Consider the following 72089-nt stretch of genomic DNA (forward strand, 5'->3'; position numbering starts at 1 on the left):
GGCCTTGTTTTTACCACTGATCTGTTTACTCTGGTGGAGATGCCATCTCTGCTAGAGAAAGTACCACATCTGGTAATGTCAATGTTTCTGGTTTCTCTTACGCTTATTTTAGTACCTGGGATCTTTCCTTTGTGTTTCTGTGAAGTACAGTAGATTGCCTACTGCCTGCTGCTGTCTTCACACATGGAAAACTGGACATGTGCATCTGCTTCCTATGCTACAATTTTTTTATTAAATCCTGATAAATCTAGTGCTAGCATTTTCGTCATCATCAATTTTATACAAACATGATTGCTTATTTGTGGTTTTAGAACCTGTGTTTTAAATAAGCCTTTAGTTTATGGAGATGGTGAATATTTTACAGCCTTTCTACCATCAAGATTACTAAACTAAATCCCTATACATGGTTTTAAAGGCACTATTTGCTCTTGATTTATAACTCAGCTTAGTGCACATGACGTAACTCCCATAATTAGAAATGATGAGGTCAAACTTACAAACTGTATCAAATGCATTTTTCTCTGTATTTTTTTTCCAGCCTTTTATTTCTGGGATTATTCTAGATTTACCTCAGTTCAAACAAAATCTGATTTAGGGCACTAGTTATGTTACAATTTCCAAAGCAAGCGATATTCCTACTAAGAAAGTTAATATTTCCTGTCAACGGGACACAAATCACAATACTGTGGGGAGAAAACAAGAAGTCCCATGTACCTGACCTCCAAGAAAATCACCTACTGGGGAAAAATATTTTCTTGCAGTAGAAGTACTTTCTTTCTTTCTCACTTATTTTTCTGACGATGAGATATGGCTACACTGGGTAGCACTTTTGGAACAATCAAACAAGTCTATAAATAAAAAAGTCTTTCTTAATGACAATTTCTCTCTTTGCTCTTCTGGCTTCAAGGAAAACAAGTAGAAGTACTAGATATGACCTGTCTTTTCTTGACAGGCTTCAGCTGAACTTGGCAGAGAAGCCAAAATGACAGAGCAAATGCATTTATTCTTTAGATAAATAATAAATAAATTGTCGATCTGCTTGAGGGTAGGGAAGCTTTACAAAGGGATCTGAACTGGCTGGCTTGTTGGGCTTCAACCAACCGTATGAGATTCCACAAGGCCAGGTGTCAAATCCTGCACTTGAGACATAACTCATGCAGTGCTACAGGCTTGGGGAAGAGTGGCTTGAAAACTGCATGGCAGAAGAGGACGTCAGGGTGTTGGTTGACAGAAGACTGAATATGAGTCATCAATCTGTCCAAGTGGCCAAGAGGGTCAATGACATCTTGACCTGTATTAGAAAAAACATGGCCAGCAGGATCAGGGAAGTGATTGTGCCTGTTCTTACCACTGCTGAGGCCGCACCTCAAATAATGTGCTTGTGTTTGGGCCCTTCATTACAAGAAAGACCTTGAGGTCCTGGAGTGCGTCCAAAGAAGGGCAAGGAAGACTGTGAAGGGGCTGAAGAACATGTCTTATGAGGAGGTGAGGGAACAGGGGTTGTTTAGCCTGGAGAAGAGAAGGCTGAGGAGAGACCTTCTCACTGTCTCCAACTACCAGAAAGGAGGTTGTAGCGAGGTAGGCGTTGGTCTCTTCTCCCAGGTGATAGGTGGTAGGACTTTAGGGAATGGCCTCAAGTCACACCACGGACTCTTCACCGAAAGAGTTATTAAGCACTGGCTGCCCAGGGAGGTGGTTGAGTCACCATCCCTGGAGGTATCTAGAAAACAGATAGATGAAGTGCTTAGGGACATGATTCAGTAGTGGACAGGTATGGTTGGACTTGATGATCTCAAAGTTCTTTTCTAACTTAGTGATTCTATGATTCTGAGAAAGATATTATTTTATGTATATAATATATATGTATATAAAATACCTGACATTTAGCGTATGGAATTACACATTAAAAGGTGGTTTTAACACTCTTTGTTGCTCTGGTGTTTTTAGATTGCACTTAATATTGGAGGTTTTCTGTGGCAGATGTATAAATTTGTATGGATCAAGTTCTGTCTCAGAGTGTATGATTCATTTTGAGGATACAGACAAAAGATGGGAGAAGAAATATTCACAGAGTGATGATCTGACTTATTGAAACTTTGGGAACAGAGCATTATTTGGGAAACAGAATGGACCTTTCATTTGCCTTCTGGAATTCCTTGAATGCTACAAGGAAAACAGTGGTTTTAGAATTGTTCCTAGTTTTCTACACCTTAAATGACCCATTTTACTTCCCTGTATGTCATGTTGGTAGATATGACTCTGAAAAGAGGGTGAAGGAGGCCCTCCCATTGAATCACAAGGTTCAGGATGGTCCACCTAGGTTTCTAAGCTCCTCCTCAGTGGGGACCCTAGGTGCAGCTTGATCCAGTCTTAGTCCCAGACTTAGTCGACAGTTTATGTCTAAAGGATTACGTGATTTTCACTGCTCCTTCTTTAGGAGGGTACCACGTGTAGATATATATGTGAGTTAGAAGCCAATCTGAGTTAGTGTTACCTGTGAGAGTCTCATCATGGACTGTCACTCACAGCTCTGCCTTTTGCCTTTTTGCCTCACGAGCCTCACGAGCTTTTCACTGACAGGTTAATATTTGCTGCCAGAGAGCCAAATGGACTGTCACTGGAGCAGCAAAAGTTTTACAGTGTCTGCTAGAGTCCTCCCAAGGACACTCACTGAGACAATTTTGCAATGCTGAATTTATTTAAGCAGACAGATAAACAGATTCAAAACAAGTTTTGAATTGCCATTGATAAATTCACTTGCTGCATTAGCACTAGATGATTACAGTAAGTTAATAATGATCGTATATATACAGGTTTAAGATGTTAACTATTAAAATTCAAGTTAGTGGCTATCTTCTCTGGGAACATCCAACAAAATCAGACTCTTACCAAAAAGCATCTCAAGAAGTGTCCCTTCTTGGGGGGAGAAGAGAGGTCCAACAACCCACCCATCAGGTAAGGTGGTCGTTTGATTCCTCCTCCTCAAAGAAAGGGTTTTCAGGTGCCAATTTTATACTTCCATGGTGCCTCCTGGCAACATGGGACTAAGTCAATTATTATGTGTTCATTGGCTCTTGGCAAGTCCTGTAGTATTATTAGAAAAGGGAACTCAGTGGTTCATTGTGGTGTGGTTTGCTCAGCTGATCTGAACATCAGACCACCATCTAATCCATCTGCTTCAAAAGATAAAGTTTTTCAAGTCAAACTGCTCACTTTTGCAAAGCCACAGTGATTTTGGTGTTTGCCCCCTCATGCAAGATTAGCTTTGACAAGTCTAGTCAAGTCCATCGTCCCACACTACAACATTGTATGAAATATTTGTCTACGTAGCTCCTGAAATTACCTTTAAATAAGAAGATACTTTTTTCCATCCAAAAATTGACTTTCCAAGATGAAAATCATCTTTTCAATAAATAATTTAATGTTCTAAAAATGATGAAAATATTTGAAGGAAAAATGTAAATGATGGTTAAAATATCATTGGCAATTATATTAAAAAAAAAATAAAATTGATGTGAAAATTAGTATTTTGGAAAATGACCCATTGTTGGACTGTTTTCATTTCAAATCATGTAATCCATAGCTCATGATTGCATCAGTATAGGTCAGAAACCTCACACTTTTTCTAGTCTTTCCCATATTTCCCAAAGACAATAATACAGTCTCCGTAGATCTCCATTTTAATGAAGGTAAGAGTTTCACTTCTTTATGGAAAATGTGCCAAAAATAAAGTTGAAAAAACATCTCTAAATTGTAATCAAATGTATCATCATTTTTGTCTCATCAGTGCCTCTTTCTTTAAACCAGCATTTCTTCCTCTGAAATGTTGAAGTATATGTGTCAAAACGAGCCTCGGCTTTCTCATGTTTCATGAACATTTTACGAAGTTCTGAATTTTGTCAGTCAGGTTCTAACCAGGTGCCTATTTTCATACATTCTCTTTTTAATAATAATGTTTCCTTTTTATTTATGTTTTTTTCAATTTCCCAGCTCTTGCTCCAAGGCCATCTCCAAATTTGGTAGCAATGTCAATGGGATGCTTTCTGGCAAATATATTGTTTGCATTTTGTTCTGTGATTGCATTCATTAAGCACCTGCTAGTATCCCAAGGCCTTGGGAGGGCAGTAAAGGCCTCTTTTTTATGGCGACAATGTTTTTGTGCAATCCATTTCCTTCTGCTGAATTAAGAATGACTTTATCTGTAAAAAGTCCTCTGCTATTTTTATAACTTGGGGCTGACGTAATGGTAGCAATTTAAATAGTTCTGGGCAATGTTTTCTTTCATGCGAGCATATGGTCTAATCTAAAAACATGCACTAGTGATTTATCAAAAGAGCTTCATATTTGTAGTCTTATGTTGCACTAGACACTCATTTATTTTGGAATAAAATGAATTCTCTAGTTAGCTCATGTGAGTGTCCTTTCAGAAGGACCATTCCCACTGTTGCACTGGCTGTGCACCTACTCCATGCCACCTTTGGTTTGGTGACAGACAAAATAATTCCATATTTCAAAGCCATTTGCTGCCTTCCAGTGTGGCTAATTTATTCCAGTCCTTATTTGTTCTTTCTCTATGAACTCTAACAACATTCTTCTATTTTCACAGGTTGGACATTTCTTTTTCTGCAGTCTGTGTTGTCTTTGTCATTTGACCTACAACACATCAAATGATTTTTCCCAGACATTTCACTGCTTTTTATTACCAAATGTTTTATTACACCACTTCTTTGGCTATGAGAACTTAAAATTAAAAATATTTTCCTTTCTTCTTCTATTTTTTCTCTATTTGATGCACTTTTACATCTGCTAACATTTCCACAATTTGTTGGAACACTTCATACCACCCTGTAATCTCTATTAAACAGTATACTGATTTGCAGTTATTGGAGGGGGAGTTTCCTTGCTGTTTCAGGTACTGTAGACATAAAAAATTAGTTCTTTATCGTGTCAATGGGACTTTCTTGAGACCATTCTGTTGCTCAGTCTTTGTTCAGGGATCCACTTGACAGAAGTTTCTGCTGAATCAACCTACTTTACAAGGAACTTTCTGTTCTGCATAGGTAAATCTAGGGTTTTACATGCAGGATGTTTTTACGTATCTCTGATGTACCCGAATATTTTCAGTACTCTGCAGATTTGCTTTGTTCTAGTCAAGTCATTCTGGTACATAAATCTAGATAAACTGCACAGAATGCATCTGTTTCTTCATATATGTGCATCATTTCAGATTGATGACAAACATTCCAGGTAACTCAACATTTGTGCTCCTTCTGCATTGGCTCTGGTAGCATTCAGTGCTTCAGATGAATCTATCAGCTCCTTTTGCAACAAACTACTAAAGATCCTTTTGATGGAGCAAGAGCCTCCTATGACAAGATTTAGCAGTGAACAACATCTCAAGGAATGCCTAATCTTAGGGCAGTGTCTACTCGTTGTGATCTGGAGGCCCAGATCTGACTGAAACACAAAACCCTGTTGCTCCATTTTGCACCCAGGTGTTCTTTAGATTAGTTTTTAGACACTAGTATTTTTTCTTTTCCTTTGATATGAATTTTTGGATAGATATAACCAACATCAACTGTTTCTTGTGTTCATAAAGCCTGTGCCAATTATCAGGATATTCAAAAGGTTAAATGTTGGTCGAAATCTTTGTTACTATCCACATCAAACCATATTCTGGAAGGGGTGGCATGAGTACAACTGGTTTTAAAAAGTAGCTCCCAGAGAAAACAACAGCAGGGAAATTGGACTTTTGCTGGAATCATACTGAAGCTTTACTGGAATCAGATTCAGTACTCAGAGTAACTCCAGATTTTAAGCTCTGTTCTTGCCCAGCTGGTTTTCTGCCAGACTTCTTTATTTTGGGTGAGCTCATTTAAATTTTTACTTTATTCTTCAATCTGAAGACAGCTGGAACATTAAACATAGATTTCAGTTCTTGTTTTTCTTAAGATTTTAGTAAATGTCTGTGTAGTTAGCCAGGCTGTTAATCTAGACTCACGCAAGGGCCAGCAGAAGCATTCCACTTCTTGCTGAAATTCAACAGCCTGGGAAGACAAGAGTTGCCTTAAGAAAGCAGAATGAAGTTTCCAACAGCAATCTCCAATGAATGTTTGACAGTAAAGTGCTGAAAGCCATTGTCACAGATAATCATGGAATCATAGAATCATAGAATAGTTTGGGTTGGAAGGAACCTTAAAGATCATCTAGTTCCAACCCCCTGCAATGGGCTGGGTCATGTCCCACTAGACCAGGTTGCCCAAGGCCCCATCGAACCTGTCCATGAACATCCGCAGGGATGGGGCATCCACAGCTTCCCTAGGCAACCTGTGCCAGTGCCTCACCAGTTGTTATTTTTATAAACTTTTAAAGTTTATAACTTTAAAGTTTATAAACTTTAAAAGTTTATAACCAGTTGTTATTTTTATAACTTTTAAAGTGAATTTTTAATCCTACATGAAGATCCCATTCTACAAGCTTGACCTTACTTACTTATACTGTGCAGAACATCTTAACCAATTTGCTGTTCAAATATGAAGTGAATAAGCTGCACTTTGCAGAACAGGGAGTCCTTGGATCTAAACATGAGAGTGGCTACCAGGGTTTTCACTTTTTTTCTAATTGGCCTGGGTTTAAACTGTTGACCTCAGTGATGTGTAGTGACAGTGAGTTCCCCGAGTGCATCAGGAATTCTGAAAATACTTCCATTTGTTTCAAATCTACTGCCTTTCAATTTCATCAGCACACCATCTTTCTGGTATTATGAAAAAGGCTAAATATAAGATCCCACATGATTTTTCTGTAACTTCTGTAACAAGAAGGATGTTGAGTCTCTGGAGCGTGTCCAGAGAAGAGCAACAAAGCTGGTGAGGGGGCTGGAGAACAAGTCTTATGAGGAGCGGCTGAGAGAGCTGGGGTTGTTTAGCCTGGAGAAGAGGAGGCTGAGGGGAGACCTTATTACTCTCTACGACTACCTGAAAGGAGGTTGTGGAGAGGAGGGAGCTGGGCTCTTCTCCCAGGTGACAGGGGACAGGACAAGAGGTAATGGCCTGAAGCTCCGTCAGGGGAGGTTCAGGTTGGATATCAGAAAAAAATTCTTCACAGTAAGAGTCATTGGGTACTGGAACAGGCTGCCCAGGGAGGTGGTCGAGTCGCCTTCCCTGGAGGTGTTTAAGGAACGGGTGGATGAAGTGCTTAGGGACATGGTTTAGGGAGTGTTAGGAATGGTTGGACTCGATGATCCAATGGGTCCTTTCCAACCTTGTGATTCTGTGATTCTGTGATTCTGTGATTCTCATATTTTGAAAACCATCATCACATCTCTTCAGCAGTCCTGCTTCATATTAAGATTCTGCCTCTAATAACTGCTTTCATCAGTTGTGGACTCATTACTACGTGGTGTTCCATTTGAGAAGGTATTGACTGATGTCAAAAGGAACCATTTGCAATATATAGGTCCTTCCTATGCCCTTCTCATGTGTCTTTGCCTCTCTCCTGGGCTGTTGATATAGATGAAGGGGGGTTGCGTCTGACCTCAGAGGAATTTTCTGTTTGTCAGAAAGGCTGGCATGTTTGCCTGATGTTTCATCTTTGGACCCTTTTTTCTTGCCCTCACCTCTTATATTTGAGTAGTATCAGACAACATCTATGAAAAACAGAGCAAAAACAAAAAAGGATCCTTGAAACGTATGGCTCTTCATAACAACAATACTCTCTTTTCTTTGGGCAGCTCATCACAAAAAGAAACCATCAGTGAAAGGGGTGGATCAGGGCAACTCCATACTGGCTTCTCTTCCTCCACTTCTGTGCTGTGTCCTTCTCCATACTCCCTTGTTGTTTTGTCATTGCACAATCACACATAACTCAGACACATAGATGCTGAACTCCAAATGTTTTAAGTCTGAACATTGTGAAGTTAATTATGGAAAAAATACATTACTCTCTCACCAGGAGAAAAAAAAGCATTTAGTTATATTTAGATCTTGATGTTGGGTTCTGAGAATTCCAAATGTCAAAACGCTAAGGTCAAGGAAAATGGAAACAGCCCTATTGACAGTTCAGCCAAGTGACAATATAAAGTTTCAAGTAGTTACTTGTGAGCTAATGAGTGATTAAAAAGTCACTCTTTCTAATTACTTTTCCAGGAGGACTTCAAAGAATTCAGATGGAATTTCAGCTGGGTTTGAATAAGCATTGGCAAGAGATAGTCTGCAAACTTGGTTGGGCAATTGACAGGCATTTTGGTGAGATTTCTAGTTCTTCCATCTAGTCATTTGGAAATCTCAGGACTAGGTTCTACCTTGGCCTTTTCCAACATTTTTAATGCCACTTAAAACTGAGAAATGGAACAGCTAATGAAAACAAAGATGAAGGCAAATCAGAATGATGCTGAATTTAGAATCTTGTTCTTTCTAAAAAGATTTTGTTATGCCGCAAAATTAAATGATGTCAAAATTGTGGTAGATTTTAAAGAAACACCATTGCTATTTCTGTGACTGAGAAAAGAAATAGAATGCTCCTGATTAAAGTAATGAAACAGATAGAAGAGTTTCAATTTTTTTTTCTTAATAATCTGTATTAAAAAACACAGGCAAACACTTCATGTCCTAGAGTGGAAGTCCCAAAATAGCAAAAAAAACACCATCAAAACTTGAATTTGGTCATGGGTAGTCCAGTAACTGCAAACCGCAACATTTAATAATAAGATTTTAGCTTTGTGTTGCTTTTGGCAGCCAGCATTTTGAATCGATACACATTGTTAGAGATAGAGGCATACTGAGTGGACCACTGGTTAAGTTCTTGATTTTAGAGTGAATTACGCTATGTAGAAAACAAATATATTAAATGGAGCGTCCCTGAAAAATATTGACTCCCTGGCAGGTTTGAAACCCATAATGCTGAATAAAATATGCAGTTTCTTAGTGACATTTGACCTATGAAGTCAACTCCAATAGTGTTATAATACATTGGAATAGGAATAAAAAACAAATTAAATGTCCCCTGGGGCCAAATGATTACAACAGGTTTTGACTGACTTTCTTCAACTTACTTCTCTCCTTGCTATTTGCTGCCTAGCACTCAAAGCCTATTTCTTATGTTATAAATGCCTGCTTTTCCCTTTTCTGTAAATCGCAGAATACTAAGTGTAAGCATGCACAGCAGATAAATAATTAAAATAAGAAATATCTGATTGATAAAACATTTGGGAAGGACATGGTGGGATATAATGGAACACTATTACAGAAGTACATTTGAAAGCAAAATGACCTTATACATAATCCTTTAAATGTTTTTTTTTTTTTCCTGAAGATACTGGTTATTGTTTATGCAACTCATATAAACATGAAACCTCCATAATCTAATTTGGGATAACTCTCCACCATCACATTATCTCGCCCTGCATACTGCCATGTTCAGTAGTCATGTTGGCAAAGCTCATATTGTTTTTAATAATTATCAAGAAGAGCTCAAGCTGAGAATAAAATTAGCCATCCCAGCTCAGCAGATTATAAGAAGAAAATTATAAACAGAAATGAGATTATTTACATTATAAACAGAAATTCAGTCAGGGCTCGATTTAAGTCTTTCCATGTACTTAGAGTTTTCTACAACTGAGTAACACTATAGCAAAAATCTCTAGGTAGATGACAAAATATGAAAAATCTTGATGTAAATTAATGGTTTACGCTGCCAACAAAACCTGAACAGAAAATAAGCTGTGGAGCAAGAAAGAAAGCAATCGGTTGTACAAAGCAAAATAGTTTAGTGCTTCTTTCGAATGTACCATTATTAGATCTTGAGAACCAGAACTAATGTATCAGATTACATACAAATTAATGGGATGTAAATAAAATGTATATTAAGCAGAGCAGTTGACTGAAAAGGAAAAGGCTTCCAGTACAGTGACAGATTTAATGAATGTTTATAGATATAAATCAAACCTGTGTTAAGTTAAGAAAATACAACTCTAAAAACATCAAGCTTCTTTCTCTGTTTTGAATTATCAGGGTATAAATTAATGATAACAATAGTTATAATTATATTCCATTTTTATTGTTATCAAAATAATTTAAGCTTTTGAAGCAGAAAAAAAATAGTGTGTATGCCAAGCTTTCAACTGCTGTGAATTAAAATGTCTGGGTTCTAAATTAGCTGCAAAACAAGATTTTTAATGGGAATAGCAACTGACCCTTGGCAGTCAGAGTGTTAAGAATTGCTGCTGTAGTATTAAGTTACATCTGTGTTTCCTGGGCATGGTCTTAGAAGTTATATAACAGCTACCATTGCAGGATTACTCAGTCCCTTTACTTAACCCTAATTGCATGCTGGACTTGTGGCTCCTGTAATAGTTCTTCTCTATTGCCATGCTCAGAGAAGATGTCAGTGACACCACGAAACCCAGTTCCTGCTGCTTGCACAGACCAGCAATGTTCTTACTTGTACCACCCACCCTAAGGGCCATTATTTTGTTTTTCCTTCTCTTCTTTCCCAACTGGCAACCATTTTCTGCCCAAATTATCTACTCCTGGAAAAAATCTGCACAAATAAGAGATGCATAAACTACAGGTACAGTACGTACTGTACTTTATTTCTTGGCATTTGTGTGAGACAACCACCCAGCTGCAGAAGGAAAGAATAAAACATTCAAAATGTGTGATGCAAGGCTTTAATTTTACTTGGGTTTTCTGGAAATCATCTGCGTGATAGCAGCAGATCTGAGTGTTTTCTATATCTCAGATAGTGTTTAACATGCAGAACCTGACAGTATCCTGGCCAACATTTTCAAATTTGTCTACTTGTACTTAGGCAAGCAAAAATCTGGTTTGAATTGCCTTGGTGCTGTGATTTTTCAGAGAGCAAATAATCTGATAGATCACTGTTAAAATCTAAAGACAACACCCTACCCACCTTTCTAAGATACAGGGCTATTTTCATAATTGGGAGATAATTTGACTACCAATCACAAGTAGTAATAGGCCAGAGTCCTTGATCTGGCTCAGAGTCATCTTTTATTAGCTGATGGGCAAGCAAGTACTGTAAAGCAGTTTTCTCCTGAAGAAAAATAATTGTTCCTACCCAGGGAAATATGGCTCAACACTTTTAACTGCTCTATATCATCTTGTAAAACTTTTTCCCAAGGGGAAAAACCACCTACTACCAGACTGCCCAGTGCAAAACCAGGTCACAGACGGTGCAAAGACAAGGATTCAAGGAAAAACAGACTCTGTTTTCCCATGGACCTGTGTTCTTCTAAAAGCAACTGCCTTTCAATGGAAATGTGACTGCAGGAGAAATCCAGCGCATATGGTTTCACATCCTGTCTGCAGAGTCATCTCACTGGCAAGTCAGACTGGATAAAGGATTTAGCTACTTTGTGGCATTCAGCATGTCATACGACAGATGGAGATTTCTCAAAAATCTTTCTGGCACAGTTTAAGCATGGGAAATATCTGCATGAACAGTAATGGATACGTTAAGAAGTTAAAAGGTCTTGTAGGTGGTGTGCTCTACCAGATTTGGTTGCTAATGAGGCAAAAGGCTGAAAAGGATGCAGCATGCTGAGAACATACTGCAACTTCTCCTGACTTGAAAAGTTAGTCTAACCCCAAAGCTCCTCCTAACTTGTGGATAGATCCTAGCAGAACAAAAATTTTATTATGGAGGTGATTGAGTCACAATCCCTGGAGGTATTTAAAAGACAGGTAGATAAAGTGCTTAGGTATATGACTTAGTAGTGGACAGGTACAGTTGGACTTGATCTCAAAGATCTTTTCCAGCCTAGTGATTCTACGATTCTGTGACTTGCAGCCGCACTTCCCCAAATCTGCACCATTGCATGGGGTTGTGGTAAGTTAAGTACAGGAATTTTTAAACCTCATACAACTGACCTTGGCCCATCAATCCAGCCTGTCCAGATTGCTCTGGGAAGCCTTCCTTCCTTCAAGCAGATTGACACTCCTGTCCAGTTTGGCACCATCTGCAAACTTACTGAAGGAGTACTCCATTCTACCTTCCACACAATTGATAAAGATATAAAACAGAACTGGCCCCAACACTGAGCCCTGGGGAACATCACCAACTGTCAACTGGATTTAGCTCTATTCATTACAACTCTCTGGGCTTGTCCATCTAGCTAGTTTTTTACCTAGCAAAGAGTACACCTGTCTAAGCCACGAGCTGCCAGCTTCTCCAGGAGAATACTGGGAAGAAAGCATCAAAGGCTTTACTAAAGTTGAAGTAAGTAATGTCCACAGCCTTTTCCTCACCCACTAGGCAGATCACGTGCTCTGGGAAATTCAGATTGGTCTCTGTGGTCAGATGGTTGCACAAAGTACTCAGGATTGCCAGTGTTTCAGTGGGTAGATGGAGGCAGAAGAGCACACCCTATTTTCTACCACTATAATAGCGGTATAATTGTATAGTACCCATATAAAAAATATCACAATACTACAGTTGTCTAACAAATCAAGCAAACATAACCAGCTGAAGACATAAAGCTGTCCCTTTCCTGTGTCTCTAATACTTTTCTGTAGTGGCTGGGCAAATTATTGATCTATTTGTTCTAACATAATTACCTGCTCACACGTTGCCTAGGGCAGGCTTCCATTTCATCAGCAAGGCCATTATTTGAACTACAAGATGGATTCATAGTTATACGATATATTCCCTGGAAATACATTGCTTTCTGCATTTGCTATTCATGTCCTCTTGGTTAGCTAAATCCTGTGATATTACATCAGTTGCCACAGTGAGTAACTTAGAGAAACAAGATGAAACTGGAGCACGTTAGATAGCTCTAATTTCTTCATAAGATGGAACACAAGCCTTTGCATCAAATTATAGCTGTACCTTAGTTACAAGGGTTTAATTCCCTATAAAAAATTACAGATGTATACTTTTTGGGGAGTGGTAGTAGTTTCCACCAGCCAAAGGTTTACCTCACTTGAGCTACCCCAACACAAAGCAAAGGCACTAAGCTGCTCTGTCAGTCGCTGAGAAAAATACAGTGAGTGGGAACATGACCAGTAACCACAAATCAGAGTAATCTCTGCAGTGTAAATACTGGGGCCATGTGCCTTGCTGTAACACAGCAGGGCCTGGACACCAGCTGGGACCTTCAGGAACTACTAAAATACATGTAAGACACAGAAGACTCAGAGAAATCTGACTTGGTGCTAATTAGCAATGCTGAACAAGCACCAAGGGACATCTGCATGAGGGCTGCTGATGTAAGCTGGGTGCTGCTGATGTAAGTTTGGTCCCTGTGTTTGCTCTGCAATAGATTGCACAATGTCCTTGCAATACAAAGCTCAGTATGTTAGTGAAAGCAGGGACTAATGGGAAAGCAGTTGACCTGGAAAAGGAGAGGGGTTTTGAACTTAGCTCTCTGCCATCAGTGACATTACAGTCACTCACACATGCTGGTGGTGACAGCCCCCAGATAAGCATAGCAAGGCACTCAGATTCTTTGTTCTCATTCAGACAAATTCCTCTTGGCTCCAAAAGAAACTTGAGTGGAAACTGGATAAGATGCCTGGTATTTTACATAAAGCTACTAGAGCTGGAAATAGCCTATCAGGTTGTTGGGAAACACTGTAACATGTCTATGAAAGTTTTATCAAAACTACACAGAAGCAAAGGAGCTACAAGAAGATACTCACCCGACGTGAAAGATTAATCATAACCAAATCTTCCAGAGCTTGCTGATTTCATGTCTGCTGACTCTGACTGTGCTACAAAAGGATTAGTAACCTCCTGTGAGACAGTACCAATCTCCATGTCTATATTCTTCTCAGCGGCATTACTTCATATCCTAGGTACCGACCATCAACAAAAAGTACTGGCCAGCCCACAAGACAAACACAGTAGTCAGTCAATAGCTGATAGCTGATTGCAGACATCTGCCGTGCTCAAGACCAGCATTCAGGAGTGTTTGCATATTAAAAAACTTTTGTGGCTAGACAGCAGGACTGACTTGTTGAAGCTCTGTATCAGTCCCCTACAGACATGATGCACGGCTTGAGAGAGGAAGTAGGTTCACTGATTTACAAATCGTGCTCCCCCTCCTCTCTGTCAAATATTTTGAGTGTCTATTTGCACTCAAATCTATTAAAAAGGGGATGATCTGTAAGAAAAAAACAAACTTACTTATGAATAGACTTAAAAGTCTTATGAGGTGGGGCTGAGGGAGCTGATGTTGTTTCGCCTGGAGAGTAGGAGGCAGAGGAGAGACCTTATTACTGCCTACAACTACCAGAAAGGAGGTTGTAGAGAGATGGGTGTTGGTCTCTTTTCCCAGGTGATAGGTGATAGGATGAGAGGGAATGGCCTCAAGCTGTGCCAGGGGAGGTTCAGATTGGACATTAGAAAAAACTTCTTCACTGAAAGGGTTATTAAGCACTGGAACAGTCTGCCCAGGGAGGTGGTTGAGTCGCCATCCCTGGAGGTATTTAAAAGACAGGTAGATTAAGTGCTTATGGATATGATTTAGCAGTGGACAGGTACGGTTGGACTCGATGATCTCAAAGACCTTTTCCAACTAGGGATTCCATGATTCTATGATTCTATGATTAGGTGCTGATTGCTTACAGAGCCTGTGTATCTGTCTTTTGTCTGCCCTACATGCACTTTATGTGTTTAGCCACTAGGGCAAGGGACTCTGTGTATACCCTAGGGCTACTCCTAAAAGCAGTAGAATACAGGGAAACAGTGATTTCTTTAGTCTTTCTCCCAATATGCTGAATGTCATGATGGCATCATCCTTAAGCAGGTAGTGCTGTATCCTCTGTGACAACAGAGTATGCCTGGCCTTTGGAGAAGGTGGTCTTCTGAGACTTAGTATTTTCCTAACACCATCTTGTTTCGAAAACAATAGCAACATCATGCAAGATTTCCTCAAGGTTCCAGCAACTGGCCCACTAAATGGTCCAGATTTCTAATATCAGTAGGATTCAAGGAAATTTGAGTATTTTCACCATGATCACTGGCTTATTTTGCTTTTATGGTGATGTAAAGAAACTTTTCATCTGGCTTTTGTCTTTCTATACTGGTGCCATTAAAACTGACCAGCTGTGGCTCAACACTTTTCCCTAGTGTTTCTGCAAGAATTTGATATGGTAACATCAGGGAAAGCCCTTTCTGACATGGTAAAACTGGCAGAGATAATTGGTTTTCAAAACACAAATTTACATTGAAAGCTCAAAATAAAATGTAAGAGAATAGGGTTCCACAATATCATCGGAAAGCTAGGAAAACTATAATAGTATAGTAACAGTCACTCTTTAAAACTTCATCATCATCAGTACCCCTTCACTCTCTCAAATTCAGAGAAAAGCTAAAGTGGGTCTGAATTACTGGGTGGCAAAAACATGGGAAAAAATATCCAGTCTTTTCATAAAAAAATCTGTTGCACCAAACTCAGTTTCTCTATATGTATTTGGGAATAGTAATCTAAATGCTAGTACTCTTCCTTGTATTATTCAGATTTTCACGAATGCCAATTTTGCCTGTTCAGCATTCTTTGCTCGGGTAGTAGGATCTGTTCCTTGCATTTTGGTCTCTGAACTGGTGAAAGTTTCTAAGCAAATTCATTATTCATGCTTAAGCACTCTTTTCCAGTTATAGATACAAGTGAAGAAATGATGTTTCTCAAACAGTGACCAAACTACCAATGTGACCAACTACAAATGATTATCTGTATGAATATGGTCAAGGAAGAGAATTACAGACAAAGATAGTGTTGCAATGTGACCAAATATTCTCCAACATTGTGTTTGGAACAATCAAGCATCTCTCACTACAAGAAGGGCAGTTATTCCGAGATGTAGTGAAAGGTTCTCAGGTTTAATATTTCAGTATCTTTATGACAAACAGGTTCACATAGTTTGGACAACTTTTGTATAAGCATTATGTCTTTTGAATATGTACCCAAGACAAACTTCAGAAAACTTTCAGCTGCTTCTTTTGGAACTAATTAATACCTTTAGCAAAAGCCAGTGCAGCTGGATTTATGCAGTTTTCCGAGGAAGAGGATTATTATGATTAAAAAAAAGTTGCTTAAGTTGCTTAATATCTTTTTAAGAAAAAAAGATAGGATACCATATTTAATTGAGAAGGCCCTGCTTTTGAAGCTATGGTCATAATAAACAGTATATTCCACGAGGTTAAGTATCAGATTAGCAGATGACTGCCCATACAGTAACTTGCCCTTTCTGAAATCAGAAGTGCAGGCCACAACTCTCACTTCACCTTACATAAAATAACAATTACATGACACAGACAAAAATAATTATTTCCTTTTACTTTCTCTTGGATTTTTTTTCTCAGGAGAAATCACATGTTTCTCAATGCCTAAAGAGCCAAAGGAAGGAAAACATAATGTTTTCTTGAGAATGCCAGCACTCCTTTTACTTTATTTCTGCTGGTACTAATCAACAGTGAAGAATTTTACCTCAGAGCCTCTGATTCTACATTCAGTTCTATGTTCGGTGCAGCTCCCTCATTTCACTTCTTTGTCAGAGCAACCTACCTCACTGCATGAGTGCTAGAGAAACCATTTGCTGAATGCATGAATGAAATTCAGAGCTGAGCTGCAGCCATTCGTGTGAACTGGAGTGTTCCTTCCAAAGAATAAACATGTTTTCTTGACAGATTCCCCATGCTTTCTCTGCTTGTAAAGCCAGGAAGCAAGAGAGGTAAGGGGCAAGTGAGTCAAAACCAGAGCCGTTCAGAAGACACCATGTCTAATTGTATAGCAGAAACTGGTTTTTATTCTGCAGTGGAAAGATAACAAAATCTTCTCCACATTTCTGAGAAAACTGAGTTGTCTGAATCTTTGATTTTGTTTGAAATGACCTCAGTTTAGTTTTTCATCCTAAACACTTTCAATCAGGCAGAGAACAGACTTCAACCCAAACATAACTGTCTAATGCATTTCTTCCAGGCTGTGTTTTCCTTCATTGGTCTTTTTTCCATGGAACGTGCTTGTTTCAATTACGAGACCAATTCTAACACCAGCTGTTCCCCATTGCATCATTCCTTTTTATCTGGTGATTATTGTATCTACAACTGTTTGTGATGTAAAAACAAGTTTCCAAAATCTTGTGGTTCAGGTATGATTATATAAATGCATACTCATACCATTGCTTTCCTCCAAAAAAAAAAAAACAAAAAACAAAGCAAAAAAAAACCAAAAAACAAAACAAAAAAAAAACCCAGAAAAACTAACAACAACAAAAAAACCCATGTCTGGAAAATCAAATAATTTACAAATAAAGATCCAACTTTGTGAATTCTTCCCCCCTGTTCTATGCCCTTTTCTGTCATTATGAGGTACATCAGTGTCTGTCAAGTTTCATGAGATTTCATTTACCTCAGGAGAAAACTCTAAGCTGTTTTTATTTTAGTAGAATTGACTTTTTTTTTTTTTTTTTTACAATTTTTTCTTATTCTGGGCAAGCAAAGTCCACGTTGATGAGGAGAGTTCTTCAAAATCACACTGTTGCATCCTGCCTAGCAATATATCTCATATAGGATCCAGCAAATTCGCAGTGGCCTCAGGGTGAAAGATTGCAGCCAGGGGTGCCAATGTGGTGGTGAGTCACTCGCACTTGCTCAGCCACAGGCTCATGTCCTGCAGCATTCCGTTTGCCCATACCAGTCTCCACTGCCCCCCATGGGCCAGCTCTGGTGCGATTCCAGATGAGACCATTTTCTTTTTCACAGTTTTTTGTCAATTATGAAGATCAGAGATGAGTTAAATAAAAAAGGAAGCAAGCACAACCTTTGAGACTTTTCTGGAAACTGGACATCCCCTTGAGACTAGAAGTGCTTGATTGGTAGTTTGCAGTTGCAACTAATTTCTATTTTTTTATCAAGGACAAACTACTGTATTTAAAATCAGATCTGAATTTCAAAACAAAAATGTTCATGAATTCGTGGATGCTCAACTTGAGGACACGGACAACTTTAACCCAGAATTGTTAAGATACCTCCATCTATCATGCCATGCTTACACATGGGGATTTTACCAGGAGACTTCTGCAAGATTCAGGTGGGTGAATAATTACACATTGATAAAGTTCTAAACTTCCTGATATTTATCTCATAAACATGGGTGTGGGTCTTCAGGATGTATTACAAAAAAAGTAAAGATAGATCACAAATAACAAATACAATTTTGGTTTAGCCAAGACATCTGATCACAGATGTAGAAAGAGATTAATAAAAGTTACCCTTTCCTTGGATTCATCTCTTTGCAACTGCATGATTTATGTAATGTCTTATATACCCTGCATCTCTGCTGTGAACTAATGCAACATTCACATGACGGTAGAGCTCAAACTTAGCCTTTAAAAAGCTGCTTGCTGAGGTCTGAGATGACGTGGGGGGAGTAAAACCTCTCTAATGCTTAAATCCTCCTGCTGTTTTGGAACAGTCAGCGCCTCATTAGCCTCAGCTCTTTGTTTGATAAGAAATGTCAGCTCACCACAGGAAATTTCTTACACCTAATGGCAGGAGCATCTGTCTCCACCTAGTGTTTATCCATCTGCATTTGTACTCAGCTGCCCCATCAGGTAAATTGCAAACTCAAGAAGTGAAAGTAGGGGAAACACTCACTAACCATCCTTCTCACCCATGTGAAGTCAGAGTTATGTGGTTGCAGCCATCAGAGATAGCAGCTGACGCACAAGCCTTCTGGTGAGCTGCCAGGGCATTCAGCACTCTCACCTTTTTCTTAAGCTAAAAGAGTGGGAAGTGACAAAAAAAGGTTAGAAAATCTTGTCTTTTTTACAGTATTCTTCTACCCATGACGAAGTTATAGTCAGGCTTTTTCTACTGTTAATGCCAAGGGAATTTTTCTAGTATGAGAAGTGAAATATTGAATTAAGGAAAAATATCATGGAAACATTTATAGGAATACTTTCCACTGTAACTCCCAAAGTACTGGATAAGAGTTACTCAATTCGCCTCACAATGTGACTGTGAAGAAGACAAATGTCATACCCTCTGTGGGTTGTGAAACCAAGATAATTTTCCCCAAAAACCTTCTGGGTGACTTTAGGGCATTTGAAGTGAAACCAGGGACAGACTACCACCACGGTAACCCTCTGCTTTAGAGGCACAGCTTTTTGCTCTGCATCTTGCCTGATCACTTATAAGAAGAGAAATCTGTGTACAAAATGCAGAATAAGCATTTTGGACTCGTAGAGACAGAAACTGAAGGGAGTGGTAGGCCACACAGTCTCTTTGGGGAGGGGAGTGAATGACTTCAAAACATTTTTAGGTCCCTAGAGAGACTTTCAGGCTGCCCATCTGGAACAGGACCTAGCCCAGAGCCACTACTGAAGAGGTACCACTGAGGCTAAGCTGAGCTGTCAGCCACAGAGACAACGTCCTGAGAAACCCAGAATAGGTACAAATATAAACTCTTAGTTTCAAAATATGATGTAGAAGAAAGATCCTGCAAGCTCAATAAAAAGAAAAGTATATTGAGAGCCTTTGTGGGCGGCACAGTATTAGATTTTGTGAAGTCTCTGTCCTATAAGTGCTGAAATAACCTCTGGCTGAAGGTAATTAAGTCCTAACTTCCATTTCTTAACACTTCTTTATTTTGGTAAATGGAAACAATTCCAAGATCTCAGAGGATGGTTGGAATGCCAGTGGAATAAACACAAATTATTTTGGTGAAAGACAAAGGAGGCAAGAAAGGAATTCGGGGATCTACAGCGTGCAGTTAGTACTGGTACCGGCTTCCAATGGCTTAGTATTGTCTCTAGGAAAACAGATTCACTGCAGCTGTTAACGTGTTCACACATTTCAGTTTTCCCATCTCCCATCTGACTGTCTTTCCAAAGCACGTCGACTCATCGACACACAGAGCATGCTGAGGGGTGTAAAATTTATGAGGGACCCAGATTACCTCTCATCATGGGGGCCAGAGAAGAAGGAAGCAGAGAGGACCTCAGCACGAAGAAGAAATTTAAGGTCAACAGATTGTCTGATCGATGGGAACCTATCAGACTTTCAGGGAGTTCCTGAAGTCCCAGTGCATAGGATGCTTCTGGAAGCAGTATGGGAGTGCAAGGAACTCCAGCTGCTTAGAAGCAGCACCAATGTGAGACTCGGGAAACAACATTATTTTCCATTCCTTGTTTTAGTTGAGAACTTGCTCTCTTTTGTTTATACTCTCTTCTCTAATGCATGACAGATTCTCTGAGGACTCATCTCAATTATAAGCTCCACCACTGAATTCTTGCTGATCTCCAGTTAATGAGAACAAGACAAAGACCACCCATGTTCTGATTAATGCAAATACTGCAGGCTCTGCTGATGCTGAAAATGTCAGTAAGTGAAAATAGGTGAAAATAGGTTGAAGATGTCTTTAGAAAGAAAAGAAGTATTGGGATAGCAAAAATCAGCATTTGACGTTTCATGTAAGTCTTGTTTTCTTATTCCACTGCTCCCATCTGTCTACCTTACCATTCTGCTGAAAAAAACCCTTTCTGTTTAGATCTTAAAACAGTCTTCACTGGAACACTTTCATCTTGATGAGGAACTCTCCTAGTTGGCACTACGTATGTGAAGAGGTGTATTTTCCCCTGGATGCTAGGTGTAAACAAGAACGTGAACGTTAAGTTTTTCAATGTACAAGGACTGATTTTAAACTTTATAGGAAAACCAGGTGAGTGTTTCACAATTCTGAATTTCACAATGACAGTCTCACATGATAGCAATCATTAACAAGCACACTGCAAAAGAAGTTCAGTTAGAGTTAAGCATCCAAAAGCTTAGATGGTTTTACAAGCCTCCCTGGTTTGGAAATAGGCAAATACTTTCACTGAATCTGGATTTCCTGAATGTATTCCAGAGATCTTCTGTCTCAGCCAGCTCAGAAATGGTACAAAAAGTTTCATTGAAGTGTTTCATTATTCATGTAACTGGTTAATGGCAGACAAAGAGATGCAACATAAGACTTATTTTATTATCATCATTGTTAGTATTATTACTACAACTGGTATTAGTTGTGTGTTTATATACATTTATATACACCTTTCAAACTTCAAAATGTTTGTTCTCTGGGGTAGTTCTTATTTTTGCTGAACTACATTACATCTTTCTAAGTAACAATAGTTCTGTTGGGTGGGCAATTATATACTTGTGGGTATATGCATAATTTAAAATTAATGTTGTGCTTAGAAACAGGACTGAATTTGTAGACATTATAAATGCTTTTATAAATCCCCAGAACAGTAAAAGTACTTGCAGTGGCAAAGTTTTCTTGTACTACCAGCATACCTCCAGTCATTTCTTGTGGAAATGTCCTTAACTATGGGAAGATAGTCCAGGTTCTGTGGCAATTCAACTCTCAGCTTCTTTGCTCAAGCTGCCAAGAAAGTTGTTCTACAGTAAGAAATGCCTGATATAGTTTTGGATGTGAATAATGACAACAGCAAAAAATAGTAACAACGGTAGCAGTTAGTTTTGAGCAGTTTGGCTACTGTGAATCTCACAATGCCTCTTCCTTCAATTGTACCTACATTCACAGTGTACTAATATAACATTGTGAAATTTATTCAGACCACATCCAGACAGCTGCCATTTTGGATAAATCTAAGTTCCAATTGATTGAGTACTAGGGTATCATGTATAACTACCATAGGTTAGGTACGATTTTAAAGCTTAAGTAGGGAAATGCCAAATTACAAACCTCTCACTAAATCCAAAATTTCTCTCTATTGGTAATGGTGCCACAAATCAGTAATCTGTTTAGTATTTAGGTAAGTTGCAAATGGCTTTTACGACTTTCATGGTAACTCTTCTGGTCTATCATAAGACTATGAATAAGCTTATGTGTGATATATGAAGGTAGAAGCTGACTCAAGAGCAGCTCATGAAATAATGACTGGAAAGAACAATGCTCTGTGGGAATTCTGCCCAGATCTATGAGAACTGCTAGAATCGCTTTTCCCAGACTGATGAGCCCTGGGCAGCAACAGCTTGAAATGTTGAAACCAAGAGCATTTTTGAGGGAGGACATTTTTGAAGAATGTCCTGAAACTTCATTTTGTAACTGTGGAGAATAAGTGGAGACTGTGTGTGGGTTGACAGTGTTGGAAATAAGATGCATCTCACCTAACTTCAGCTGTCTTCAAGGAACGTTATTAGTCTAAAGTGGTCATTTATGTTTCCTCTGTCATCAATGGAGAGACAAGTCTATATTTAGTCTGTATGAAAGGCTTCTTGGTGACTCTTAATTTAGAACATGATTAATTATCCTTGTAGGTGTCAGTCACTCTCCGCTCAATAGCACCTATACAACTAGATTAGACAGGATACCTACCTTTTATGTATCCTGACTAAAGTTAGGAGAAACAAATTCTCCTTCCCATCTCCCTGATGAGAACACTGAATATTCATTCCAGAACCTGTGCAGACACTGCAGTTTATTTCTGTTTCTGTTAAATCTTTAGCTTTTCTTGATGGAAGAATAATTGTTCTTACATGCTGTGGCCCTGAAGGTTATAATCCAGAAGCACAGACTTTTTTGCTACTGATATTTGGCCCTTGCCCCTGGGATGGGCTGAAGAAGCCATGAGGAACTGAATTAAAATCTGTCTCAAAGCTTGCTAGAAGCTGTTGCCAAGCTGCTACACAGCACAGGAAGCCACTGAAACTACAAAGTCGATGAAACAGCGCTCTGACAAGGCAGCTGTTGTAGACATCAGGTACCAACGTGCAAGCACAGGTGAGTGAAGATGTGCAGAACGTGTGCTACATGACAACTAGGATTGGGGAAAGATATAAAAGGGCCCAAAATTCCCATGTTCATGCCTCTGCCCACCACCGATTCTTCACAGGACCCCTCAGACACCAACCTTTAAAGTGGTAACTATTCTTGCAACCTTATCCTGAGCCCTTGCTTAACTTTCTATCTTTCTTCCTCTCTTTCCTGTCACTGTTAGCCTCTATCTTGCTCTTCATCTACTGCCCTTTTACAATAAAGAAATATTTTTTACATACAGCATTTGACCTCAATTGTGTCTTAATCTTGGGTCTGGGATATACCAAACAAAACCCTCCCAGCTTTGATCTGGGGCCCTTACAGAGGTGAGCTGTATCTGATAAAATGAGATTGTGATCTCTTCCAGTCCCATAAGATGTTGCCTGCCTCCTTCTCTTGAAACTCCACAGGACTTAAGTCACCTGCACAATATCTGCTTGGTATGAACTCCGAAAAACACCAGTGCTTATTATTGCTGGAAGCCCCAACATTGGCACTGTAGGTAGCAGCATATGGTTCGGGGGCTTTTTTGTACAATTTCATTGTCGCTGTACACATCATATGTCGCATGTCTTCTTCCATATGATAGGTGCAGATCTTCCTATCAATTACAATTGCTCGTGCTAACTGCCTGGACTATATAAGGGTTTAACCAAGACATCTGAAAAATATGGACAAAGAAGCTGAGTCCTAAAGTCTGGGCAGGTATAGTTCTGGCCACAGCAACCACATTATTTTGAATATAGAAGGGAGAAGAGCAAAGAACATATTAGGAATGGTGTTTTCTGTCTTCACTAGACAAATTTTTTGAGAGACTTGTATCTTCATTTTTTAGGTGGGTAGGTCATTCCATCATAACAACACTATTGCCCTCTGGCACTAACTCTGGTACAGTTTCTGTCTAACCCATTGCCCTCTGCAAACTCTGGTATAGTTTCTGTCAGGGAGCAGACTACCTTAGCCAGCTTTGGAAGATCATGAGGAAAAGTAGATCTTTGTCCAAAGACTCCCTTTTCCCTAATATAAAGGACTTGCCTGAGTCAGAAAAAAAGAGGGATTCATCTCAGCAGTTTTGTAGTCGGTACAGAGAAATAGCCACCCCTGGGATCTTATCCTAGACAGGCATCCAGAAAGATGACTCAGCTTTGGAGGTTTCTATTTATGCTGGAGAGATGAGCTTAAATGGGATGAATTAATTTATATGAGATGATGTGCAAAACCAGGAATCAAACTCAGATTTCCCAAGCCCTGACCAAGTGGTGATATCACAAAGCCATCCTTTTTGACGCAGTAGTACTCAGCTTCACAAGAGTTGCTGTTATGAGCTGTACCTAATTAGCAATGTTTATTTTAGCAGTGAAGGCACTAAACAGATTGTCTGATTTATTATTTCCAATATATCATGCGTGATTGATTTGTCAGTCCCTTGGAATGAAATATAAACAAAAATATTTTTTTTTAAAACCTAAATGAAAAAAATTCAATGTCAAACAGTGACAAAATAAAAAGGGTAAATGAAGCTCATATTAAGTCAAATACAATATATCAGATGTTTTGTAAAGAAAAATCTAGTCAATGTTTAAGCATACGAGTACTTTTAAGTCTTGTTTATGTTTTTAATGAATTTTTTTTTAAAGAACATTTTTAGGAAGCCTTTTTTTTTTTTTCCTTATCAGGAATAAACTGGCTTCAAATCAGCAGATTTTTCAAAGAAATTCAATTCAGTCAACTCTTGCATACCGGAGATGGATAAACTTGTAAAATAGCTGTCCCTAAAAAGGGAAATTAGAAATGAACGTGCATATGTATGATAATGTTCACACTCATATTCAGGTGAATCCTGTAGCTCAGTAGTGATCATTTAATTCAGTGAAAAAAACATTTGCCATAAAAGAAACATTGGACTTGCTACATGCTGTGGCGGGATTCTCCCAAGCAAGTCTGTGACACAGATCTGTCGACAATTTTTTTACAGCAGGTGGCTCAGACAAAGAGGAGGGAGGAAGCCTACAAAGGTGGTTAAAATCCTCACAGACAGCAGCAAACCCAACAAATTTCACTTGGAATTTTCACCTCAGCACAATTCCTTTTTGGGGGCAAGAATCCACAGGAAAAAAAAAAAGGTAGAACCCATCTGGAGCTGTACTTGAGTACCATCTCTGTGTTCCTACAGCAACATCAAGATGTCACTGCTCCCATTCACTCTCGCTCTCGCCATGAGGCTCAGAACATAGATGCTCTCTGCTCTATTATGCAATAGTACAAAAGCCTATCTCTAAAGTCTGAGAGCTTCTGGATACTGATGTTAAATCGACATAAGGTGAGTGGCATAGTAGCATGCAAAACTGTTCCTATCTCTTGGGCCGGGTTCCATCTATGGGATGTAAAATGATAGCTCCAAGGGTCAGCAAGGAAAAGGGAGAAGCAAGGTAGCCTCATAACAAATCTAGTCTACCTTCTGACAATCCACATGGAAAACATGGAGCAGCAGGATTTGCCAGTTTTCCTCTTAACCTTTTTGCCTTTGAAATTAATTCATCATCTTTGGGACTGTAAGAGCAAGTGTGAGTATGATCATCTTTCCAAAAATGTGCAAGTAGCAGATGGGTGAGTGTTTTGACAGAACGCTACCTATCCCTCTTACAGACTGGAAAAGAAGATTGCATGTAATTATCTGAATGTCATAATACTTACGAAAGCTTCTGGCATCTTTTCACTCAAAATGTTTGCTTCAGCCCAACCTCCATCAACAATTAGAAAACATTTTGTGATGCCAAGAGATTGTTTGTGAGAAGATTTTAAAGAAAAATATAATTGATGAAAAATAAAAATCCCTTTTAATCGGTTTCTCATGCCAAAGATTAGCAGTGGTCTTGACGTGTGCAACATAATCAGTCATAATCAAATCCTAGCAGGAGTAGTACTTCAGATTTTGTTAATTGTATTCCTATTAGCCTAAATTTGATTTACCCATTAAATGCCGATGGAGGTAGCAGAAACTCATTTAAGCTATTGTATTTTTGCCTTGAGGAGCCTAATCAAATGCATAGCAGAGGAGCACACACGGTCTCTGCTTGGAAATGTCCATAGAAGTTGAATTTCTTGCTTCATTGTCTCTCACTGAGAATTTGCCAGATCCTCCCTGCTTCTGAGCTTATAGACTTCAGAATGTAACTGGAAATAATACCCTCTCTACCAGATATTCAAACTATCCTTCCAGGATTTAGTTGTGAATTATGGAAATCCCTACATCATTCTTGTAGTTCCTCATTAAAGTCTAAAGGCTTTTCCCTAAAAAGGTACAGATTCCCTGATGTTTTTCATGGCTTTTCCTCTGCCGTGAGATTTAAGTAGTCTGCTAGCATGTGCAGTTCAGCATTGTTTCAACTTACAGGATTTAACATCTCTTTTTTGGAGTGAAAATATGTCTTTCCTACAATCGCCATCAAACATGCAAGGCTCTCAGCCCTTTCTGAGACCTCCCAGTGTGGCTAGGAAATAATTCTTGCTGAAGTTCTCAGGTATTACTTACTCTCCTCACCTCAATTCGCAACACTTCTTTCCCCATTTTTCCTACATTTCACTTCTTGCTTCTTTTCAATTTTCTACCTTTTCTGCAATATTCTATCAATGTTACTTGTCCAGTTGCCCAGGAATTATGAAATAATATGGGGGGAAGGGAAGAAGTAGCATTTTTTTTTTAAAAAAAAAAAAAAAAAAGGAGAAAAAATGTCAAAAAAAAACCTGTTTGGAAAGGCAGTGTAGGCAGGGAAGTTGCAATCACTGCAAATGCACACCTCTACGCATTTCAGGCTTATGCATATTAACACATTTCATGATCGTACGATGGCTCACCATATACAAATGTTGTAACTGGTTTTAAACTAGCATTTGTGTCTCCTTCTGCTAAAGAGAAGCCCGCTAAAAATGGCCATAGTTTTTCAGGGAAGGACAGTTTCAATATTTGTTCTGCTTGTCCACAGGTGGGCTTTAGAATAGTGCACATGACTAACTCCTCTGCATCCTGCTGGAGCAGAAATAGAATGTGAATAATGACAAGACAATGTGTAGTCTCAAAAAAGTACTTTCACCAAGTGTATGTGACCTTACTAAGCACTTAGGGAAACTAACAATAGCTGAGGTTCCTTTAGGGAGGAAAATTCACTACTAACCTTCATTGGCTAAAAATTCTTACAGTCTAGATGAAGCCATCACAGTACAGAATGCTAAACTTTGTTTCTACATGGCACTTTATCATGTTTTAGCCCAAATTCAAACAACAGGGCCAGAGCGTATGCCCTCTCTATTTTCAGAGGTTGACAAGAAATGCCACCTGCTTCAGAAGGTTACTGAGTAACTAATGACAATTTCTCATTTGATCAGCTTTACAAAAAGGAAGACCCAGTGCTCTGGTCAGATGTGAACATCTGTTATTAAGGAGGTATCACTTTTCCATTACTTCCAGCCTTTCAACAGTATTTTGGCCCTGTTCTTCACAGCTGTGACACACTTCTTTATTCTCTGGGGTTAAAAATGTTCAGTTTTTCTGTATGCTTGAAAAGACACTAAGTTTGTGAAAACTAAAGCAGCGATATCTTGCATAGTGCCCCTTACTACTTCACTTGCTGTATTAGAACAAAGACAGAAAATAAGGAGATGTGTATGAGTCAAACGAAAGGTCCATATAGCCAGTGTCTTTCTCCAACAGTGGTCAATGCAGATAAATAAAGGAAAAGTATAAAACTAGACAAAGAAAACAGAGGCATTCTCCCTCTGCTTCACAATGAGATTTTGTGGTCAGGCGCCTCTTAAATCAAAAATGATATCTCTGTATATATCTCATATCTGATGGGATTTTCCCACAGACTAATGCAGAAAACATCTGAGTTGGGAAGGGAATTTTTTTGTTCAATCTACTTCTCTTGAAAATAGTTTGTGAAATGAGGACCTCAGTACTACTTCTTATAGTAGCAATTACGCTGTATGTTATGGCAAGGAACATTCTAGGCAGTAGTTAACAAAATTGAGAACACTTTTTTCTCAGTTGTAATCCAATCCATGCTTGGATTTTTCTTTTAGATTAAGTTTTAAACATCACCTTTTAAAAGAGAAAAGTGATAAAGAGAAAATTATTTGTCATATGTATCTTCTGTTTTTGAAAAAACCCTCTCTATACAGTCATCATTTGGAAGTACAGTTGGTCTCAATTTTGTTCTTGAAATATGGTTCAAGTCTACTTACTGAGACATTCTTTCCCAATACATATTGTTTTGATTCTGCAGCAAGGTGAATGGCATCTGAGTACTGCTTTCTGTTTACTGTTGTTGTTTGGTAGTTTATAACAGCAGTTACCTGCAAAACCTCAAGGCTGTCATGTCAAATCTTATCCTTTTGTGTTTCAAGTCTACAAGGTCTTCAAGACTGGTGACACCACAAATGGGCCAAAAGCTTTCTGTGTGATTATACCAGAATGCTCAAGGTTTTCCTGGATTATTTCAGTATTTAGGGATTATTTGGGGGGGGAAGGAGGAGAGAAGGGGGTGCCTCATGAACCTAGAAAACTCTAGTAGAGAAATGGTAATGCACGGTAGAGAAATAATAAAGTTAATCTTAGATTTACACCATCTGTACTAACCTGTATGTTGACGCTGCCACAGCATAAGATGATTCTTGTCTGCATAGACCAAAGAATGGCTGTTCATAGACCAAAGTTACCCTGTTCAGCTCTCCATTCCCAGACACAGTAATCTGTAATGAAACTCTATCATGGTTTTAAGATCTCCAGAATCTGGAAAAGAAAGAAAGTCCCTTCCTATCTGCTAATATTTCTTCTTGGTGCAATTATTTTTCCTTGCCGCTGAAACATCACTGATGTGGTACAGGAAAGAGGCTGAATTACCATTTGAACTACTGAACTGGTTTGCAAGTCATCATTAAATCTCTTGTCTTTCCTCCCCAGCTCTTTACTATGCTACCGGTCAATCTAAGGGAGACCTACCACAGCTGGAGTTAGCCATAGGTCAATTATGTGCTCTACGGAATAGCAGGCAATGTGAGTATATACACAGGTAAAAGTAGAAATAAATAACCAACACAAGAATTCCTTAACTTTGTTGTGTATACCCACACATAGAAAGTCAGTAAATACTGTTTGGTTCATCATGGAAAGCACGAGTCATGAGTTCTTGAGTCATCCACCAAGGAAATGGGATATCATAATTATCACAGTTACTTCATCCCTTTCTTCTGTTACCATGTACTACTCTGGCAACCTCCTTTCCCAGTTTCACAGCCTCACTATGAGGACAGCAACTGCTGTCCAAAAAGTTAAGATAGTTTGTACTTTGTAACTTTATTTTTCCCTCCTGTTTGTTATTATGGGACACAACATTTTGTAGATATCATCTCTAAAGTCACCCTGACAAATGGGTTTCCTTCCAGCATACACCATTAGTATATTTTACACTAATGTGAAATTTTCTAAGTTAGGAGGTACTGTGTTTTTTCATTAAGGAACACAAATAGAAAAACTTAGAAGCTTAGAAAAATAGGAAAACTAGGACAAAAAGTCAAAAAGAAATCCTTTAAAAATGTTTCAACTGCAGAGATCAATGGGTCTTAGAATAAAGGAAATAGATAGAAAGTTCAATTGTCCCTTAGTGAACCAAGATCAGATTTTCAAAAGGGTGTGGGAAGGTTGAGTTGAGATGCTCATATTCTTTATTCTATTGCTGAAAAAAGACAGATGCACTTGCAGTTATTTAGAGGACCCACATGGCCTCCTTTCAGTGCCTTGTCCCATTCCCCATTTAGGAAGCCCGTCTGCTTCCAGAGAGTGTCTACCTCTTCCAGAAGAAAATGGTAGGTACTTCTAGCTTCTCAGCATCCAGCTGACCACCTATAGCTTCTCCAAGCTAATGAAGCAGTATTCTGGCCTTGATGCTCTGAATCTCGCTTCAGTGGTACCTGAAAAGTAACCCATAGAAATTTCAAACATATTGAAACAGGGCAAATGCTCAAGTATTTCTGAAAACACAAGGAAAAGTTTGGTTACACAACACCTTCTGAAATCTAGCCACTGGTGGGCCATTGCTGGTAGTGGTGGCATGCAATTCTGGGTGAGATTTTTTCCAGTTGCTCTTCAGAATCAGACACTTCCTACACTTTGTCAAGTCTGGCTTTTAGACATTCCTAAAATACAGGGGGATCATGCAAAAATCTGTGCAATGAGGAACTTGCCTCTTGGTGAAAGGAACTCAAACTAAGTCCCTCCCTGAACAAAAACAGATGGAAAAACACAGTCAGACCACATCAGTGCTCCATGACCTACATCAAAACTCCCTCCAAAACATCTCCTAAACCATTCAAGAACCACATCAGAATAAACTTCCTATTGCTGAGATCTGTCAGACCAGAAGCTGACAAGCATTGGAGCATGACCCAAAAGTGGGTCACCAGAGGACACCCACTGGGCTTCATCCCACCAACTGAAACGGCAGTAAATCCCTGTGGTTGCTAAAACCAAACTGGAATTTTAAGTCCAGCTAGAAAGAATAATTCTCTCCCTCACCCACATCTTCCCTTCATGCTCCCAGCTGCCCTTGCTCTGGTTTCCATCTTCACTTGCCTGCTACAAAGTAGATGACCTGCTTTTCAGTTGCCCTCTCACCTTCTCGTTTTTCCTGTAGTACTGACAAAGTGCCTGTATGATCCTGCAGTACTATGAGGAAGTAATGTTGTCCTGGTTCTGAGGAACACAGAAAAAGCCCTATTCCATCCCTACACTGTCTTACTTTGTGAAGCAAGCAACTTCCAAGGTTCCTTACCTTGCAAACTCAGGCATAGCATTATTCCAGCATTTCAGCTCATATTTAAGCCACCAAGCCCATTCTGTTGCATGATTACATTTCCCTGCTTAAATGGTCAACTTCTCATAAAGTAGAGTAATGTTCATATTAGATATGACATTTACAATGCTTCTATTTTTCTTAAATGGGTGGAGGAGGATAGCAAATCTAGTCACATGCATGTAGCAAGAGTTTTCCATCAACCCTTAAGAATATAAATAAATAATTTAATGGAAAAGCTAAGAGAATTGTTAGGCCACCACTCAAACTGAGAAGTCCTGCATTAGAGACCTTTTTAGTATTTTAACAAACAGAGCTGGCATTTCTCTAATTAGTAATGGATTACCACAACATCTACATACAGGCTCTGCCAATGGAACAGATGGAAGATTTATTTTCCAATCTTTTCTTTATAGGAACAAATCAAGATGCAGATACTTTTACTTGATAATAGTTGTTTCAGTAAGTAACACAAGAAAAATGAGAAAGAATAAAAATATATTAAGAACGGTTACCTGCCCAGAGTGTTTTGTCCCTGTGATAAGTGCAATGCAAGTAGGGAGTGAAAAGAATATTCCCGCCCCTCTCTACACACTAAGGAAATGGACGGATGACAGCACATGAGGAAACAAGAAGCCAATATTTGAAGCAGGGGTTTCAACACCAACTGTTATAATGCTTTTCTCTGAATATCATAGTATAAATCCCAAGGCAAATCTTGTTTGGTTGTGTGTATTAGGACTGTTGGCATCCTATTAGATTGAGTAGGGCAGGAATGAGTCATGGTATTTGTGTTATAAGCACAGAGAGCATTGTTGTTAGGTATGGTTCTCCAAAGTAGGAATGTAATGCAGTACCTAATGTTGCATTAATACTCTTTTCTCTAGTAAAGAGCTTTAGATCCTATTCTGAAGCGTGTCATAGGTTTTATGGTGTTAACTTACTGTGATATCCCTCAGTAGCTGAAGCACAGATAACATTATCTTACAGATAACAAGCATGCATGTGGATAATCCATTTAATTTCTTCCCTGAATTATCTCCTAGTAGTAAATGTGCTTAAAAATCCATCACATTTCTGTTGCTTTTTGCTCAGAAATCCATACCTTTCTTCTGATTAGCACTAAAACCTTTTGCAAATATTAAGATAAATAAATGTCATAGAATTATAGAAGGTTTGGGTTGGAAGGGACCCTAAAGATCATCTAGTCCCAACCCCCCTGCCATGGGCAGGAATACCTTGCCCTAGATCAGGTTGCTCAAAGCCTCTTCCAACCTGGCTTTAAACACCTCCAGGGATGGGACTTCCATGGCTGCTCTGGGCAGCCTGGGCCAGTGTCTCACCACATTCACAGTAAAAAAATATCTTCTTAATATCTAATCTAAACATCCCCTCTTTCAGCTTAAACCTGTTACCCTTCATCCTGTCACTACACTCTCTGATAAAAAGCCCTCCCCATCCTTCCTGTAGGTGAAAGGAGTTGTGAAACATTGCCTTAAAGGAATTTATAAGGGTATACTTTGCATACCTAACTTCTCTGTTTCACTACTGAGCTCTAGATGTCTACACCATAGAACTGTGGCTCCCTGTTCCTCTCATAGCATCTTTCCTGCTATATACACATGCTTGATGTGGTTTTTCTGGTGTTCACAAGATGTTTATGAGGCCTTGATGTGTTTTCTTGTATCACTGACATGGTTTGCCTGAGATTTATATGGATGTTTTTATTTGGGTTTGGTTTTTTTTTCACAGATGGACCTGTCTTAAATTCCTGTCGGCTGAATGGGTATATATTCATCATTGCTGGGAACAGCTCATGATTTCCTGGGATACCAAGAAGAGCAAGAAGAGTAAATTCAAGTTTTTAAAACATTCTACATTTGGAGAATGGCTTGAAAACACCATATGTTTTTACTGTTTTATCCAAAAGTCTACTGCTTTCTCAGAAGAATTCTAGCACCATCCACAAGCATAATGACACGTGCAACTCAATGCAATACAGGTATGTGTGCTACCCACCGACCATAGGGTAGACAGCTGACCCAGCAATTTGCCAGGTTACCACCATCTTCCTGTCATGCAAAGCATAAACAAAATATAAAAAAATTCTGAGGGACCCATTTTTCTCACTCTCTGGAGAACTGATTGCTAATCTCCTATGTTGAGAATTCCTGGGAGGGGGAAAGGTATTGGGGGCAGGAGGGGAGTGTTTTTTGGGGGGAAAGAGGGGTGGAGTCAACTCTGTTACATCATCTTTAAATTCCCCAGAGCAAGAATCAGGGAAAAATATCACATTACTGTTTCCTATATGTTTTCATTAGGTACTGGAGTGTCTTTTAGCTGTCTCCTGAAAGACCCTTCATATGCTCAGCGTAACCACTGAGGATTATTTGGAGCTGGTTTAAAGTAAAACTACTGTTACATTATGCTCAGTTGAGCAGATTTTCACTGAAGCACATTGATGTTATTTATTTACCTTCAATACTCAGATCTGGTTACGTTTGACATAAAGTATCCAGTAAGCAGGATTTAACCTGTAGAAGACTTACTCTGGTGTATTTAAACCCTAGAGGATGTCAGTATTACTGTATTGAACCATACCATACCATTTCCCTCCACTCCCCAGAACAGGCACTGTGCCCAAAAGTATCTTTGAGTTTGTATAAAATTGAAATGTCCGTTGTGCCTCTAAGGAAGTGTATATATATATATATACCACAAACACTGATCTATTTTAGACATTGGATCTGGCTCACCTTCATTTGATCTTGTGTCAGCTTTCATATCCCACTTCCTCTTGAATCTGTGCAGTATAACATAGCAGAAAAACCAAAGCTAGATACATAAGTATGACATACACAGCGTATTTTCAAAACACTCTTTCGTGCAAAGCCAGGCCTGACTGGTGGAAAGGCCTGATAGAAGGCTGTTACTTACCATATTCCAGCTGTTGTCACAAAAAAAATCATGCTGCTTTAAGTAAAGGCTAGTAAAATATCACATTCCTTCCATTAGCAATGAATTAAATGGTGTTGCGAAAATATTATAGAATGAATAATATTTGGGAGGATCTATTTTTTCACAAAGCAGCTGGACCTACAAGTTTTTCGGTTAACAGCACCATCTTGACATCTTTCGAAGTAGAGCATCATGGTTAATACCCAGGTGGCTGTTTTCATCCTTGCTCACTTCTTGCGACAGAGGCCTATTGGATGAATAACTTCAAAAGAGAGAGAAATAGAAAGCATAGAGGTAACACAGTTGATAAGTGTAGAAATTAATAGGCAGTGGATCAGTGATCTAATACATATTCATTGAAAGAGATGCTCTCCATATTTTTCAGATATCCACACTTCTTTCTGCACTGATCCAGTGCTGTGGTATTAGTGACTTCAAATGCATAAAATCCTGTTTTCTTCTCTCTTTGAAGTTATGACATGACCTCAAGGGGAAATGGGAAAGGCTGGTAGATCTTTTTTAAGGGTTATTGCAGGATTTGTAAATAAAATCAATCATTCTTAAGGTTAATTAGCAATTATATTTGCAAGTACAAAAATATGAAAAAGCACTGGGGTCTGTTGCAGAAGAAATGCTCATTAGCTTCTGCTATAGGTGTAGAGGTTAGGAGAGCAAACAGATCAGGCACATCTATTAATCCAGAGTTCATCTTCCTGAAAAAACAAGAGATCCAGCCAAACTGAAATTGATGCCTAGTGACTTCAATAGTTAGATCATAGTCTCATGACACAAGGCACATCATATAGTAAACTGAGCCGGGGCCAAGAATAATGAACAGAGATTTCATTAACTGAGATTCTGCAAGTTTCCAAATTTTACTAAATCATTTTAATGTCACCTTTTACCACCAAGTGGCAAAAATAATACAGTGAAAGCACTCTGTATTTGCAGTACTAGACATACCTAGCATACCCCCTACGCCTCTACAGAGCGTATAAAAATACAAGCAAATATTTGTAAATCAGACCAAATTAATTTATTCTTAATCCTTTCCAAGATTTTTTCAATAATAATCCTGCTGCTTTCCCTGGAAATTTTCTAACACACACGGAACATAATTATTTATAAAGCAATAGGAATGTACATGCAAACATACTGTACAAATGTGTAGAAAGTATAGGCAAGGTTATAATTTAACTTAACTAAAAGGAACAAATTCCAGTCCTGCAGAATACTTAAGTTAATACATTATTCTATGTAACAAACAATTTTGGTGTGCCACAATGCTTCAGTCAATGATGATTCAAGAATTTGGGAGCGATAGACTTACGGAGTTCGTAACTGTAGCAGAAAGTCTGTAGCTGCATCCAAAAACCTTTTCACACTACTCACCTCTGCCTGCTGCGCACATTTTCTTTGTTGGAACCTTTCTAGTCCAACTCCTGCGAAAGTGGATTCACCAGGAGAAGTTTGACACAGAGCTGAAGATTTTTTTTTACAGGAAGGAGGAGCACAAAATTTGACTGGGAAAAAAAAAAATCTACCATTCCAGTGCAAATAGACAAAGTGAGAAAAAATGTATATAAATACAATCCACGTTACAATAGTTTATCCTATTTGTCTCTGGAAACTGCACAAAGGATGAGCGGTAGACTGAGCATCTCCAACCTCTGTAACACTTTTCTGCCCAAGCCTGTGACAACAGTTCTATTCCACAAACACTTTGAGCAACTCTAGATGAGCTCTACCAGGAAATTTATGGTGGGCCTTATAGGAAGTAAATGTTTCCATGTTTGGAGCAGCCTACTTCAGTCACCAAAATCAGAAGAGTCTGGAAACTGCAAAGAACAAACACATACATAAACAATTGACTAAGCTATTTCATAAACGGAAACTGAGAAAATGCTGAGTTAAGTAATAATTAGGGCTTTATCCTCTATAGTCAAATTGTCAGGTTTTCTGTGAACTCTCTGCTCTTTTCTGAAACCGTATTCATGAGATTAGTGGTACTGCTTTTAACTGGTATATTATAGGCAACTGTACTGCCATCTGTCCACACAGTGTGCAGGGCAGGGAGGACAGGCACATGATGATGAACTAAGGTGGTAAGTCAGCAAACAAATCCCTCCCTGGCACACTGAGACCAGTCCCCAGTAAGAACACTGTAACTTGGAGGGTGAAAAGGTACCTGAGATGTCTAGTTCCTTTTGAAGGCACTCAGGTTCAAAGAAGAGCAAAATACTTGTGGAGAAATACACTCTCTATCCATACCTCGTGTGGTGTCAAAGTAGGATCTGTTCTTCACTTCCATGTTTAAAATGCAATGACAGTAAACAACAGGGAAAGGTGACCTTTCTGTTTACAGCATACCAGGCTCACGTGCCAGATCTGGCAGAAGAATTTCACTACACAATATCTGCATCGTTGGCATGGTAGCATATACAAACAAAAGATTTTTTTTCACTTTTAAATTGTCTTCTCTGTTTTTCATTTAGCTGACTTTTGTTCATGTAAATTATGTGTCTAATTATATATAACTCAAATACAATTATATATTTCAAATTCATTTCCTTGAAATCAGTAACAGTATCATTAGGAATAGTAAGAAAAATGTTCCTTCACTTGTGAGGAAAGAAGCCCACAACAACTGCATGACACCAGTAATGACACAGTGTTTTACATTTGAATATACTTACGACCCAGAAAAGCAGCAATAATGGTGCTATAGATAATTGCATTGTAAGCACAATAAACATGTTACTTGGAAACAACTTAATTGTTTGACAAAAGCACATGACATCTATAATGGCATTATTCATGAATTGATGCCAAGCCTCCACTTCAGTATTGGAAGAACTTTATGTCCAAAAATGTCTTTTATACATTCAGTGATAATCGATATTAACATTCAGAGTAGTGACTCAAAACTTTAAAGATGTCAAATATTGTGAAAAACTGTAAAGTCTGGATGCTTATGACATCTCTGTCACAAAGCCATCTGAACTTGATGCATTTACAAATCTGGGCTAGAAATACCACAGGAATCAATATTGCCATAAAAGAAACACTGTCTTATCTCAAAAATTGCTTACTGCAATATATCTTTCTCTCACTGCTTATTCTCTGAACCATGTGCTAATGCTAAACTAACCTGTCTTTAATCAACATTTTTATTATTTATAACCAGAGCCAAATTAAAATTAAAAGCAATCAATGAGAACAACAGAGCAAGTAAATCTCCTGATCTATTACTCTGCAATTCAACCTCATTTTGATATATGAACCTATACTACTTCTGAACTGGCATCTTTTCCTGTGATCTTGGATATACCCGACATTCCCACATATAAGCTTTTGCACATATGTTTATTCTGCAAGCTGTTTCTAAGCTTCTCTTTTTTCAGCTTGAAAGAACAGCTGTGTTTATGCAAACAAGAAGAAACAACACCATGTGGTTTACACCTGTACCTGGAATTTGCTGTTGAGAACTGTCAACTGACTTGACTAAAACAAATCCATAAAACAGTAAATGTGATATTGTAAACATTGTCAAATTATGAGTGAAAACCCCATTCCTGCCTGTGAGACAGATGATCACAGGCAAATTCACAGTTAACTCTTACTCTTAGTAAACCTCAAGGACACCTGAACCTTCTGTGAAAATCAACAGTGCCAAGCTCAGACTGCACCCAATGTTGTTCCTGTAGGTGAAACAACCACAGTCCTGGGGATTCAGGCTTGTCAGTCAATTACCATATAACACACTTTTCTTTTAGAAACAGTTTACTGATAAACCTGTGCCCAAATGTTCAACATGTTCATGTTCAATAATGCTGGTCTGCTGGTCATCATTTAGTCAGGAGCCCTTCAAGGCACTCTGTTCTCTTTCTCTCTTACCTAGCAGGTTGCTTGCAGTGGGACACGGGTATTTGTGGGTTGCCACACAACAGACTGAGTCTCCTATCAAATTACAGCTTTTAGTCCACAAGGTGAGTGTGTCAGTTCAGTTACATCTTAGTGTGTTTTCCATGCGAGCTGTGATATTTAACACTGGGTCCACTTGGAGGATCCTAGCAGGTCATAATTAGAAGGACAGTGCCCTGCCCAGGAGCCCACCACCCAGGAACAATGGGCACACTGCAGCCTTCCTCGGGGTAGTGTTTCCAAAGATCTCTTTGATCTGATTTATGCCTATGGAGGCACACAGTAAGAGGCCCACTGCAATGTTTGCATAAGTGGACGCAAGGACAGAAAGTCTCTTTGTTCCCTGCCCTCCCCTGCTCCCTCACTCAGCTTTCAAATGTAGGTGCTGGACGCCGATGGCACTTTTTTAGCACCTACAATGACATGATTGATGCACTTTAAGATCAAACTGGGTAGCCTCTTTGCCAGACTGAGAAATTTTGTGTAAGGTCTCCTGTAAAAATTCAATGAATGATAAAAGTTCAAAGTGGTTTCAAATGATCTGTACCTCATGAGGAAGCCTGCAAGTAAGCACATTGGAATTTCATTCCTTTATATGCCACCTACAGTATCATGGCACCAAGCAGTCTGAAGCCATCATCTTGTTATGATACTGTACTTTCAATGTCTTTTCCAAAGTTCTTTGCTGCCTTAAGAACTGATCTGCATCCAAACTTCAGAATTTTTTAATCTCAGTGTTAGCAGCCTGAAGTGAGCTGTACTTTGTTTTTACTTTACAGTAAGGTCAGAGAGTGCACAGCTACTAGATCAAATTAAGAAGTAACAACTAAGGCATTTCATGCTCAGAAGAAACTCTCTATCAATGTAAAAATAAAAAGGTCATAACTTCCAAATATTTACTCTTAATAATCTTTTCATCACCATAATTTCTGAATTTATATTCCTACCCCTTTTCTAAAAGACAGGACTGAAGGCAAAAAGACTGAGATTGATTGCTCCCTTCAGACTCACCTGGCAAGTCACCTACATTGCAGTAAATCTCTTACTTAATGACTGTTTCTCTAATTATTAAGTGCTAATTGTTTCTAAATTAAATAGATAAGCTACCATTTTTTTCTTAACAGGTAAAGAGAGAAAAGTTATACTTCTTTAGCTGTACCTTGTTGTTTCATCACTAAAGGCACCTTTCTCATCTCTCACTGGCAATAAACTTAGGTACCACTGTACACTCAGAGCCTCCCATGAAAGGGGTGCTGTGCCACTGTGCTGGACAGGGTGCTGGAGAACAACAGGAACAGGTGGATGTAGGACACTTGTGGCTTAAATCATCCTGAGTATGAATAGGCAGGAGAGAAGTGTGTGTGATCCTGGGAGGCCGACTGATTTTCAGCTTGAACATCAGTGCCACTGCTAACCCTAAAGAAGATTTGGGCTGTCATTCCCTGGGTGAGAGGAATCTTAAGACTTTAAATCAGTAACTTTTTCTTTCAATAAATTTCTTATTCAACTGTCAGGTGTATTTCCAATTAAAATAAACTTGGCATTGGGGTAACAGTGAAAGATAATCAAACAGGCTCACCAACTTGCAAAACTCCACCCTTTCTCTTCATCAACGTACTCTGGACAGCTTGAGCCTGATGCCACTCTAAGTGTTCCTGCTACCAAATACTGTTTTCTTTCACTGTCTCACATTCCTCTCTCTCTAACAATAAGGTTGGTTTACCTGATCTCATTTAAGCATAGAATTGTTCTGCTACCTCCACATACCTACAAAAAGAAACCACAATGGAAAGAGATGTTGCAAAGGAAAGCAGAGAGGAAAAGACAACAGGAGGGTCCTGAGAAAAAATTCATGAGTCAGCTGAAATGCATAAACCAAGATGAAGAGCAGACCACTCCTCATGAGCATCTCCCACTTAAAGAAGCTTGTGTGGCACTACTGTAAATACGGCTATAGGGGGCTGACTTAGGGGTTTGTGGTGCAGAATCTCTACTTGGTCTTGGGTCGTAATAGCAAGCTCTGGAGCACAGATTGGAACATTGGCTAGCAAAGCCCAGAGTTGTTGAGGTGTCCAGAGGCCACAGGTTTCCATGATGGGACTGTCATCTTCCCAGATACAATTTTTAACAGCACTTAAAACATTTAGCAGAAGTCCTTTCACTTCAAAAGAAACAGATCCTGACCACCCGAAACACCAGTGATGATTGGCTGGCTGTAGAATAATAATTAAAAAATGTTATTTACACTCATTTGTGAGGTGAGCAAGGGTCATGCAACACTCATGAAAAGTTCATCTTGTGAGGTGGCCAGGAATGAAGCATACTGACCTTTAGGACTGAATGTAGTCCTCCAAACGCATTTTGCATTTGCTAGTTCTGAATACAACATAGACTCCCAATAAATGGACACTGGCTAAGAAAAAAAAAGAGATCCTGGTAATGAGACTGCTGACTTTCCCCCATAGAACAGCGTATTATCAAGAGAAGTGAGTGGTCTGGAAGAAAAATTGTTGATGTCTCTTTTCCCTGAAGGTACTTCAAACAGTAAACGAACACACAAGATCCCATGTTTATTTTCTTTTAAATATATTTTTGAAAATATTGTGTGATCCAAAATATGTGGTTTTCAATTTTGCATGCCATAGCCCAGCCATGAGTGATGTATTTTATCCATATTCATAACAGTGTACAAACTTTCTATTCATAGCTCTCTCCACAGCATAAATTTTGGTGGGTATGCTGGAATTTCCTTCTGTGGCATATGGTAATCCTTTACCTGAGGGCTTGCTCCAAATAAATGTTTACATTCCTCTGACAGCTCACTTGAAATGTAAAGGAACAAGGTATGTGAGTCTTCCATTAAATAACTGACTGCATTTACATGTTCAGGGAAGGAAGGCACATAGCGTTCTTACATTGGACTGGCTGCAGGAATGTCCAACCTTGTTTCCTCTCATAAATATTTCATAATAGAAGAGACCTTAAAAATATGCCAGTTCAAACTGATGATTGACCCTTGTAACTCCAGGCACCTTAGCTAGGAGGCACTGAAATAAACACCACAAGTAAGCAGTGCCTGCAGTGGGCAGTCATCTATGGAAACCACAGCCTCCTCTTTGGTTCTCGGGACCATCATTTCATTTGGAGGCTATTCCAGGGAGGGACGGCTGGAAGGGAGGGTGGTGGGTGGCAAGGGTCACACATCAAAGGTGCCATGGAAAGAATCCAAAGAAAAACTTCCTAGTCTGGGATTGCGTTCCATTTCACCCAGTTCAACAAAATAATGTTTTTACTTTTGTTGATGAAAGGATGTTTCAGCAGCTAGGGATAAGCACACTAAAGCAGTAAATAGGGTAAATGCCTATACGTGGTGTATATATCTGAAGTAAATGTGCTGCTGTTGGTGCCAGGTCTACTCATGCTCCTGCAATTCCAGCTGGTCACATGGGGTTTCTTTAACCTTTTAATCATTATGCATATCACCAGGGCTATTCACTTGGCCACCCTCCTTTTAAGCTGCCACCAAGCTGGGTCTGGTGGGTTACCAAAACATCCCCAGAAGAAAGAGCAGCACAGGAAGTTGGGAGTTTATTATTTTGGAGGAATCCAAAACCACAGCTTTCTCTGGTCACTCCTGCCTGCCTTCCTTGGCAGTTGAGCTCTAATAAGATATCCTTCAGATCCCTTTGATATCCTTTACTGAGGGGACATGTTGTTTAGCCCCAGGAGGAAGGGAAAACAGAGAGGTTCTTTATCCTGTGTTACTCACATTCCCACACAGTGAACCACCTCAAGTTTCCCAGTTACGAGTCTTACATTTCCCATAAGTGCTTGTCAAGAGGACCAAATTTTTCATCGTTCCTCTTGACTGCTATCAAGCCTACAGACCTGTCTAAATGGACATGTGCAAACTGAGGAGAAATAAAGCTAGTAGTGGAGACTCACAATACCTCTTAAAAGCTGAGAAGTCCCTGAGTGACAGCTTGTCTGTGACACATAGCAGCTGATATGTACCTAAGAGGCTTGCTTTAAATGAAGGAAAGCTTCACGGACATGATTTACACTGGCATTACACTAGGGGAAGCAAAGGGAATCTAGTAGCTACAGTAAGTTATAATTACCACAGTAATAGCTTGTAATAAAACTCTGTTTCTTCTCCGAGGAACAAAATTGCCTCTGCAATCCTCAATTAAGTTGGGATCTGAACTCTTTGTGGGATAATTTCCTGCACAGTCCCCAGTTTACAGTGTGGAAAACAGGGCACATATATGTAAAGTAACTTGTCTTGGTGTCACAAAGGAAATAAAAGATAAAGCCAGGAACAGAAAGAAGCCAGATTATAATATAAATGTTCATAATTCCCACTCAAATTTGAAAGTACTTATTCAAGACTAAATTTGATCCTTACTTAATGGACTTAAGTCCTGTGCCTTAAAGACAAAAGTATACTTTGTCTACTAGTAACTTAAAAATCCACCCATTATTGGAAAGATGGATGAATTCACTAGGCAACTGATACAGCTGTAGAATTATGTTTGTATAAATCCACTACCGATACATTTCAGAGAAGTGTAATAAGGACAAAAGGAGTTTCATTCAGAAAATTCTTAAATAAATTCACAACTATTACCATTTATTTATCGTTGCTAACACAGTTAAAATAATTTTTATTAAAGCAGATGGACAATAATACCACATACACCTTAGAAAATAAATTTATCAGTGATAGTAATTAAGTTCATACCTGTGATTAAACATTCCTTTCACAGCTTACTGGACAATACAAGTTTTGAAGTCTCTAGGGATCCTCTACAATCAATACACAGAACAGCATACACCAGAAGTAGTGGCAGTAAATTAAAAAATGGTTTGTATTTCTTAATACAAAAATCAGCCTGCTGTGTGACACTCAATGTAGCCAAAAAAGCCTTTTCAACATACTTTTCAAGTTAAAGGAATTGGGGTTCATTTAAATGAAGAAACAGATGACCAAATTGAAATGTCCCTGCTGGAAAGAATATAATATCCTTTGTCCAGAACTTAAAAGTGTGCTGCTAGCAAAAGTGGTTCAGAAAATAAGGTGGTGCATATTGAGAACGACTAATTCTGATGTTTCTTGAGACCAAAACAACAGAGGGTTTCATAAACTGACTTGATATTGGGGCATACATTTTCCAGACTAGGTAATAGACTTTTGAGGAGCTAGATGTGATTTCAAAGATGCTAGTACATTGTTCATTCAGATATAAACAAGCACCTCAGAGGTTAATATCTGCGTTTGTCAATATAGTCGGAGTGCACTGAGGAATTATAACCTTGCATATAATCTTTATCAAGGAAGTCGCTATTTCTCTTACTTTCTTTCTCAGCTATTGACTAAAGCAGGAATGCTGCTTTTCAAAGACAGCCACATCATTTGAAAGTAAACTCCTGCACTGTACAATAGAATGATCTAGGTGTTTCTGGTGCTATCTGTAAACTTGTGGTTTTGTCTGTGTTCTCTGGTTTCTTTATTATCCTATGGGTAAGGGTCAGTAAAATATGAACAAACTTTATTTATAAGTGCATACCTTTATTGCAAAACCAGTTTCCAACACTTAAATCACATAATAACCTTATCGCTCTCTTTTATTTCAGCAATATTTAGACACAGTCGTTCCTCTGTTGAAGACAATGACCACATCATAAGATGTAATCTGACCAAAATTCTGTTTCACTGGCCTTATGTTTGCAGATCTACTATATTCTTCCTCTTCCCTCAGATCTCCTTTTTTTTTATTTTTCCCATTTTTCTATCTCTATACTCTGTTCCAAGTTCTCGCCTTGCCTTCCTCTTCAACGATTTTTTGCAAAATTCTGCTTTCATGAGTTTTTCCACAACCAAGATAGCTCACTAGAGTAATCTTTTATTTGATCATGAAGAAGTCAAAGAACGAGAGTGAATTCATATCTCTAACAGCCAATTTAAACAGTGAGGAGTTTAAATGGATCATAGATCCTTTTTATAGTTCATCCAGACTGGTCTTATGAGCTGGCAAAAAGAGAAGCCTCCTCAGACATCATTACTGGTGGTACTAATGATCTCATCTCCTCTGACATAGGAAACACAGCAGCTAGTGGTCAAGGTGGCTAGGAGTAAGGAATGTACTGTATTTTTTAAACGGAAGAAGACCAAATGACCACACAGCCACTGCTGCTAGTTTAGTCGGGGTAAGGGGAAGAACTTTTGCTTGCATTTGTACACTGTCTTCGGAAAAGTTCTGTTACTATGTATGTTATTTTTAAGAAAGCCAAAAATATCCCTGTTTTGTGACACTCTAAGCATGAATTCAAAGTGAATGATAGGAACTGTGTGGCATTGGTTAGTGGCCTAAAATCTCTGTTTTATTCCAAGACAGCCAGCTCTGTTCAAGACGCTCCTATTTTATAGAAGCCTGCTGCCTTCTAAAGAGAGAACCATACTTTTATCAGGAAAAAACAATGGTGTGTTTGATTCATATCATGCAAAAGAAGGCAAGTGATAGCAGATTAAACATAGGATTATGCTGAGTTACCACAATTATCTCCCTGTTCTCTGAGTTTTAAGAAGCAATGCGTGTCAGGTCTGGATCATGGAAAGAAAATGAGATGCAGGAAAATCAGTTACCCGGGCCCTGTGTTTTTCATGCAGAGATTCATTGCATAATGGCGAAGGAGCATTTCAGTCCATCAATTGACTGATTGTTGTAGTATTTGTCGTTGTGGCAATTATTTGTTTTGCTAAAGGAAATGCTTTAGCAGGGAGCGCACACACAGCCTGGCATAAAACAGAGATGACCCGCATTCCTGACAATGATTGGTTTACTTAGCTGTGCGGGAAAGGCTGTTTTCAGCTGGCTGTTTAGAGTGTCCATATTTTCCTGAGAAAGGGGAAACTTAATAATACCATAGAGAGTCATGGAATTGAGCTGTCTTATTTCACCACCAGATCTAAACTCTTCCAAACTAAAATAGCTCAAAACATCCAGTAGGCAACAAGGTGTGCATTTATATGCTGCTGTAGCAGGCTGTGCACTGGTTTTTCATAGTGACTTTCAGCCAGCTCAGTGTTAGAAACCAGGCACAGTAGCCTTAGATACCCATTGGTCTCCAGGCTGCTGCTGTGGCACAAGCCTTTTCTCTAAAAGCTCTGCTTTACACTGCATAAGAGTTTGCACTTCATGGATTAAAACCATAAGGGATCAGCTGAAGATATCTGCAGGTCCATTTAGGAGATGAGACATCTATGAGGTGCAGAAGATTGAGATGGCTCATTTGGGAGCTGAGAGGGTATGACCGAGGTTTGTACAACTAGGAAGGCAGTGAAGAAGGTGAGGGGAATGGTGTTCACCCAAACTCTCCACTAGTAGAATGGCTCAGCCATTCACTGACATTAATGCTGAGTTCAGTTGCACGGCTCAGCTACATCTTTGCCCCTCTGTGGCAACGAGATTTGAGAAAACTGCACGACTTCAGCAAAAATGGCCACTATCTTAAGCCAGGTTCTGCGTATTCATGACTGCTTGGAAACAGCACTGCTAGTCTTGCTTCAGCTGGTGAATGAGAACCAAGTGGATCATGTTTTTTACATCAGTTTCAGGAATGAGATTATAGCCTTTGACTCAGAAATTGCTTCCAATATTCTTTTGATCCATTTCTTTGAATTTATCACGGCTAACTGCTTCAGCAGTCAGTCATTGTTTTCCCGACTAAACCCACACTGCAAATTACTTTGTTATAATGACTTTCAGTTTATCTTTGTTCACAATAACACCAAATTCCTTGATGAATGGCAACCCATGTGTAAACTATCTGAAAGATAACCTCTTACTGGAAAGTGTACTATGCATATTTACAACCAGTCTGGAAAAAAACAAAAACTGTCTTGTTGTTTTGGTTTGTAGCTTTGCTGTGTAATGTTAACCAATATTTATAATCCATGGTAATAACACAGACCACCCCATTTCAAGTTTTATTTGCACCATTCTTTGCTATAGAACTGTCAAACTGTTTGGCATTCCTCTGTTTCTGTGCTGCCTTTTTGGTCTCTATGGCTTAGCTGCCTTCTAATTAGCATAATTTATCACCTAGAGGGGAATCCTGTTTGTAGACACAAACTATCCCTGGCTGCAAAGTGTGGAAAACACATGTAAAAATATGTAGCCATAATGTAATAAACTCATATATAATTATATGTACCCATAACATAATAATGTATGACAGTGATCTATGGCAGTAAGCTCTTTTTCCACCCCTTATTCAACCCGTATAGTTGGGGACTCTCCCCAGTTGATGTCTACTGTTAGGTGGAAAAGAATTATAGAACATAGCTTTACTGATGAGACACTGTCCTGTCTGTTGGTCCCACAAGAGACCAAATCTCTACCTTCTCTGTCTGCAGAACCAGGTGTTTTGAGCCTCCCTTCCTTCCTAGGAAATATTTTTCATGTGGAAGGATGTTTTCCCTGTTTACATCAATTTTATTCTCATGAAGTTGTGGTGTGCAAATTAGCCTGTTGACTTTCTGCTTCTTGCCTTGCTGTGAATCCAAGATTAGCATGAGTTGCACGCTTGTGCTGGGATTTATTGATACAATGAATTTCACCAAGTTTACAGTTCCAAGAAGTCTGTCTCACAGACTAACAGGAAGTGAAGGAAGAAACAGTGTATGAAATGAAAAACATTCCCTTGACTACTGTAGTTATAAACTGAATTTTCATTGAAACTAGTCACAAAAAACTCATCCAGAAAGGAAGCAGAAGTGAAATTAGTCATCAGCCTGGTAAAACTGTCTGTACTAAGTCCTCTTTGTGTGTTCCAACAATGTACACAGTTAGGTTAAAATAATAGTCATTGTAAACCAAGACAAATATGACTGATGCTGACTTCATCTAAGTGTAAATGAAACAACAAAAAATTTAAAAATAGCTAAAAAATAAACACATCTATTTGTCCAGTAGCCATCTCTCACTCTATAGCAGCCGTTTCTTTCTGTGTTCTTGTCACGGTTTAGCCCCTCCCAGCCAAACCTGGCAGCTAAAAGTGTGTATCTGAGCCTCCAAATTCCCTTTCCCCCATCCACCCACAGGGAAAGGAAAGAGGGAAACGAGAGGAAAAGGTCTTATGGGTTAGAAACTAAAGCTACAGCTTTAATGAAATGATGATGATAATAACGAAAATAATTAGAAAGTAATAAAATCCATACAAGTATAAGAGATCGCACCCCCACCCCACTCCCTGATGACTATACATCACCACAAATACTGTAGAGCAGACATGAGGGAATGGGTCCACGGCTAGGAGGAAGCTGGACTCACGAGCTGGATTCAGAAACACACAGATCTGGGATCAGGAACAACCATACAAATGAAGTCCTCACTGGATGTCAGCCACCACAGAAGAGAGCAAGACCCTTCTGATCTCTTGATTTTATACCAAGTATGACATACATGCGATGGAATACTCTATTGGTCAACTTAGGGTCACCTGCCCTATTCACCCCTCCTTGCAGGTGTGGCCCCCTTTCCACTAGCTTGAGGATGGCCTTGGTTAAGCGTAAGCATTAGCCTTTTTGCATACCAATGCTCTGTGTTATCACTTTAGGGAAGAGCAGTCTCAAAAAATATGCAGTTAGTTTTCAGAGAAATGAAGACTTAAAGCAACTGAGTCTAATTAACAAAACTGACTCTAATTTACCTTGAACTGCGACAATCCCTATTCTGTCCTGCTTCACCATCCCAAACAGTATCCTGGATTTCTTTCATTTAATTTTATATAATAGATGCCATTTATTTAACAGCTTTCTTAATTTTTAGAAATCTAAATGGACTAGAATTTAGGTATTCATCAGTCTCATAATTCATTTTGCCTGCAGGAATTCCTTTGGTTGCACGAACAGTTTTGTTTCAGACAGCTTGCTCCAAGAATATAAAGCTTCTTTACAATAGTGAACCCAATTAATAATTGGACATAGGTTGTGGACACATGCCTCCTTGGGCTGTTGCTCTACCAGCTGAAGAGGTTACTGCAGCAACACCTTGTCCCCATGCACTCATCACCTCTCTTTGGTCCCTAACCAACATTGATTAAAAAAAAAATGATTAGTCCATTTTAAGAATTTAAAGAATGGAGCACTGTTACAGCAGAAGTTATGGGAAGTCACATGAGAAATTTGGCCAGCAGATCAGAGGAGATGATAACTTCCAGTAGCAGATTGGGGAGGAGGCTGGAGACTCAGCTGTTTGTTGGCACAGCTGCAGCTGGGAAAGGGCATGCATCCGTAGACTTGTACAAACGCCGGCTGCGAGAGAGGAGACAAGAAACTCAGGAAAAATGCTATATAGGCATGTCAATGTGCCTGCAGTTTGAAGCAAAACATCTTGGGCTTGCAGTGGACTTATTCCACTCAAGACATTGGGACTTTTGCCATTTGTGACAAAAATATTTCTCTGTTCTCAGGATGACTTGTACTGCATTAAACGAAAGGACAGTTTATCATAGATTGTAAGACAAGTGTCAACTTCCTAAACCACATAATTAAATCGGATGTCTGAGCCCTAAATTCTTACTTATGCACCTAAAGAAATAGATTGAATTTCATAAGCACTGGGAATCCAGGCATGTCCTGTTGACTTAGCCATTCCAAAGGCAACTGTAAGTTACCCAAATTTGGGGAAAATAAAATCATTTATTTCCTTGCATGAGGGCCAAGGAACCTACTTTCAAGTACATTTGTGTTACTCTTTCAGTCTGTGCAACTGAAGGCAAGGAAATAAAGCCCATTTAGAAAGACAAACTTTAAATATTGCCTTACTTATTTGAAATTACTAAAGAAACTGTAAGAATACTCAGACTAGATTTTACAGCAGCACAGTTATAGAGTTTTGGATGACTGTGGCATGAACCTAGCCTAGTGCAGTCTTGGTTAAATGTCTTCTAGGTACATAATTATTTTTTTTCTGGAACAGAAACCTGTTATCCCCATCAAATGCAAATTAGTCTCTAATTTCTAAATTTAAAAGGTGTATCAATCACTTCAGCAGCTCTTATCTTTCAGATACATGTAAGAAAATCTTTCAGCCATGTTTAGTAGTAAAGGAAACTACTTGTAGTAGCCAACAACCATCTGTTAATAATACAATGACATTTCACCTCTTCATTGATTTTACTAGATCTTTCATTGCATATTTAAAGTTGGAACTGCTCTGCCATAAGGGGTTGAAAACTTTACAGTGTTTTTGTGTTTTTTACTCAGAATTTTCATAAAAATCAGACATATCAATTACTCTCACAACTTGGTGGTTTCTAGATTTTAATGTGATTGGTAATAAAGACCCAACTGTGTTCAGCCATATCAGTCACCTTGTCCAAGTTCAGTGTGCGGCTCATGTGGCAGCTGTAAAGTGCTGTGGAACGTAGTGCAGCGAGTATGGTGCAACCAGTGCACATTTCAGTGTAGTGCAGGCTCCTGACTGCGAGGAACCAAGAGGAAAAGAGTCAGAGAATGGGGAGGGTGAAGTCTCAATAGTAGAAAGTATTAAAAAAATATTATTAAACTCTCTGCATGTACCAGCATGTACTTAGTCTTTTCCATTACATCAAAAGGACATACAGTATACGATAGCATACTCATATTTAGAGGCAAAGTTGTAGATATTACAGTACCTCACTTTCCAGCCCTCCTTTTGTAATTTCCTTCCCATATGTTAGGGAAATCAGTGGTGCAGAAAAAGATCTGCTGTGCACAAAGTTCATACATCAAACACCTGAGTAAAATAGGAGGGAAGGGTAGTTGTGAAGTGCTTTTGTCACTTCCTCAGAGCCAGACCAGCCAGCATCTCAGTGTCTGGAGGGATGAGGGAGCAGTAACCTGTCTTTCCTTATTTATGCTGCCTGCAGAGACTTCATGCGGAAAATTGTCCCGGCTGAAATCTGAAAGGGACAAAGACAATGTGTGCCATGCTCAGACAAATAGCATCCTGACATAAGCCAGGTCCTCCTGGATCCTACTTCAAACCTGTTGCTACCTCTCCACTCACCATATGACATCGTCGGGCAGTCAAACCCATCTGAAAGTCTATTCAACCCAATATACTTTTATTCAATCCAGAAAGTAACCTAATAATTTGTCTGAAATTTACATTTAATTAGATTCCCATTCACCAAACTTTTTATATGTGTATGTGTGTATCTATATTTGCATTGTATGTGTATGTACATCTATACATCTGCATGCACATATATAGAAACGTAACAGTTACTAGCATTATAGAACAAACAAAGTGATGTCTGTTATCAGTGACCTGTCATCTCAGACACTGCTTCCATTTGGAAAAACATGCAGAGCAGTGTTACCATCTTGCCAGCCTTCCCCCTCATGTCTCCCTCATACTTTGACTCACCATTGTTCCCCTCTGTTTCAGCACGCTAACGCTGTGCTAGGATACTGCACAGATCCATGCAGACCATGTTTAAAGTGAACACTAATAGACAAGCATTAAGCGAGTTCTTCCTGCTGAGTAATGAACCTCACCATATATTTATTAGTGTTCTTCCTTGCTATAAAAGCAGGTGTTGATACATGAATATAAGACAAGGCCCTAACTTCCCGCCTGCCGGTATCTGTCTTTGAAAAGCAAACACCCAGGCTGTGCTGGATCCATGAATTTCAGATGGGGAGAGAGGAGCTGGAATGAAAAACCTTCCCACATTTAGGTTGGTTTTTTTTTCAGTACAAACCGACTGAAATCAATTCAGCATCACAGAATCAAACAATTAAGGCCCTGAATGGAAAGTCAGTCATGGACAAATTTAAACCAAAACATATTATGACTCAACTCTATAACCTGCAAAGGTTTATGTACATTTGAACTGGAAGTTTGAACTGATTCAAGGAACCAGTGTGGTTAGCATGGATTAAGTTAAACACATATATAAGTACTTGCTAGGCTGAAGTCTGGGAACATGGTTCAGTAAATGATCTCCTCCTCAGCTGACACCCAAGCATTGGTCACTACAGCGTCTGAAACACTGCACCCTCCAATGTGGAAGGGGAAACAAAACAGCTATTTTTCTTTCATATTTGCAATGCACTAGGCATACATATCTGGCTCATGACCATATCTCAGTTGACTCTTGGTATCTTCTTAAAAAATTATCCTTCAATTTCTGATTATGTGAGCATTTAGGCTGAGTTCACAGGTGAATTTAAGCACATAACTCCAGCCTAACAGCTTTGAAAGTGCCTAATTTCCAGATGTGATCCCTCTTGGTCTTTACACATCTGCTTTTAGGCTCTGCAAGTACTTTCATTTTTTGTCTGATTTCTCAGCCTTAATGAAACATGTCTCAATCTAGTACTGGCTTCTTTCTGCCATCTCATCTGGTAAGTGGTTTTTGAACACTTCTACTAATGAAGTAGAGCTTCCACCTTTTTGCCTCAGATCATATGCAGCTCCATCCTCCTCTCCACTGAACTGCAAGAAAAGCTCGGGGCTGCAATGTGAGAGGATCAGGCTCAATTCCACCCTCTTCTGAAAGGCCTTTGCATAACCCTCCCATTCCAGGCAATAGAGTACTCTGAGATTCTCTTTGATGATTTGAATAACAAACTGCAGTGAATAACCACATGTTCATTGGGTCAGAGAGAGAAAATGAATGATTTTTACAGACTCCTGGGTCAAGTGTTCCCATGGCCAGGCAAGTATCTCACTTGCCATAGTTCTTGACTGCTTGACTACATCACATGGACGATTCACTTCTGGGAGAGATACCCCTATTCCTTGGCTCACAGCTTTTCCAGGCTCGGCCCTGTAAAATACTGCTTTTGCCATAGGGTGTCTCAGAACCTCTAGTACCCATGTAGTTTAATGGTTATCCAGGAGGTAAGATATACTGCTTCTAGTTCTTACAGGAAAAGGAAAGGAATTAAATTTCACATTTTTCTCTTCTCTGGTCCTGTTTCTGCTAGCCCCCACATTGCTGTGGAAAGGTCACCATGCCTGTAATCTCTGTGATTTTAGCACAGCACAGGCAGCTGGAGATGGACGAGAGCTCAGGATAGTGAATTCTGATTAAAAAAATCATTGATTGACTGCAGTTTGGAGACTGGGAAGAAGTGGAATTTCAGATAACATTTCTTCTGGTCTATTTATAACCATACTGACTTTTGTGGATCTGACTGACAAGGATTTAGACCTCTCTGCATACTGTAAAAGGAAAGTAGGATTCTTACCTTTCAGGCAGTGGAGTTCATTAAGAGAGAACAACACAGAAGATCCCATCCTGAGCATCAGTCTTCTAGGAGTGTAATTCCCATCAATTCAGATGAGTCTAAGTGCTTTTTAAAAGTTTAACCCTGCAGTCTTAGATCACAGTCTCTCCAAGGCAAGGACCAGCTATTTCATCTGGCTGCAAAGCAATACCTGTTCCTGGAGTTTACAGTAATAACGAATACAATGGCATTCAGCAACTTACTATCAGTTTAAATATGAAGATTACCACCTGGCCTAGAAGCATTTGTTTTATCTGCATTTCCTCTTTGTGTGGACTGTTATAGGTTTTCTGAAAGCAAAAGCTTCATCACTATCTCCCTCCAATGGTAAACTTTGGTATTTTCTTTTGCAGAAAGATATTCAATGACATAGCATCCACAATTTATGGAGTTTTTTCCAGTCTGATGAGTAGAGGGAGAGACTGACAATTTTTGAAGTTAAATACTCATTAGGGCATGCAGTCACCTGTGTGGTCAGACCAGGCTACTCAGGTCTGTGTGAACTCAGGTGTGGAAAACATCCAAACAAACCCCTCCATTGCTGTCCTCAGCATGAAAAAAATTTACACTCAGCCTGAACCTCTTATTTCAACTGACAACCATTGTCCCTCAGCCTCCCACTGTGCAGAGCCTGGCTACATCTTCTTGATCAGCTCCCCATGGGTGCTGGGGGACCGCTGTTACCAGCCCCCACTGTCTCAATCTCTTCCCCAGGCTGGACCAGCCCCATCTCTCAGTCACCTCAGTCCAGCCTGGCCACCTCAGGGACCTCCACCAAACTCTCTCCAATGTGTCCATCTCTTTCCCATGTGGGGTGGCTCAGCTGGAGACACCTACACAGGGTCTGAGGTGTGTGAGGCTGAGAGTTGGTGTAATCTAATAGGAGCCTGTGCTCCTATTAAGACCATGCCGTAGAAGACTTCATTGTGTTTCTTCCATCAGTTTAACATCAGTGGCTGGGCATCAGCCTCCTCCCAACATCTGCATAAAGACAGCTGGCAACAGGGACCCACTGATGGTGAGACCCATCTTTCCCCAGCTGTTTCCCCTGGGGGAGGATTACTTGTATGGCAGCCCTGATCTCTTACGGGAGCTTTCCTCTCAGGGTGTGAAGAGGGGCTGGGTGAAGGCAGAAGCTTTCACTCAAAGCATGTCACCTTTACTGAAAATATGGAAAATATGAATACAGCTGAGCTATACACAGATCACACAAGTCAAGGTCAGGTCTTGCTACGGTTTCACTGTTTCTCTGTAGTAGTTATAAGAATTTCCGTGTTTTTCTGATCTAATTTTCATTTGGAAAGTATGTAAATGTCTGTTTTCAGTACTTCTACCAGCTAAGGAAGATGGGCATTTTCCAGAATTTTCACAAGTAGTAAAGTCATCATAACACTTGGATGATACTAAAAGGGAGAAAAGGTTTGAAATCTGAGCTAGCAAAGGCCAAGCTATTGGAATTCAAAGCACTCTTACCACTAGCCATAATTTTTTTCTTTCACTATTGATACCCTATTCTCCTCATGTCTTAGTGTGGCTTTGTCAGTAACATGGTAACCTATTAAATAATAAACTAACAAAAATAATGTATTTCAAATTGTGAAATGCTTCCTAATAAAAGGAATATTAAATGTTCAAGTGTATTAATTTCTTACAAATAAATTCAAAGACTAGGTTCACACAGAGTTTGCAACTTATTTCATAGAATCAGAGAATAAGAGAATCAGAGAATTGTAAAATGGCTTGAGTTAGAAGGGACCTTAAAGATCGTCTAATTCCACCCCCTCCTCCATGGGCAGGGATACCTTCCAATAGATCAGGCTGCTCAAGTCTCCATCCAACCTGGCCTTGAACACTTACAAGGAGGGAGCGTCCACAGCTTCCCTGGGCAACCAGTGCCAGTGCCTCAACAAACTCATCATGAAGAATTTCTTCTTAATGCCTAATCTAAATCCTCCTCTTTCCAATTTAAATCCATTCCCCCTCGTCCTATCACTACATGCTGTTGTAAAAAGTCCCTCCTCAGCTTTCCTGCAGGCTCTCTTCAGGTACTGGAAGGCCGCTTTAAGGTCTCCTCAGAGCCTTCTCTTCTCCAGACTGAACAATCCTAACTCTCTCAGCCTGTCCTCATAGCAGAGGTGCTCCAGCCCTCTGTTCATCCTTGTAGCCCTCCTCTGGACCCATTCCAACAGTTCCATATCCTTCTTATGTTGGGGATTCCAGAACTGGGCACAGTACTTCAGGCAGGGTCTCATGAAAGCGGAGCAGAGGGGGAGAATCACCTCCCTCGAACTGCTGGCTATGCTTCTTTTGATGCAGCCAGTTTGCCTTCTGGGCTGTGAGTGCACATCTTGAGCTTCTCATCAGTCAGCACCTCCAAGTTCATATGTGTATGTATGCGAGATGTAAGACATGGAAGGAAATTTAAGGGATAATTTATTCACGAAGTCTAATTTGAAAAAAGAAATTTTCAGAAGCACTTCTGAGAGTTATATGTCTTGGTCATAGTCGCTGTCAATGAGACTGAAGCATCATTCCATCTGTCTCTGGTAAAGAGCCATCATCTAGGAGATACTTGAACTCATCAAAGGTCAGAATTTAAATATGCAGAAGCAGAGAGAGAAAAAAAAAAGAACACTGCAAGCAGAGCCAAAGCAGGGACTTTTGGTGCCTACAGTGGAATATAAATGAGGTTTTCCTCCTCCCGCAGCCTTCAGCAGGGAGCAAGTAACACACTCAAGGCAGCATCAATACAACTGAAGAATCAGATCATTTTGCAGAGAGCACCTGACTATCTGAAATACATGAGGAAGCAGCTTTGTCTTCGTCAGAAAATGCTTAAAAACTTCATTAGTTGTTCCTTACCACCTGTAACTTGTGAAGGTCAGGATCCTAGTGAGGGCTCTCAGCAAGCCAGCTGTGGCTCGTGAGAGGCATTTGAGCTGCACCAGTGTTTAGGCTTTCCTCAAAACTCAACACAAGTGCTACCCTACTGAAATGTGCAAGCCTGAGAAATGGTACTTCTTCCTTTGCCCCTCTAAAATGTTTATTTCTTCATTGTAAAGGAGCAGATCTATCTTTTCATTGCTCCGTTCTGTGATCTTCTATCAGCTGATCCAAGATGATACCTTTGGGGATGTAGCACTATATCAGATCAATAAACAACAGGTAAGATGAAGCTCTGTATCTACTTCTTGAAGGTATATTCCTCTGGGCTGAACACTTAGCATATAGCGAATTAAATGCTCCTTTTTTTTAATATCTCTTTTATGTCTTTGATCCGTTGATGTTATTAACTGTCCTATTCCAGCCTGCCTCTTTCTCTATTAAGTTGAAGTCCTAGAATGAGAAATAAGACAAATCTAAAGGATGCCTTATTTAAAATTCTCATGATATGAAGATCAATATCTTAGCCTTTCACTGTAGAGTAATATTGTTCCAAAGCCTCAACAATCAAAATTGCGTTATTTTACAAATGAGGATACATACACTGAATACAAGAACAAGGTGGTATATTAAAAGGAAAAGGTTGAAAGCGTGAAATATTGAGCAGCAAAAACTCATTTAACAAAAGATTATTTTTACCATTATTACTTACCATTACTAATGTTAAATGACAAATTTTAAACAAATAATAATATGGAATGCCGGTTTTATGTAAGCGGTCTGAGGAATAGTGTGAGAAATTGTTTACTGTAAGTAGAAAACTTTAGGTAAGATGGGGGGTTTCATACACTGCAGAAAGAGAAGGTATAGCTGTCCGAAGGCCAAACAGGAAGATGGCATTTTCAGGTGAGGAGTTACAGAAATAATTCATGCTGGAGCCTACATTTCCTAAAACTATTGTCTTTCACAATACATTTCCCATTGTCTGAATTGCTTCTTAATAACTTTCCCTAGTAAATTTTCACACTCGGCAGTTCAGACTTCATAAAAGTAAAAAATATGGCCACGCTTAAACAAGAACACAACCAATTTTTGGCAACACTTAGTCTCTAACTTCTAAAATGCCATTAGTGAACATATATTGATCATTTCATATGAGGTAATCTGGAGATACGTACTTTTTTGGTACCTTTTAATGACAAAGAATAGTTGTTTTATATCTGACCAAAATCTAACAAAACAATACTAATGATATATTTTCTCAACAATATAAAACTTTCTAAATGGGCACATGATCAGTTCACATGGTAATATATTCCTATCTGTACTCCAATCTCTCTTATTTCCATCACCTCAGTTCCTAAATACTGCTTGCATTTTTTTGACTCCGGGCTGAGATCCTGTCTGATGTGTATGAACACATGTCAGCATAATAAAATTCCAACCTTTAATAGAAATACACTATACCTATTTAATATACAATTTATAGTTTATATAGTTCGTGATATATTAACAGTAAAACATTATAAAGTGTTTTTGCAAAGAGGCGGAGAAAATGGGAAGGGAGTCTTAAGAAAATGCCACGCTAAACAAGCAGTGAAAGGTCTGTCCAAGTCCTGCCATGGGCAGCTCTGAAACGCATTATAGCACATAGTGTTCTCTATGGCAGAATCCCACAGACATACAACAGAGCAAATATTTATTTCACAAATTTGGACCCTATGATGGAACATAAACATTTTGTATGTTGCCTGTAGCTCGTTATCACAGATCCAATGTTATATTTCTCAGAAATCAGACACTTAGTGTGCACTTTGTACTAGGTTGCAGGATAAACAAGGAATTATAAGGCTTTGTATTTTGACAATAATCCAGATGTGAGTATAGGTGTATCCCTCAGCAGCCTGCTAGAGAGCTCTGAGTATCTTGACTGCAGGCCAGTCCCATCAGTATTGTACCCTTTACGGTCCATTCCTCACATTCACAGCCAGCCTTGGAATCAGCTCTGTCTAGCCTGTCCAAGAAAGCTGGGTGTTCTTGGCTAAGGAGCGGGTGTTTTTCCATAGCTGGGACAGGAGGGACTCAAGTGGGTACTCATGAATAGAACGAGAACTAGACAGGTTTCTGCTGCTGGGAGGAGATAACCCTTCATCAGTGGTAAGCCGTCAGAGGAAGAAGAGCTATGTCCATATGTCTTTCACAGAAGAAAAGCCAGAAATCTTGGCAGGCACCACACTCATTTCTCCACTGAAAATTCTGATATTTGAGATGCCACCTGGAGTTTCCCCAGAGATACTTTCACACTGGGGCCAAACATCAAGTGTGACCTCTAAAAAATTTTAAGATGCACAGGAGTGCACCACATCTAATGCCTTACTAACCCTAACCAGTTTACTCCTTTTTCCTATAATTAGAGGCACTGCTTCTCCACCCACAACACAACACTGAACCATCACTTTGTAGTATCAGGCAACGGGAAAATATTCACTCTGTGACTACAAGCAACATCTGTTTTCTAAGCTGAAACAAAATACCCCTTGGTCTTACAAAAATGTTATTCAACCCACTTCAAACTCAAGTGTGCATCGGACTCCTTAAAAATATATGGCATAGATTGCATATACTGCCTCCAAAAAAAAACCTCATAATTGTTCTTCAGTTATTGGACAGGAATAGCTGCAAATGGCTCTTTGTGTTACAATACAACATAACAGCAGAATTGTTTATGATTTTGTTTTCTACCCTCACCTCTTCTGAACCAGCTGCTTACAAATTTTACAGTTTTTCATGTTCTGCTATAGCTCACCGGATAACTATCTCTGGCTCAATCCTACTAGTGAGACATTTTCATTCCTGGCTGCACTGGTGGTACCCATAGCACAAATTAGGGCAGAGCTATGAGCTGCTCTAACTTGCCATCTCCAATCCACGATACTAAACTTTAACTAGAATTGACCAGGAACAAAACACTCTTTCTCATCGGTATGTCATGAATCTCGGGAGATGTAAATTAAGGTACTACAATGTGTGAGAGAAATCCCCAGAGGGAATATTAGGGGAAAACTGAAGACTGTTGATGTTTATGCAGGCATGAGAGGCCTTGACCAGGGACCAGACCCTGGCTTTCTATTCCCCCAATGGTGATGAAAGCCCAAAAAAGGAATTAATCAAACTCCTACTCATTGCTTACACCCCTGTGGATTGACAGCCTAAAAAGGACCAAGAGTTGTTCCTTAATGAGAAGAAAAGCACCATGAGACCTTCTATAAGATACCAATATTAAAACTTGGATTAATCCAACCCAATATAAAGGTGAGTCAGGAGTTGACTTCCTTAGCCACCAGTGGTAAAGGGAGGTAGTAAGCTCAGAAGACCATTCAGTATTTCTGGGATGTGAGATAACTTTTGGATACCCTCTTCCTATTGACTATACAGGAAATCTAATAGACTTCTGCACTTCTTTACTTTCTCTTTGAAGTTTATCAACCTAAATAACTTGAGCAAATTTTGGAATATCACTTCCCACTCCCCTTTCCAGAGCATTCCTGGGTATGCTGAAAAGCACGCAGTTGAGCAGAAATGCTTGCAGAACTCTATTCATGGCATTTTATGTTAAGAAATGTTAGCACAGTTCTCCAGGTATTATATCTTTGTTATCGTGTAGAAATGCTGAAGCTAAGTACACAGCCATGGATCATAGGAGCAGATATTATACTCTGTCATAAAATAATCACCAATAACACATAAAAATGTGTGTCCTCCTTCACATTATAGTGCAGCCGTTGCCTGATCATAAATGGAACATACTCTAAAATTGTGTGTTGTGCCTCACTGTGCTTTCTGTTTCATGTTTGATGGGTTTCACCCTCTTACAGAGCCTTCATCTAAGGAGAGATCATTCATGTGCCTATGGCATGGAACCTGAACCATGTTGTTTCCCATATCTATTGGCTTTGATATGCTCACCAGCTTAAAAGTTCGTCTACAACTTTGCTTTTGTGGGCCTACACCTTAATTCAGATGAAGTTCTTCATTCTATAGAGGTTCCCCTTATGCTTAGATTGTATCAAACACGGAATTAATTGGAAACCATTGTCCTTCTAGTAATCTCCCTGCCATCTGTTCTGCACTTCTTTTTTTCTCTAAGTAGTTCAAAGGATGCTACTCTCAAAGTTTTTGCTTTCAAAAGACTAACATTTTAGGTGCGTTCTGTCCTGCCCTGTGCCATAGGAATGATGCACACAAGAACCACAGCTGTAGAGCTCTTGCCAGCACTTCTTACAGGACTGCCCAGGAATTTTGCAAGGTCTATCAGCTGGACAATGAGATAGAAGACAAGAGGATTTCGGTCCATAAAATCCAAACTTGTTCATCAAAAAACTAACTCCTGAAAGGATACAGTTAATGTAACATTCTAGATAAACATATACAAAGACAATTTTGGATGGCTCCAAATATTCTCATTCTGCAGCCTGTGCTCTGCTTTAAGTTTTGGAGATATTACTATTCCCTTCACTACAAGATCAGGGCCAGGTGATATTAGCTAACGGGAATTCAACTGTGGACTTACTGAATTGTTGCCTATAGTATATGATGTACAATTTTACGAAGCCTAACAACCAGAAGAATGGAAAGAAGGTTTTAAAATAGATTTCTCTGAATCTTTGAAATCAGAAATTTTAAATGTTTCCATAAGCAAGCCAAGGAGTTACAGGCCAAGATGTCCTGTAATTATGAACTGCAAGGAACTGTGGTAAGGAATGAACCTAATAAACTTGTGCATGAATATGATGTAATGGCAGGAGAGGACATATTTCAAAATACATAAGACTTCTCTAAAGAACTAAGCATCATCAAACTGTTACAGATGATTAGAGATACGCAGGGATTTCCAAACAAGAAGTGAGTGAGTAGACAAGCTATTTAGGCAGAGAGAATGATAGAGATTTATAAAGTCATGAATAGTGCAATATATGTGAGTAAGAAATTATATTTAGATGTTGTAGGCTGTTTTTTAAAGGTTATATGTGCTAGTACTCCTTTTAAGACTGAATCAGAATTGTTTCTGAGTATATATGAAGGTATGAGAAATTTTTCAAAAATTATTACTGTTTTTCTTTGCCAGTGATGTTAAGCGACCAGTTTGAGACAAGTAGCCCATGTCTGTCGAAGTCCAGTGCTTCAAAACTTCCCTCAAGGAAATAGAATGAATAAACGACCACTCATTTCATTAGACAACCAGCAGGAATATCGCCTGAAACTGTCATGTGAAAATTCAGGAAGCCAAAATCTTGAGATATTTTTATTGGTTGCTTGATTGTTGGTTTTGTTGTTGTTGTTAATTGTTGGTTCCTCGAATTATTCATCTTGAACATCACAATTTACCTCTTAAAAAAATTTCTGAGAGAAAGTGTAAGATACTATATATATACTTCTCTTATTAAGATTGTCCTTTGCTAAACTTCTACATCTTATCACAGATGTGGTCATAAATTAATTTCAGTGAGGCTAAATGGAGTGCATTTTCACAAGTTTTAAAATAAATAATTTTGTAACATTTGTGATTAAAGGAGAAACTCATACAGACTAAGAGAAGAGAGTGGCTAAAACTCTAATTTAAAATTGATTTAAACAAATTGGAAGGTCACAGACTGTCTGGGTAATTTTGGAAGTAGACAGAACATCTTGACTCAGTTTGCATCCAGGTACACAAGAAAGGTCCAAGAAATTTCAAGGAAGGAATTAGTGATTCAGACTGACTGCTAGTCAGAGGTTGTCAGATATCCAGTTCTCTCTTTTCTCCACTTCTCAGCAAAACTCTAGCTTCCAGCCAAGAGCCTTAGCTGGCAACACTACCTGTGGTGCTGCTGTCCGGCTTACAGTGAGCCAGTCATTCAGTACTGCATTGTAATATGCGGTGAGAGAATCAGCATCCTGGAGATAATGAAGATTATCGGTCCCTCCACCACTTAAGTGTGTGTGCACACACAGAGAGAATTAGAGTGTATTATGGAGAGAGGGGGGAAAAGGAAAAAGAGACAGAGAGAAAAGACAGCATTTGCTATGGATTAATATTCAGTATCAGGACAGGCCCTGTACAGAGAAAATATTTTCCCAAACAGACTGCTTTTGTAGGTTTTTTTCCCAAACTGCAGCTTGAAGAAAACAGGAAGGAAAAAAATCTCTGTATTTTTCCAGACACCATACCAGGATGCCAGCCTTCTCCTAGGTCATCATATCAGCCTTGCTGATTGTTCAGCCCACTGTGATCTGCGTAAGTTGTTTTAGCAGTTGTGTACCAACAGCAAACATTCGCCTTTTGCCTTCCTGTGTCACTTGAGCTTCTCTCTTTACCCAGGAGCTCCTGGCCAGCTGCCACAGACAGTAGGCTCACCATCTTGACTCGGTCATATTTATTAACTCAGTCTAGATAAACACAGCTGATCAGCAGCAGCCAGTGTACATTGCTCAACTATTTTTCCTGACAAGCTCTAGTCATGGGGTTCAACTGTGTTATTGACTTGGAGGGCATCTATCTCCACAGACCTCTGGAGAAGGACGTGGTGTCAGTAAGTCAGAAGTGCACAAACACAAAGCACCAAAACAAGCTCTGTGAGCCTCTACAACTCCTAGGAAACAACCTTTTCCAGACTGATTGAAGAAAGCATGAATTAACAGACATGAGCATAATTAATTCACCGTTTCCAATGGAAAATGACATTTCCTGGCCTGCCCAAAGAAAGGAAAGAATCTGAGTTTTAAGAGGAGAAAATGTTATAGCCAAAAGGGTATCATTATCACTAGGGATGGTGATTAATTGCCTGAGAATTACATGGTCTGAAAGCTGTGCTATAAATGTTTAGTAAGCTCCTAAGTCCAGCTCATAACAAATTCCCTTGAACGTAACTTTTGCCATGCTTCTCAGTTCTGATTTCAGCTTAAAGATTCAAGGATTTCTTGCATCATGGATACAGGTACAGCAAGGATGAGTGCTAGCAATTGATATGCGTGTCTGGGACAACTGTTGCAGAGAAGACGATATCCTGGCAGCTCCCTACCACTGTAGATATGCTTCTCATCTGCAGTAGATCTGGGGTGGGCAGAGGTATATTAAGCTCACATTAACCAAACGAAAATGTTGAGAATTGGAGAGTCAAAACAGTAAGCTATACAATTACATGCTGCCTCCTGGTCAGTCTGCTGTTTAACTGTGTGTCTCTATGCTGAAGTACTCTGTCTTGCGTTTTCTGCTTTACTTTTTTATTTTAAACAATTCAGCTGGCTAGATGCTTTCCCAGTACAGGAGTATTAAAACTCTACTAAACAAGCTCTGGGAAAGGAGGATTAGTTTGATGACTACTGGCCTGGGAACTCCAGTGACTACCAGAGGTCTGTTCAGGAAGGAAGGGGAATGGAGTCTTTTCACTACTGATAGCTGTAGCACAAATCTGTATTAGTTGGGTTTTGGTTTTTCTTCATTAGAATAGTTCTCAGCTGGGTTCCATGTGGAAGTCGGGGTTGATGCTGTTTTTCACCCTGAGCAGGGAGTTTGTTCCTATGATGATACCTTTGATGTAATGCCCACTCATACTTCTTCCCTGGCTGCCCGTAGCACAAAAATAGGCAGAGTGAGATGAGGGAGCCTATGTGTCCAGTCACCTCCCCACCGGGGCCCGAGATCAGAAAAGGAAGGTGAATAGAAAACAGTCAAAATCCCAATCCAAACAAGCTGAATAAAGTTACAGAACTGGACAAAATAGTCCCTCTTACCTTCAGACCTGCTGTCTCAGCTCTGGTGGCAATAACAAGCTGGCTTTGTTTTTGTGATGCAGCCTCTGGTTTGTGGAACAAGGCTGGCAGCCAGCTGCCCTTGCCCCATACTGGCAGGGAAGCTGGAGGATGGTCTTTCCAGAACAGGCAGTGGAGAATTTAGGTGTATCATGCACACCTCAAAAAGTCTTTATTTTCCACTACTTCTATGTTATTTAGGCAAGAAAGAACCTTTTCCAAGGAAGGGATGATACAGTAGAAACAATATGCAATATTTCCCACGTAACTTTTCCTTCACTTACTGTCTTAAAAAAGAAGCTGATAATCTGCTATCAGCATTTACCCTGTTCTATACCAAAATTACTTGGGAGCAGCAGAAAAGCCAGCAAAGTTTTACTGATCATAAAACTCACAACTGAATTAAGAATAAACACACATGGTACCTCCTTTCACGTAGCTGTAGAGAGTGATAAGGTGTCCCCTCAGCCTCCTATTCTCTGTAGTAAGCAACCTCTGTTCTCTCAGCTGCTCCCCATAAGACACGTACTCCAGCCCCTTCACCAGCTTTGTTGCCCTTCTCTGGACACTCTCCAGAAGCTCAATGTCCTTCTTGTAGTGAGGGGTCCAAAACTGAGCACAGTATTCAAAGTGCAGCCTGGCCAGTGAGGAGTACACAGGGACGATCACTTCCCTAGTCCTGCTGGCCACAGTATTTCTGATACAGGCCAGGATGCTATTAGCTTCCTTGGCCACTTGGAACACTGCTGGCTCACATTCGGTTGGCTGTCAACCAACACCTTCGAGTCCTTTTCTGCCAGGCAGCTCTCCAGCCCCTTGTCCCGAAGCCTGTAGCACTGCTTGAGGGTTTTGTGACTCAAGTGCAGAACCCAACACTTGGCCTAGTTGAATCCCATACAACTGGCCTCAGCCCATCAATCCAATCTATTCAGGTCCTTCTGTAGAGCCTTCCTGCCCTCAAACAGAGCAACACTCCCACCTAACTTGGTGTCCTCTGCAAATTACTGAGGGTGTATTTGAGTCCTTTGTAGAGATTGTTGGTAAAGATATTAAGCAGAACTGCCCCTACACCATCTCCACAGGAGATGAGTTAAAACGGAGGTAAAAATGGACATTGAAGGAAAAAGGTGGAAAAGAGTAAAAAAGATCCTTGTTGAATTATTCAGTTTTCCAGTCGGATTGTTGTAAAACTGCTTAACAGCATCAGTACTACCAAGGTTTCCCAATCTTGTCCCTTTTGCAGGTCCTATTCTCAGTTGTGCACAATTTTTGTGAACGCTTCTTTTGGACAAAATTTTCCACGTCTAGTGTCTGCTTTAGGCTGCTTTATTTGTGGAAAAATTAAGCCAAAATGATTCATTGGTTTCCAAGCAAGAGGTTAGTTAAAAATACATTGTTTTTCACAGGGTAAAAATGTTCTGTTCCTTTTCACTGGAGGCACTCTCATTTGAAACATGGAGTAGAAATAGGAGCTGGCAAAAAGGCTGGGAGGAGAAGTGTGCTCAGGCAATTAGAGTGGACTTAGAGTACACTCTGATGTATACGAAGTAAACCAGCAAGTCTGATGATAGTCTTTCTTCACTGGGTTGCTGACAGCAGATATCCATCAAACCTGTTGTTGGGTGATGCATCTTTTTCCTTTCTTCTCTCTCCACTGCTCCCAAGCAAATCCCTGGGGGAGCTGCCAGACTCCAGCCACAATGAATTCCCTGGCCTTACTCAAGCTCTTGTTTTGGAAATGCAATCTCAGACCGTGTAAGCATAGCACAAATCCACAAGTGCACCCGCAGCAGGGTGCCACATGGTGTATCCTAGCTGCTGCTCCAGCCCCACACTGCAGAAATCTGCACAAACCAGGGAGCTTCAAGCTGTCTGACTAGACTTGCCTGGACTTCTCCTTGGCTGGTGCAAACTATCATGGCCAAAAATCGCAGATGTTTCTTTCTCCTTGTCTAGAAGGGAGCGAGTTCTAGGCCTTTGGCAGCTGAATTGTTGACATCTGAGAACAGCTGGCATTTCCATGGGTAACACCTGGTGCCAACCCTCCAATTTTCTTTTCTTGTTATTTTAAAAGACAAAATTTCAGGGAGAAAAAATGGTTTCGAAGAACATCTCCCAGGTTCCAAAGTCAGGAAGAGATAGATTAACTCTTGCCCATATGTGTCTTCTCATCAAGTGCTGTGGTTTGTATAAGATCTCTGCCTCACCAGTTGTAGAGAATAAATGGTGAGAAACAGTGAATAGTGTTAAGAACTCTCTGGCAGGTTTTAGGTAATACAGCAGCTGCTTATTTAGCCTAGGAAAAATAAAAAATACGGATTTTGGGGGATCCCAAAACACAGGGGAAGCACAGAGGCAACGTGCCAGTGGGGGTCCCCAAAAATCCATCAGCGAAATGGATCACTGCCAGGATACTCCCAGTGCATCACAAGGGAAGTGATCAGCCCCATAGGGAGTGACTGGAGTTGGTACACATACACCACAAGAGTTAAGGGGAGAGGCTCTCCAGAGCACCCCACGGGCTGAGGGAGGTTATGCCTGATGGTATGGGACTCACGGGGAAACATTTTGGGACTTAGAGGATGTTTAGGGGAAAAATCAAAGGAAGGGAAATGGAGTAATAGAGGCAAAATAAGGGTGGGAAAATATGGGGATAAGGGGATAAAAAGGTCTTGTTACATGTAAGCAAGCTGCTGGTAAGTAGGCCCATCTGATCATGCACTGCACCAAATCAGTGCAGCTCATCCTGGCTTCTCATTCATCTCCATTTCTAACTATTTTCCTCTCCATATGTGTTAGGTAGCGGGTCTAAGTGCCAGCAGCTGGAGCCAATCTATGGGTCACAGCCACATGTTTGAGTTGATGCACCTGATGCATGTGAGGCTTTGTGTCAGTATGCACTCATCCACCGTCACCACACTAGACCGACTGGTGGGCAGGACCTGGGACTTGAGGCGGGCAGTGTCTCTGCATGCCTGCGTCTGCATATGTGTATCTCAGCATCAATAAATGGAGTAGGGCAGTGGGTCTTAGGGGCTCGTAAGTCCAGAGGCCAGCTACTGGAGGGATTTGCATTGTGTATGTGTACGTATTTCCAGCTGGTGGACCTTCATCATGATGTGAGAGAGAAAAGAATGGGATTAGGCTGGTTGTGCGTGCGTGTCACAGCTGGGGTTGCTTTGTGGGCCAGCCAAGTGTATGTGTGTATTGACGAATGTGCACACATCATGTTCGTGTATATGTTCCTACTGGGGATACACAGGCTTGCTACTGGCTGGACCTGGGGACATGCAGCAGTGGTAGCCTCACCTTTGTCGGGCTGCCAATTTCTGGAACCCCAAACATGCAGGGTTGCAGGAATCCGGTGTCCCAGGGATGCTCTGCTCAAGAGGTGGAGCTGAAAAACTCACCCTACACTGTTGGATGTCGGGACTGCCAGTGACTGCTACAGCACCGGAGCTATTCTTCCTTGGAACCACCAGATGGCAGGGCCTTAACTTTAAATCTCTATTTCCTATTTCTATTTTTACTTATTCTACTTTTTCTTCCATTCCCTTTCGTTTTGAGGCTGTCTGATACTCTCAGCCACTGCTATCTGTGTTATTAAGCTTAAACCAGGAGTTTAAATGATGTCATTTTAGTTATGAGGTTTTGTCTGCATAACAGTTTTGCATTAGCTCAAGTGTGTGCTAAACACTTCAAAAAGTTAACACTGCTTTACCAGCATAATTGGTGTCAGTGCATCTTTTTGGCTCCTTTTTGGTATTATTTATTTCCTTTTCCTTCTGGGAGTTGGCCAGACACTGCAAATATTTTTATACTGGTGTGAACTACAGGTGTAATAATTTACACGTAAATGCCTCAGCTTCTGTCCCTGGACAAGACCTTAGTAAAAATATTTCTACTTGGAAAAGGCAGATGTTTGGGTTGGGTTGTTTGGGTTTTTTTTTCTGTTGTAAAAGTATTTTCTCAAGTGCGCTGACAGAGCCCATCACTGTCACTGCCTGATGTCAGCTCCTCCCATCCTACACCTGAACGAGACGCTGCATCAATAGGAGATTTTCCAGGTGAGGACTGAAGATGGATTTTAATGCATGTGTGCACACTCAACCCCCTTGCATTCTTTTCCTTTATTACTGCTGAGGTCTCCCCCTTGCCTGGGAGGGCAAACGACAGAGTTTAGGACTGACATTAAAGACTGCTTAACACCATCCTCTCTAGCTCCTTGTCAGAAGAGGGCCTTTTTCCCATCCCACGGAGTGTCCATTTCAGGCTTGAAAAGCTTAGAGCATATACTACATGCAAATCTCTTAGGAGGCAGCAGAGAGTGCTGTTCAATAAGCAGTTATTTTTTCAGTCTAGTTCTTTTTTTTTCAAGTTTTAATCCAAAATCACAAAGGAAAAAATGGAAGGGGGAAAAAGAGGCATTGGACTCCTCCTGTACGTAGGAAAGAGTCCTCTGGCCTCTGCAAATTATGTGATATACTAAATACTAGCTGGTACGGAAATGAAAAAAATATGTAAACAGCTTGTGTTGTACAAGACTTACACCTCACTATTTGTTTGGGAAGTCCATTTTTCCTGCCTGCAGGTATCTCAGCTGCACATTGTTCAGAGACTAGCAGGTGGGCACGGGGGGCAGATCCATAGCAGACAATGGCAGAGGTGGCAACTGCATGCTGCCAAGTCCAGAATTCAGCCCTTTAAAATTCCCCCTGTCCTGTTACCCTGCTCTGCAGGCAGGAGCAGTATCCTTGTTCTGGTAATTGTCAGGGCTGAACAAGCAAAAAAGCTATTTCTTTAAGCCACTCAGAGTAAAGTGGCTTTTCTTCTTAATAGACAAAATAAAAATGAAAACTTTAGTGCTAAAAGCAAGATCAGGAAGGATGTTACATCTGATGAGGTGGCTCAGGAACAGGATAATTCTAGTCAGGGCCATGGAACCAGAATAAAGGGAGGGAAGCCAGAGAAATGCAATTATAGTAGTTATAGCTGGGAACCAAATCCAAATAAATGAAGATAAGTCCTAGTCCAGCAAGCACTGATTGAAAGGGAACAGATCTACTTTACCAGTTAGTGCAGAATATGAAAACAGAGTTTTCAATGAAATTTAAACTTTGAAGAGGACACTGTATAGAAGGTTCTATTTTACTGTCCGTGCTGGAGTTGAGGGTAACTAGTGAATATAGTAAGTGTATTTTTCCAACATGAAAACTTTTGCCTAAGTTGCACTTTCCAAAATTTCTAACCTGTTCCCATGTGATACAAAAACTTTTTAAAAACAAATACATAAAGACACCATCTGTGAACTTGCATTAAAACCAAACAAACAGAAAAATTTCTGAGTATCAAGTTTGGCAAACAGGTATTAGTCCTTAAACATAATTTTGGTCATGAACATGATGCATGCAAAAATATACCTACAGAAAAAAGTTGTTCTTGGAACAGGCATGTTTTATTTTTCTGTTTACAAGGGAAGGTTCTTATCTGGTTAGCAGACTATCCCCTGCCAATACAGGAATGTTCTGTAAAGTAGACAGTTTTTGTCAAATCTAAGATTGCCTTTCCCAGACAATAAAGCTCAAAGACTTCGCAAAGATGATGAACAAGCCATTGGACAGGTTTAATAATCAGGAAGGCTTGGCTAATAGGCTTTTCCAGCCTTCCATAATTTTAGTTTGCCTAATTGTCCCAGTTTCACTTTTCCTCTTCTGTACCGATATACTCCCTGTATGTTTCTGGCTGTCCTCTTATCTATGTGATAAATCCAGCTCCCACATGCACATTTTCAGATTTATGTTTGGAGTGGTTTCGAATGTGTATTAATTTATCTGTACACATATTTCTGACGACGGCATGGGCAGGCTACTGAACCTGGGACTTGTACGCTTTGTTCCATGGATTATGTATGAAGCCAGCTCTTCTTTCTGTTATGCCCTTCAAAAATACCCACAGATTTCATATACAGGGTTCTCTTCTCTCTACAGCTCTATTCCTCTCCGCCGTAGGTGAAAGACACCTCTGGAGGTATGTTTGGCTGGATCGATCGATCTATCTGTCTTTCTTTATGTCTTTCTTTCTTTCTTTAATTTTTTTTTCCTGCTGTCTTGTTCCTGCGGTGCCTTTCTCAACTTTCTGACCTGCTTTTCTAGAACTTGCCAGCCTTGAAGGACCAAATTCTCTGCTGCTGAAGGATCAGGTAGACTCGTACAGGCCTATAATGGATTTGTATCACCTTTCATCACCGGTGAATCCAACCTGTCAAGTCTAAAAATGTGTCCAAGTTCAGTATTTCAATTACAGTCTCCCCAGAGAGGCACAATCTGGGAATAGCTTCTGCCAGATTTATTGCCGGATGCCACAAATAACGGCCAACACTTGTGCAGCTTTTATGGCTTTCACAGCATATTGCAGACTTCTAACTTGATGTCTAAAACACATAGATATTTATAGAAGTTTGATGTATTCCCCAGAAATGTCTTGCAAGGTTTTGCACCAGTTATGAAGAAGTTTCCAAATCCTATCCCCTTAAATATCTTAAAACAACCTCTAATGACAAGCCAGTCATACAATCTTAAGACAGTTAATGAAAAAGAAAAATATACTACACAACATCCTCTTTTAGTCCCAGGGGCAGAAATTTTTGGTAAAACTAACAGGAGATGCACAGAAATGCTATTTGACTTGATAAAGCAGGTATTTTTAATGTATTTTCTATGGTATTGATAATCTATGCTTAAATACACTTGAAAGTCATTTGAGACTCTCAGGGTATTTTTGTTTCTCCTAAAGCAAGGCTTGTCACAGTATTGTGTCAAGCTCTAAGAACCTTTTATTCCTTCGTCCCTAGGTTAGAGCAGGAAAAGGATTCAGCAGCTTGGATTTTAACAGTTTTCCTTTTAAGAGATTAGAAATCTCCAGTGAAAAAATACTGTTAACTTTCTTAAAAATTGCTACAAAGAGGGATTTAAATCATGTTTGATTAATGACGATGTTCTAAGGAAATGGTTGCTCTGGCCCATAAAACTAAATTTTTTTCTTTTTGCTTGCCCCTTACTTCATAACGGAGTTGTAAACCACCTGTAATGAGGCTGCCTGGTGGTTAATTACTATGAGAAACACATTTAGTTCCCAGCTAGTTTCTTGCTCACTAGAAAGGAAGAAGCTGGAAGCATTTACAAAGTGCTGTAAATGTAATCCGTGAGAACCATACATGGAAAAGAAGACAACAGCCTCACTAAAGGTAATTTACTTTGCCAGTAATGCTCCGAGTCTCCAGAAGTATTTATACAATCCGTTTCTATTTTACACTAAGAGTTTTCTGTCTCTCAGAGCTCACCTCAACACCACAGTGTTAGTCATCACTGGTAGTGAAACTACTCTTCATCACTAAAAACATAATAGAAAGAGTTTAAATCTGAACTCCCCCATGCACAGCCAGTGCAGAAGTCACCACTGAATTCATAAGCAACAGGTGACCATCAGTGCTGCAAAGACTGAAAAGGCAGGACATGGAGCAAACAAACATTGCTGGAGTCAATGTTTCACTCACCACAGTTGTCTGGGAAAAGCTTCCTATTCTTTGTGCATTTTCACAGCTATAGTACATGTAATCTTCAAAGTTTTTGTAAGTTGTCTTGTAGTCCGATTTAGCACAGCTAATGGGAGCAGGAGCTACTATTCTCTTCTGTCTTTCGCAGTTATGTAAACCAGGGCAAATCAGTATTTAGAACAAGTATGTTAATGACAGCATTTAAAAATCATTTGCACCATTTAATGTTGGCACTTACACACTATTCAGAAGAAAATAGTTCTCCATGAGCATTACCTCATGTAGATAACAGTCATTATCTTACTTTGAAGAAGAGCAGGATGAGTAGGAGGAAATTACAAATTTGGCAAATACATTTGTACCTGTAAAAAATGTGAAGTGTAACTCTTCCCCATGATAATGCTTTTCAACATTGAAGTCTAGGTATACAATGCAAAACAAATGGGTAACAGAAAAAGCCGCACCTGCCTATGAGGGATTGTTCAAGCAATGGCTGTTATTCTTGTTCAGTGCTTTGGAAGAACTTGTATAAATTTTGGCATATCTTTCTGAGACATGCTAAATGAATGGCCTGAAATGGCCAGCTTTCGGAAGCACACTCTAAGTCACATTTTTAGACATTTAAATAATCTTATCCCGGTATCTTACAGTTTTCCTGAAAACTAGAATTATCATGAGACTAAAAATTCTGTCTAAGGAAACATTCTACTTTGCTAGTTTTGATGTACAAACATAAATTATAGTCATACCTTTATCCTAGATGAGTGCACTAAGCACCACGCTTTAGGTATTTGTAACTGAGGATGGGCAGCTGTACCACAAGCATGTTGCTGGGGTTGAAGAAGGGAAACTTCATAGCAGACCTCACCCTTTTGTTCAGGTTGTGCCAGACTCAGGAAATTCACAAGACACTGGAGTCTTGGGGGACGATGCTTCTGAGGGCACCCATGGTCTGGGGAAACCTCTGTGAGGATGGAGGAAGCAGCTCAGAAGAGCATTTTCTTCTCCCAGCTTTCCGCTCTGCTAAAAGGCTTGGGATAAGCTTGCTATCTCTCTTTCTCATGCAAGACAGGGATGTATAAAAAATCAGAAATAAGAGAAAAAGAACAGAAGGAGTGGGAATTCTTAAAAATTCCAGAAGTAGTAATTAGACTAAAAATAGTCACCTATGCATGAAGGGAGGAAAGAAGAGAACGAGGCCAGTGTTTCTGCTAGGTTTTATTCATTAAATTTGTGCCTTTCCAGCATCTAGGCTGATGTGGACATACAATCCCTCCTTCTAACCAGCCAGTTTGGTTACCAAGTGTCACATTTTGAGAGAGGACAACATGACGAACATCACAAGCAGTAAATTTGAAAATATATGAGAGACTTCAAGGAGAGCTTACCAATCTGTTTAACTCTTTTGCTAACAGTATCACCCAATCTGCTGGCCAGAGCCCTCCAGTCTGACAGTATTACAAGGATGAGATGCCCAGCTTGTCAGAATCATTAATGTAGCAATGATGCAAGGGCAATTAATAATTACCCAGTGTGCTACATATGCAATAATTAACGAGAGCAATGATGCAAAGGTAAATATTAATAATACCCAGCTTGCTCTGCTCCGTTATTAGAGACTCCCCTTTAAATTCCTCTAAGCAGTTACTGCAGAGACTTACATAAACAAGTATACTTTATTAAGAATAACAGCTGATGACTTAATAAAATTCATTAATAGCTGTGGAGAAGGTACTGTTTGTGAAAATACATTGAACCTAACACCCTAATGCACACAAGAACATGACAAGCAATGACCTACGCACAGCAATAGCAATCAGATGCGAGTAAAGATAATGTGTAGATAGGGTTAGAGTACAGAGAGATACTAATAATTAGCTTCATGTTAATTAGCTTGTTGTTAAGATGTATGTTTAGCATGGATAACACAACTGCTTACCCTAGTGGAATCCAGGGAGTGGGAAAGGGGGTGAGATCCAGCCTGTCAGCTGATCCCGAAAGGTTCTATCACATCTTTCCCTCCTCATGCCCTCTTACCTTGAAGAAGTCCAGGGGCAGACGAGG

General features: G+C 39.6%; 1 long non-coding RNA gene across 1 annotated transcript; it reads left to right on the forward strand.

Annotated features, from left to right (window-relative positions):
* The first annotated feature begins 28757 nt into the window (after positions 1–28757).
* Positions 28758–38772, forward strand: LOC128851844 (uncharacterized). The gene is made up of 4 exons (XR_008449351.1): positions 28758–28835; positions 32383–32632; positions 37490–37577; positions 38637–38772. It is a non-coding gene; the product is annotated as an uncharacterized LOC128851844 (long non-coding RNA).
* Positions 38773–72089: the final 33317 nt, after the last annotated feature.

Source organism: Cuculus canorus, chromosome 3 (assembly GCF_017976375.1).
Source record: "Cuculus canorus isolate bCucCan1 chromosome 3, bCucCan1.pri, whole genome shotgun sequence".
Classification (NCBI taxonomy): Eukaryota; Metazoa; Chordata; class Aves; order Cuculiformes; family Cuculidae; genus Cuculus; species Cuculus canorus.